This window comes from Trichosurus vulpecula, chromosome 7 (assembly GCF_011100635.1).
Source record: "Trichosurus vulpecula isolate mTriVul1 chromosome 7, mTriVul1.pri, whole genome shotgun sequence".
NCBI lineage: Eukaryota > Metazoa > Chordata > Mammalia > Diprotodontia > Phalangeridae > Trichosurus > Trichosurus vulpecula.
The window spans coordinates 118987874-119059962 of record NC_050579.1 but is presented as its reverse complement, the minus strand read 5'-3'; the positions used below and the strand labels follow the sequence as shown (position 1 = coordinate 119059962).

The 72089-nt window shown below is 35.6% G+C and overlaps 1 protein-coding gene across 1 annotated transcript; it reads left to right on the top strand.

The window, feature by feature from the left end:
- The first annotated feature begins 36126 nt into the window (after window positions 1-36126).
- On the top strand, window positions 36127-36614 carry LOC118857385 (60S acidic ribosomal protein P1-like). Its single transcript, XM_036768073.1, has one exon. The coding sequence runs from the start codon at window positions 36222-36224 to the stop codon at window positions 36567-36569; it is 348 nt and encodes a 115-aa protein (XP_036623968.1). The 5' UTR covers window positions 36127-36221; the 3' UTR covers window positions 36570-36614.
- Window positions 36615-72089: the final 35475 nt, after the last annotated feature.

The window sequence follows — 72089 nt, the reverse complement described above, 5'->3', positions numbered from 1 at the left end:
CTGCCTACAGCCTTTGATGCAGTAATATTCCAAAGATGATTAGGGAAAAAGGAAAAGAACCTATATGTTCTAAAATTTTTATACTAGCTCTCTTTGTGGTGACAAAAAACTGGAAATTGCAGCGATGCTCATCAATTGGGGAATAACTGAACAAGTTGTGGTATATGATTGTGATGGCATAGTACTGTGTTATAAGAAATGATGTATTCAATGATCTTAGAAAATATGGAAAGATTTGCATGAAATGATGAAGAGTGATATGAACAGAACCAAGAAAACATTGTGTACAGTAACAGCAATATTATTTTAAGAATGATTTCAAATGCATAAGTTATTCTTACTACTACAAGTACTCTAACTCTAAAGGTCATATGAAGAAAGAATCTGTCTGCATCCCCTAAAAGAACTGATAAATAGAAGTATGTATAGCATAATTATACATACACACACACACACACACACACACCCCTATTTGTATCTAACGATAAATAACAGATTTGTAGTTTTGTGCTCAATCACCTTTTTATTATACTATGCTATGGAAATGATTGCTTTCTTACATAAATTATATATATATATATATAACATGTGTGTGTGTGTGTGTGTGTGTATGTATGAAGCAAGTAAGCTCCTTGAAACTAGGAATTGTTTCCATCTTTCTTATTTATATGCTAAACACTTGTACAGGGCCTGTCACTTAGTAGTAACTTTCTAGTAACTCAATAAATTCTGGTTGATTAATTGATTGATTGTAAGATCATTGAGAATAGATAAAGTTCCATTTTTTAATATTCATTTTTCCAGTGCTTGAAACCTAGTAGACATTTAATAAATGCTTCTTGACTAATTGTTGATCAGTTGAGGATGGACTAAAGAGGAGAAAGAATGGAAACTAATCAGGATTCTAGTAATAGTTTTGTGATATTTGTACAAGTAGGGAGAAAGACATGGTTGCTGTGGAGGGAGAATTGACTATATTTATACCCAAATGGATATAGGGGATGATGAAGAGGGAAGAGTCAAGTATTACTCCTAATTTATATATCTGGGTACTTTGGATGGTAAAGTTTTTTTCAACACAAATAAGGAAATTTTGAAGAGGTGTGCGTGTGTGTGTGTGTGTGTGTGTGTGTGTGTGTGTACATACATACAGACAAATATATAAATTTTGCTTTGGACACATGACTTTTAATGTTTATGGGACATTCAGAAGAAGCTATCCAACAAGCAGCTGATTATGTGTACCTGGAATTCAGAAGAGAAATTAGAACTTGATAGAAAGATTTAGGTGTCATCATTGTAGACATACTTAAACCCATGGAAGCTGATGATATCTTCAAAAGAGATAGAATAAAGAGGAGAAAAATAGTACTCTAGAGAACAGTGACACTTAGGTGATGGAGGATTATTTAGCATAGGAAGACAGGGAGTCCATACAAGTTATTTGAGAACCAGGAAAGAGCAGTGTCAGATGTCAAAAGAAAACTGTGTCTAGGAGGAGTGATCAACAATATCAAAAGGTGTAGAGAAGTCAAGGAGGTTGAAGACTGAGAGCAAAGCATTGAATTTAACAATGAAGAAATCATTGGTAATATGAGAAGGAACATGCTCGCAGTTAGTGGAAATTTAAGAAAATAGAATGAGTTATCTTACAAATGCTGAGTTTCCCAGTCACTGGAAGTAATAATGTAGATGCTAGATGACTATCTGTGAATGATACTCCAGAAGAATCCCTAAAATATTTAGAGTTTGGAATAAATCTTCTTTCAGATGCTTTCCAATGATAAGATTCTATAATTCTCTGGTTTTAGATTTATTATACAACTTTCTTGTTTGGCAAATAAGCTTAGCTTAGAACCTAGGTTCCTGACTATCAGTTTAGTTTCTTTCTGTAATACTATGCTTTGTTTCCTAATCAAAGGTGAATTAATCATGTGTTTCATTGTCATATATGATTACTTTTAGTAGGTGTACAAAGATCATATAGATTAATTGTTCCTTTGATTAACTTAGCAAGGATTTTATGGAAGAATTATATTATGTACTGACAAAGGCAGGATGGTGCTTGGAGTTAATTTTAGGATTGTTAAGACTGAATTACTATGTTGTTACAGTAAAAAAAAATGATGGATGCACATTTCAAATTCTACTGGCAGTTAATGGAGAAATGATTTGATATTTAATTTTTCACTCAATATGCAGCTATTCTGAATTTTTATGTGAAAATAGTTGTATATTCTGTGTTTTTAAGACAATCTGAAAGGATCAGAATAATATAAAGATACCACTAATTGTGTCAAAAGTGGAGTAATGATTTCATAATGTGTAGTTGACAGTCAATATATATTTTATTTAGGCATTTCCTTTACTTTTATCAGGTGATTTCTGAACTAACTTGAGATTCATCTCCAGTTCTCCAGACAATACATGGTATGCTATCCTGGGAGAGTTTCAGCTTCTGTTCTGAAATGATATTGAAAACCAATGTTTAGAACTTAGTACTATGTCCTTGCCAAGTTTCCTGTGCTAATGATCTTAAGTTTCAATAATGGATGTCATGCAGATTAATTGCAAGGTACTTTGGGAACTATATGAACTTATCACACAGCTTATATCACAGATTTATTTTCTCCCTCACCTCTGAATTAAAATGTCACTTGTTTTAAAAATGCCCAGCTTAGTACTGAGATAAAAGTGAAAATATACTATACCCAAGCTACAAGGTAAAATTGAGGTGGGCCAGAATTAAATAAGCACATTTAGAAATTACACTATACATAGGAATTAATCAGGTGGATTTATAAAGGCCAAAAAGTGACAGGAACCTTAATTTTTCATTATTTTTTAAAAGAAAGACTTGGAAAAAATGTACTCAATTAGGGTACTGTTTCTTAAATTTCTTCCAGTCATCGAACGGTACTCATGTGGTACAAAAAAGGTAATATAGTTCGCCAAATACCTGGCTTATACTTTGTCTTTATATGACCATGTAACCTGTCACATCATAATCATTTTGGGATTTCTTGAAATTAGCTAATGATTTCTTCATACTCAATTAAATTAGTTTTATGGTGAGTCCAATCCAGCTATTAAAATGGCAAAAATAAGCTGATTAGCAGCTATATATTCTAGAGGAGTTTATGGTGATAGATAAAACACTGGATAATGTCCACACTATGGATGAACAAGAATAGATTTCATTGATTAAGACTCTTTTTACACTCCTATTGTAAAGGTTATATATTGCCCAGTTCAATGACTTATGCCTTAATTAAAAATTTCAAGCTTGACATTTTTGGCTAAGCTTGATAGAGTAAAATGAAGGCTTTGTGCAAGTCCATTATAATGGCAGAAATAAAAAGATTCGTATGCATTTGTGGACATGTGACCTTAATTAAGACATGATCTCCATTGGAAAATAAAAAAAAATCAAGTAATCTATATGGTTGTGCAGAGTCACCATGATATAATAAATCGACAACTGGCCTTGAAGACGAGAAAACCTAGGTTACACAGTGAGTAGAAAGCTAGGCCTAAAGTCTGGAAGATGAGTTCAAATTCAGTCTGAGAAACTTGCTAGCTGTGTGGCCCTGGGAAAGTCATTTAACCTCTGCTTGTCTCACTTTTCATAACTAAAATAGGGATAATGATAGCACTTTCCTCACAGGGTTGTTATAGAGATCAAATGATAGAATATTTGTAAAATGCTTAGCACAGAGCCTGACCCTTAATAAATGCTTATTCTCATCCCTTTCTCCCACTGCCTCACTTTCTTTTCTTATCAAAGACCACTTACTTAAAACACAATAATAAATAGCAGATAGTATAGCAAACAATGAATAACTAACTTAAGCATTCAAAATATCAAACAAATTCTATTAGAACAAGCACATAATGTAAAAGAACTTTGTGACTGAGATGAGAACATCTCAGATCAAACCAAGAGGAAGGTATGATCTTACTCAAAGGAAATTATCTGAAGTCTCTAAGGAGAAAAGCTGTTAAATCAAGAACCCAAAAGTGTTCTCCAAAAAAAAAAGTGTTCTCCTCTCCCAAAAGGTCTCCCAACAATTGACACCAAGTCCACCCTTCACATAGCATCTTATCTTCATTCTTTCAACCAATTAGTAATAAGGAATGTATCACATTCCCTATCACATGACTGGAAATCTCATTTAAATTAGCATAAAATATCCTGGAAATCCTCTGCTTATCTTAAAGATGCTCTCAATTGCCCCTTTCAGAGTGTATTGAACTTTGATTTCTGAAAGCATTGCTTATTTAATTTGTCTTTATCAGTCCCTGACTATACAGAATATTTCCTGACCAATCTCTTTGACTACTAAGACTTTGAATAACACATTTACATATTCTTCCCACTTCCAGGTTTTATCCTGACTCCAAATTACTCAGGCTACTTAACCTTGTGTTTGTCTATGCTTTGCATATGTTTGAGTTGTTGTGACTTATATCATGAAGCCTTGGCCATCGTACCTTACTGAGTAGTCTAGCCAACACAATAATATTGCTGTAATTCATGAATTTTTCAAGTACTGATTCCTGCCTGAAAAAAAACAAACAGCTAATATTCAATGAAAATGATATCTGTAAAGAAGTACTCATGTTCAGAAGAGGGATTTCCATTTTCTGTGCCTTGTCTCTGGCTTCACATTCATCCTACTCAGCTCCCTTCTTTGTGTTAAGAAAACATGTATTTCCTGCACGTGAGGAAATCAAAGTACAATCTTTCAACAAATGTTTGCCAAACACAGAGTAAATGAACACTGCTATTTAAGAGTTGATCATTGACTTCTCATTAATGCATGAACAAAATAAGGACTAGGCTAAGATGTTCTATGCTGTCACAAAGAGCAAGTAAACAAATGGAATCTCTAAGCACTTACCTTATCTGAGACATCTCCTGTAGCTGTTTATTGAACTCGTTGCTCCCCAAGGCCCAAATCACTTCCTGGTAGTCAGCTAGGCACTGAGAAATTAAGACCAGCTAAGTAAGGGAGGCCACATGGTGCAGTGGACAGGGTTCTAGAATAGCAATCTGTAAATTTAGAAATCTACTCCTGACAATTAATTAATTCACTATATGACATTGAGCAGGGTATAATCTCTTTGAGCTTCAGTTGTTTTCATCTGGAAAATAGGGATAAACTCACTCAAAGGATCATTTGAATAAATATGGGTAGCAGTATAAAAAATATACTAATAGAATGAAGGAAAAAGCATTTAAGTGCTTACTATGCATGAGGCACTCCATAAAGTGCTGGGTCTCTGTCCCTCAAGGAGCTTACATTCCAAGAGGACAGGATAACCGAGAGGAGAAGTAGCTAGGGAGGGGGCTTTTGGTTTGGAAAGCCACCAGGATGATGTGTGGAAGTCATAGGGTAATTGAGCATCAAAAGCATAAGACATGATTCATTGACAAAAGTACAAAATGTAATGTAAGTGTGCTTTTACAATTTAGTGGACTTTGGCTATACAGAAGTTAAGAAATATTCATGTGCTGGAGCTTCAGCATGCTGGGAAAATGGTTTGATTCAAGTAGTTTATACTTTATGTATAATTTACATTCAGAAAATGGTTGTATTGTTAATGCTGGGGTCCAATTAATCATAAAAACAAGGTGGGATTCAAGGATTGGAACCAAAAAAGGCAGGAGGATCAGGGAAAGGGGGTGTTGGACTTAGATAATACCCAGAAGACCAGTCTAGAAATGGGGTACAAACCAAAGCAAAGAAGTAGATTGAAATCAGGAAGCCTTCAAATAGAAGACAGAAGGCAAAAGGCAAATGGAAGGGCTTAGGAAATCTATAGCTTTTAGCCAGCACAGCAGCAAAGAGAAATGCTGAGAAATATTTTGGCATAGTTATCCTGATTGTTGAGTGACTGAGCACAAATTAAAATGGCCTGTTATAAATATCCCACCTCAGACCCTGCTTCACATCTTTTTCAACCATCCTCTACAGCAGTATTCTTGCCATCTATGCTCCCCTGCAATGATGTCCTCACCCAACCTGTTTTCCTATCCATAATTCTGTGAACCATAATCAAATCAATACTACCATTACCTCTGGAAGGGCTGAGTCAGTCGCCTCTAGCATATCATCATTTACTATTTCTGCTGCTTTCCAGCCCAAAATATCCTTCTTTGAATACCACTCTTCTAAATATGTCATATCCCCCTATCAGAGTATAAACTACTTGTGGTCAGGAACTGTCTTCACTTTTGTATTTATATTCTTCATGCTGAGCACAGTTTTGGGATCATAGAACTTAATATCTTAATAAATACCTTTTATTCATTCACTCCCAGCCAGTATGTCAGTTCCTAGTAGGATGGGATCCCATCTTACAGAGTAGTCAATTGACTGTGCAGACTCTTGTCACACTTGGCAGTCCCCGGAACTGAAGGAAATTGCTATCATTAAACCTGACTCTCCTCTGATCTGGCTAAAAATGTCTTTAGGAGAGGCAAAAGTAGGATTTCCCTCTTGTCCTTCCCTCCTTCCTGTCCTTCCCTCTCACCCAGTATATTGTTCATGTGTAACCCCTGTAGTATAGCCCTCAAATGGAATTTTGATTTATGATGTATTGGGCATAGCTACTTTATACGTGAATCCAGAAGTGTGTGGAAAATGATGGGAATAAAATTAGTTTTTTGCCAATGAGAGCCTACAAGCTTTTATATTTTGTATCTTGGTACTGAGGAAGATTGAACTCACTAACAGTTATGTTAGAATTAGCCTTGAAATTTTTGAAGTATGAATTGTTATCAGGTTGGTTAATATTTTAAGCAAAATGCCATTGCAAGCCTAGATCATATGACTTACTGTGACTTCCTCCATATATTCAGTCGCTGATTTTTATATTGGAGCATTTTGGGGTCTCAAGTCATGATGAAATAATGCCAAAAGCACTTGGCCCATATTATACACAAACTGCTAGAGTTCAGTTACTAAATTGAAGGATTCTCTCCTCCCCTCACCCCCCCACAAGCCCCAATAGTATCAGAACCAAAATACATTTAGCTACAAATGTATAGAAGTAGGATATTTTGAGGGTCTGAGGGAAAGTACAGGAAGTAATGATAATGATTTAAAAAATTAATAGTATTTTATTTTTTCCAATTATATGTAAAGATAGTTTTTAACATTTTTACAAAATTTCAAGTTCTAAATTTTTCTCCCTCTCCTCTCTTCTTTTTAAAATATAAATTTATTTATTTTCAGTTTTCAACATTCACTTCTACAAATTTTCTCCCCATCTCTCCCTTCCCCCTACCCAAGGAGAGCATGTATTTTGATTACCCCTTCCTCTAATTTGCCCTCCCTTCTATTGCCCCCTACTCCCTTCTCTTATCCCCTTCCCTTTTATTTTCTTGTAGGGCAAGATAGAGTTCTATACCCCATTGCCTGTATATCTTATTTCCCAGGTGAACATAAAGACAATTTTTAACATTCATTTTTAAAGCCTTGAGTTCTCTAACTTCCTCCCTCCTCCTCCATCCTCGTTGAGAAAGCAAGCAATTCAATATACATTATACATGTGTAGTCATGAAAAACACTTCCATAACAATCATGTTGTGAAAGACTAACTATATTACCCTCTGTCCTGTTCTTCCATTTATTCTATTCTCTCCTTTGACCTGTCCCTCCACAAAAATGTTTGATTCTGCTTGCCCCTTCCTCCAATCTGCCATCCCTTCTATTATCTCCCTTCTCTTATCCCCTTCCCCCCTACTTTCCTGTAGGATAAGATAGATTTCCATACCCAATTGAGTGTGTATGTTATTGCCTCCTTAAGCCGAATCCCATGAGAGTAAGGCTTACTTATTCCCTCACCTCCCCCCCTTTTTCTCCTCCACTGTAAAAGCTCTTTCTTGACTCTTTCATGTGAGATGACTTACTACATCTTACCTCTCCCTTTCTCTTTCTTCATACATTCCTCTCAACTCTTAATTTTATTTTTTAGTTATTATCCCTTCATATTCAGCTCACCCTGTGCCCTCTGTCTACATAGATACACATTATATATACATACATGCACATGCACACACATGTATACATATATACACATACATACACACATATGTGTGTGTGTGTGTATTCCCTTTAACTACTCTAATAGTGAGAAAGGTCTCTTGAGTTGCAAATATCATCTGCCCATGTAGGAATGTAAATAGTTCAACTTTAATAAGTCCTTTATGGCTTCTCTTTCCTATTTACCTTTTCATGTTTCTCTTGTTTCTTGTGTTTGAAAATCAAATTTTCTATTCAGTTCTGGTCTTTTCAACAAGAATGCTTGGAAGTCTTCTATTTCATTGAAATTCCATGTTTCCCCATGAAATATTATACTCAGTTTTGCTGGGTAGGTGATTCTTGGTTTTAATCCTATCTCCTTTGACTTCTGAAATATTATATTCAAAGCCCTCTGATCCCTTAGTGCAGAAGCTGCTAAATCTTGTGTTATCCTGATTGTGTTTCCACAATACTTGAATTGTTTCTTTCTGGCTGCATGTAATATTTTCTCTTTGACCTGAGAACTCTGGAATTTGGCTACAGTATTCCTAGGATTTTTCCTTTTGGGATCTCTTTTAGGAAGTGATGAGTGGATTCTTTCCATTTCTTTTTTGCCCTCTGGTTCTAGAATATCATGGCAGTTGTCCTTGATAATTTCTTGAAAGATGATGTCTAGGCTCTTATTTTCATCATGATTTTCAGGTAGTCCAAGTATCACTCCTAGATCTATTTTCTGGGTCAGTTGTTTTTCTGATGAGATATTTCACATTGTCTTCTATTTTTTTTCATTCTTTTGGTTTTGTTTTATATTTTTTTGATTTCTCATAAAGTTGTTAGCTTCCATTGGCTACATTCTAATTTTTAAGGAATTATTTTCTTCAATGAACTTTTGGACCTCCTTTTCCATTTGGCCAACTTTGATTTTCAAGGCATTCTTCTCCTTGTTGTCTTTTTGGACCTCTTTTGTCATTTGGGTGAGCCTATTTTAAAGATGTTATTTTCTTCAGCATTTTTTGGGTCTCCTTCAGCAAGCTGTTGTCTCATTTTTCATGATTTTATTGCATCACTCTCATTTCTCTTCCCAATTTTTCCTCCACTTCTCTTACTTGATTTTCAAAATCATTTTTGAGCTCTTCCCTGGCCTGAGACCATTTCATATTTTTCTTCCTGGCTTTGGATGTAGGAGACTTGATCTTGTTCTCTTCCTTTGGACGTATGCATTGATCTTCCTCATCAGTAAGTGTGTAAGAAAACATCTTTTCACCAAGAAAGTAACCTTCTATAGTCTTATTCTTTTCCCCCTGTTTGCTCATTTTCCCAGCTAATTATTAGACTTTTGAGCTCTTTGTTAAGTGGAAAGTATACTGCCCCAAGTTTCAGGGGTTTTGTGTAGCTGTTTTCAGAGATATCTCTAGGTCCCTGTAAATTCTCAGTTCCTCCGAAGTGGTATGATCAAAAGAGAGGTCTTTACTCCTCTCCTGGCCCATGCTCTTGTCCTTGAGAAACCACAAGTGCTCTTTTCTGCCCTGGAACTGTGAGGAGGGTTCTCTCTCCATAGCTCCCAACAGCTTCAACATGCCAGATCTCTTCCTCACACTAGGACCACCCCCGCGACTGTGACCCAGATCATCTGCTCAGTTCTCTCACCACCTGTAGGCCAAGAGCTCCAGAAGCACCTGATGTTCCAAAAGCAGCTGTTGCTGTGGCAGTGTCTGCCACTGCCCTGGGGCTGGACCATGCTTTTCTCTCACCCAGGTGAGAGAGTTTTCCAACTGACCTTTGAAGCTGTCTTTGACATTTGTGGGTTAAGAAGTATGGAAGCCACTGCAGCTGCCAGCGATTCAGTGACCGAAGGCCTGCTCCAGTCCTGTCTGTGCTGGAGCCCAGGCTGGGCTGTACTCTGCTCAGATCATAGTACAACAGACCCCTCCTGTTGGCTTTATAGACTGTCTTGGGCTGGAAATCTCCTTTACTCTGTCATTTTGTGGCTTCTGCTGATCTAGAATTTGTTTAGAGTCATTTTTACAGGTATTTTGAGAGGTTTGGGGGGAGAGCTCAATTAGGTCCCCAATTCTACTCAGCCATCTTGGCTTCACCCTGATAATGATTTTTTTTAAAGCAAAGATAAATTTCTTTTTAATTCTTTTTTTTTTTAGATTAAGGGAATAGTTGACTCTTAAGTTAATAGCCTTCACATCAACATTTTCCTAGGATATGCCATGTCCCTTGTGGGCTACAATCATCCAAAAAAGGAATTTTAAAGAAGCAAAGGCCAGCTTACCCATAGAGAAGTACAAATAGGTGAACTGTAAAACATGCCCTCTATTTCCTTTGGGTGGAATTCCTGTGGGTGTGCGTGTGGGTGTGGGGGAGGGCATGATAGGCAAAACCACAGCACTATGAAGCATACAAAAACACCTGGAAGGCTGTTATGGACTAAGAGGGTATGTAATTATCAGAGTGATGGAAATACCAAAGCCCATGAAGGGTAATCTAAAGATTGGACCTAAAGAGCTGATCTAATCTTGCTTCCAAAATCAAAATGAGTGGAAAATAACAATAATAACAAACAAAAAATAGCTATAAGTTATAAGTAGATAAGTAAGAACCAACAAGCTTCTAAGATCAAATGCTGGTAGAGCAGGTCAGATACTGAATGGCCAATCATTTAGATCTTCCACTTCATGGCTAAGTCTTGGAGAGTGACATCTATACTAGGTGCTTCTTTTCCTCTCATTTTCTTTTTTTTTTAAGTTTTTAAATTTATTTTAAACTTAAGTGAAGGGAGCAGAACCAGAAGAACATTGTACACAACCACAAATACATTGCTTCTGTGATGACTAACTTTGATAGACTTGGCTCTTCTCAACAACGCAAGGTTCTAAGAAAGCTCCAAAATACTCATCATGGAAAAGGCTATCCACATCCAGAGAAAGAATTATGGGGTCTGAATGCAGATTGAAGCAAACTGTTTCTCTCATTTCTTTCCACATCATTCAACTGAAATTGTGCTTTCCAGAGTTGCCAATAATCTCTGTTACTTGCCAAACTAATTGCCTTCTCTCAATCTTAATTCTTCTTGACTTCTTTGGAACATTTGACCTGGTTGCTCTGCAATGTTCTCTTGGTTTTAAGAAAGTAAATGCAATAGTGTGAGCTACTAAAAGGAATGTATGGTTTGAGGGTTTGCAGAGCCCTTTTCAGGGCTGTTCATCCACCCAGCTCCCACCTGTGGCTCCAAGAAGTTACAGCATGTGCAGTGGCCACATCCTGGTAAATCATCTCAGCAGACAGGCTAAACCAGGTTGAGGGTAACTGACAGTTATGAAACCCATCAGTGAGTTAGGGGGACGTCTACCCCCAGGATATGAAGACTTCCCCCAGAAGAATGGATGGATGAGAACAATGTTCCAATGGCTGTGAAAGTGGCTGAAACAGATACTGTGGAGTGCTTAGAGCTTGGCCAAAAAAAAGCCAAGGTTCCCCACCCCTGCCCCAGGCAATTCACCTCTGTTGCCTCAGTTTCCTCAACTGCAAAATGGGGAAAACCCAAGTAAGGTTGTTTTGAGGATCAGAACATAAAAAATAATAATAAAGGCATGTTTCCTTCCTTCTTGGAGGAGATGATACAACAGTCAATTAATCAGTCTACTTAGAGGATAAATACAAGCTAAAATGTACATTTCATAATAACTGCATTAGGTAGTTGCATAACAAAGTGTTATAAGAGGTTCATCCATAAAGGAAAAAATGCAGGAATAGATCAGGGAAGGTTAATATCTCTGATTAAGATGAACAGGTAAATTAATTAACAAAATATCATGCAATGAAACCAAGATTTAGATAGTGGTAGTAGTAGTAGGAGTAGTAGGAGGAATAGGAGTAGTAGGAGTAGGAGTAGAAGTAGGAAGAGGAGGAAGAGGAGGAAGAGTAGGAGAAGTAGGAGTAGGAGCAGTAGTATGAATAGATTAATGCTGAGAAAATACAGTCACTGTGAAATCTGAGTTTTAGGCCACAAGGCTAGAGAATTTGTTCAAAACAGAGAACAAAATAAAGATTCCCGGTAGTATGGAACTATCCAAAGGAAAATATAAGTGGGAAGCCTTTCTCCTGTTACAGAGATCACATTCCACTTTGTGGATCAATTTCATAAATAACATTAACAACCCAGAAGTCACATCAGTTGATAAGATTAGATCACCAGTAATTTAAGTACTGGCAAAGGTACTAGGCTAAAGCTACTACAGCTCCACTGCAACTGAAATAGCTGAGGCTGATGAATGAGGGGGAAGGTAGATGGACAAACAATTACTCCATATCTAAATAGGGATAATCCTAAAAATCACTGGGGAAAACAACAACAGCAACCAACCCCCCCTCCTCTCCCCCCAAAAAAACAACAAACCCAAACAACCAATCAAACAGACCTTTGTAGAACAGTGAAGTCTAATTTGAAACAACATGGCTTAGGCTGCTGAGGATCAGACAGGATAAGTGTGACAATTCAAAATAGAGAATTCAATATGAGGAAAAACATTGCAAAAACCCTGAGGCAAAGAGCTGGAGAAGTAAATAATAACAAATCAGCCAAAAGTAACCACAGATGCTTATCTGAGTGGTTACTTGGCGAGGAAAAGACTGTTTTGTCTCTATTTGCACTTAAATGTATTCATAGCAACACCATCAGCAGAATTATTTGTCCATAAGGGATTATATTATATAAAGATACATATACATACATACACAGAAACACACACATACACAAACCCATACATCCCATTAGTGACACTATTCCTAGATGACTCAGAGCTCTGATAGCAAAATCAATAGGGAGATGCATTTGGCTACACAGAGTCCTATAGTCTCAGTTTATAATGGTGGTTAAATAGAATAATATCCTTGCCAACCCTTTCAGCATAACTGAGATAATGTAGAATTCTCTGCCCTGGAGCAGAAAAGAGAAGGGCCAGTAATACTGATGCTAAAATGCTGTGTTTTTCCAAAGCCAGAATGAAAAATTTTGAATAAAAAAGATTATTTAATTATATACCTTGCTAAATTGGCAGCTTTTTGGCTTGCCCTTCTGTGTGTCCCCATGTTTTAGAGAGATCACATTCAATGCTTAGGAAATTGACAAATTGAGAGAAATATTAGCTTTAGAAGGGGAAGCTTCATAGCATCATAGATTGTGAGCCAGATCATAGATTTAAAGGTCATGAATCCAGCCCTCTCCTTCATTTTATAGATAAAGAAATTAAAATCCAGGTAAATTTAAGTGATTTGTCCAGCAGAACTAGTATTAGAACTAATGTCTTCTGACTCCAAGTTGAGCATTTTTCCCCCTACTGTACCACACAGCCTCCTTCTTTAAATGCTACCATTCTCAGCCATTAAATAATATTGTTCTGCAACTTTGTATTTAAGGCCCATGTTTGGTTCCCAAATTTTACTCTGTTTTGCCGTGGTTTAATGAGTCTTCTTAAATTAGTATTATTTCCATCACTCCCTTTCAACAATCCCTGGTCTTCTTCTGTTTCAATTTACCTAGAACAACATGCTTTATTCTTTTCCACCCTAGAATTGCTGTCTCACCCCCCTCCCATCCCCACCCCAATCCTCTCCATTCCCTTCCCATACACATACCACTTTGAATTTAAATTCTATTTTTCAATGAGGCCATCTATGATTATTGCTGCACTGAACTTGGCCTGACAGTGTGTTGCAGTCATACAAGGACTGGAATTTTGAATAATGCCACTTTGCTTGCAGTTGCTGGTTAAGTAACCCTGCCAAGGATTCCAGAGGTAAGAATCAGTTGCACTGATTAATTCAAATGAACAATATTTGAAAGGCAAATAACAATGACGTCGTTGAGCAGAGTATGTCCCCCGTTCTTTTTGTGTCACTGTTTCTAATCACACCTACAGAGGTTGAGGATCAATTATTTAATGCAGAACATTAAGTCTAGAGTTAGAATCTGGATGAGGATAAAAAGAAATTCTGGAAATGTTTCTTACAATGGCTGTGGCACTATTACAATGTGCTAGATGCCTTCCCAACCAGCAATTAGATTGTGATTCTTTGCATGTGTTTGTGTACAGATCACTATGGATGCCTAAGAAAGAAATTTATAATTTACATAACCTGGATCTGTGCACAGTGCTTGCTTTGGAGAATGTATGACCTTGAATAAGCCAATCTCTATGGGCCCCAGTTTATTTACCCACAAAATGACATGAGCTGTGGACCTCCTTTCAGCTTTCAGACATGATTTTATTTTTCAATACCTAAGAAGAGTGATATATCTGAGCTGAAAATGAAGTCTAAACCACCTGAAGACAATCATTTTCATATTCATCTTCTTTGAATAACTACCATATGTTATTCATTATGATTACCTTTAAAATATAGTTATATATTTACAAATCACATATGTAGTGCTTATCCACTCATTTCTCTTACTTCATTGTGATATAGAAATGATTTTGTTCTTGAAGGCTTTTCAAGCAGAGAGTAAGCCTTTGTGGACTCAACTGAGATAGAATGGATAATAACATGAGCACAGTGAAGATCAATCAAATAGCCAATACTTATTAAGTACTTATTAAATATTAGGCACTGTGGTAGACACTGGGGACATGAAAACAAGAAGGAAATGGTTCTCTTCAAGGAGCCTCTATTCATTAAAAGAGAGTTGATCCCAGATCTTTCTGGCATTGAGGCCAGCTTACTAACCACTAAATCAAGCTACCTCACTATTTCCAGAATGCATTCAAATATATAAGAACAAGAACTAGTCTTTCCGACATACAGTCAAAAGATATGAATAGTCAGTTCTCAAAAGAAGAAATAGAAGGTAATGCCTATTTAAAATGCCCTGAATCAATAATAAGGAAAAGAAAACAATTGTAATATTCCATTTCATCCCTACTAGATTGACAAAGATGACTCCCTAAAAAGGAAAATGACAATTGTTGGAGAGGAAGGGATGTAGTAGCACAGATATACTAATGCACTGTTGGTAGAGGTTCAAATTGGTTATGACAGTCTATAAAGCACTTAGCAATTATACCCCCCCCAAATCACTGAACTGTTCATAACCTTTGATCCAGTGATGCCATTACTAGATATACATACCCCAAAATAAAAAAGAAGAAAATTACACACACACACACACACACACACACACACATGCAGAAATTCATAATACACTATTTGTGGGGACAAAGACCTGGAAACCGAGACAGGTGTCCATCAGTTGGTGAATGGCTGACCAATGATGACAACTAAGCACCAATGATGATGAAACATGCTTCCCAACTCTTGATAGAGAGGTGATGGAGTAGAGATGAAGAATGAGGTATATTTTTTGGACATCATCAATATTTGGATTTTGTTTTGGTTTACTACACTAACTTAAAAAAGGGAGATTTTTTTCCCATTCTTTTTCTGTTTTTATTTTTTTTTCTTTAAGGAGAAAAGAGAGAGGCACATTTAGAAATAGTTATGCCAAGGACCAGGAAGAAAAAAAAGGAAATTAAGTATTTAAAGAAAATAAACAGAACGGCTTAGAAGTAAGTTCAGAGTCCAGCACAGACAAGAAAGACACTTTTGGAACTAGCAGAAGGGGAGGGGTAGATATATTTTTTTTTAAAAAAAGCTGTATGTAATAAGATTCATGGTTTCACATACTATTCTCTTTTCCTCTTTGTTGTTCATGGAAATGTTTGTGCTCATTTGTGTTGAGCAAGTTCCAAATAAAAATAATTATTTCAAAAAGAATGTTCATAAAAGTATTTTCTGTGGGTGAAGCTTCCTTTCTAAACCCTGGTGTGGACTATTCTAAATATGTGTGTTATCTTTTAAAGGGGGAGGCATCTAAATACGCCTGTTCCCCAACTACTGTCAGGAAGAGTCAAAAGCACGGTTTCCCACAAAATCTCAGATCTCTTATCGGATCCTTAAGAATAACCCTGAAGAAGAGACTAAGTAATAAAGAAAATATGAATCTATTTCTATAAATGTTCTGATTCCCTACAAATGTAATTCAAACCATTATCCAGGAAATCAGATCTAACTTAAGGGTAAGATGGAAAGGAAATAGAAATGAGTCCACAGGAGATACCTATAGTCCATGAAGTGGCTAAACTGAGAGAACCAAAGTATGATGTGAGATAAGAAGCCAAAGAATCACAGACAACAGTAGATATTTTTGGAAGTCCATCTTTGAGATTTTTGTAGCAGGAGCTTGAGAGACTCTGGGAAAGTTTCACTGGTGGGAGTCATTGGGAAGGTGTATCATAGGGTCTGTGGTATTGAATTGATCATTCAATAATGTTTTTTTCTTTCTTTTTCTTAAAACAAAATAAAACATGTGATTTTGTGAATTATGTATCTATCTTCTTGGCTGTCCTGAAAAGGAAAGGAAAAAAAAAGACAAGAAAAAAAAAACTTTGATGCTGAGGGAAGGCTTGAGGCAAGTGAAGCTGAACACCCCCAAAAATGTATCTCTTGCTCTCCATGTTATAGCTCTGGCAAAATGACATGGTAGCCCATGCATTGCCTCCATTACTTACCACTCTAGAATAATTTATTAGACATACCAACCTTTTTTATGTCGTGGGTTGTCTTTATTTCTTTTTTTTTTAATTGACTTTTATTATTTGCGCAAAATAGGCCCATGGATAGAGATTACATTAATCATCACATTGACTATTCAACAATCTTTCACGTTGTCTGCTTATTATAAATGTAGGGCTCATTTTCACACACACACACACACACACACACGCACACACACACATGCACACACATTTGACATATTCTAGTATCCACTGTTTGTTCCCTAAGATTCACATCTCTAGCTAAACAATCAAATAGAATAAAGCCTACTAGTCACCACAGTAAGTGATAAATCTCTTTATCTGAAAACTTGCCGCACAATGAGGAGATGCCTTCTCTAGAAAATCCTATACATTTGTGAATATTCAAAGTTGTTTCATAGGTTATTTAGGGGGATTTAGTCATCTCTTCCATGGTCAATCTGATTTTTTTTTCTATGAATCAGAGAGTTTCTGTAGTGGAAGGAATATTTGAAGCCAAATAGTCCAACCCATAAATAAAAAGAATCTCCTCTACATAATACACAAGTGGTCATTCCAGCATTTGCATGAAGACATTCAGTGAGAAGGAGCTCAGTGCCTCAAAAATCAAATTTTGTCACTTCCATAAAGTGACAAAATAAATATAATAAATGCTTGTTGTTTAATTGATACCTTCCAAGGTGGTAGCCCATTACACTTCAGAATAGTACTGATTATAAGGAAATATTTTCTTGTGTGACCTTTCAGACTCTGCTGATTTTTCAGATTGAAAGTAGCAAAGACAAAGATAAATGAGGGATTTGCATATAACAGTAATCTTATATGCAGTCCCATTTCTTCTCCCATGGAGTCACTACTCATGTTCATGCCCACATTGTTTCTCACCTGGATTATTGATGTAGCCTTCTAATTATTTTTTCTGTGTCATTTCTCTCCCTCATGTAAACCATCTTCAAACAGACAGCTGCCATAATGGTTTCCCTAAAGTGTAGATCTGATCTTGTCATCCCCTGCTCAATAAAGTCCAATGACTCCCTGTTACTTCCAGGATCAAACGTGAAGTCCTTTAATGTCATTTAATGCTCTTCAGAATTTGCTCCTTCCTTCCTTTTTAGTATTTTTATGTTCCACTTTCCCTCTTGGAACATTATGATCCAATATACTGTCTCTCAAATAACATATTATCTTCTCTCTCCAAGTTTTTGTAGTTACTGGGTATTCCCTATGCCTAGAATACTTATTCTCTGCACCTTTCCTTATTAGAATCTCTGAATTCCATGAAGACAGATCAAATACCATGATTTGCTTGAGGATTTTCCCTGTGTTGCAGAAGCCACTGCTCTCTTTCCCAGTACCTTTACCTTTCATCCATTCTCTCTCTATATACTTTGCATGTACCTATTATTTACATGTTGCCTTCCCATTAAAATATAAGCTCCTTGATGGTAGGTGCTATTTTTGCCTACCTTTAGATATATCTTCAGAGCTTAGTGTGGTGCTTGGCATACAGTAAGGTTTTGATAAATGCTTGTTGATACCTTGCTTGGATATCTTCCAAGGAAGCCCATTCCACTTTAGAATAGTGCAAATCATTAGGAAATTTTTCTTTATGTAAGGGTATGAACTTTCAGACTTTGCTAATTTTTTATATTGAGAATAGCAAAGACAAAGGTAAATGAGAGATTTGCATCTGACGATAATAATAATAAAGTATTCTAAAAAGTATGGAAGTGCCCAGGTAAAAGAATAATTCAGTGCTTACTTTCCCAGCTGCTCATCTGCATAAGACCAATGAAACTTTGGAGTTAACAAAATGGGGAACTATCAACCAGAAATTTTTTTTTTGTGATTGTTGAAAAAATATTTATTGCCTTGTTAGCTTATCTTGCAGCCATACAGATCTGATAAATATACTAGTTAATCACCATAAGTTAAAGTGAAGGCTCTCACTGAGGGGGTTTAGTCCCAAAATAGAGAAGCTGTTCAAAGAAAAGATCTGAGAGCCTGATAGAAGAGACATTGTGACTCTTTAACTGGTACCTGTGCCTAGAAGATCAAAGTCCCTTAGGGACAAGTGAATGCAAAAAATATCAGAAGTGATTTTACAAATTCTAGGCTAAGGGTCTCTTGTCCTTTCTTAAAAGTATACTACTACTGTGGCACCAAAGAGACTTGGCCCAGCAGAGCAGCAGAGGATCCAGTAGTAAAGTGGCCCAACATAACATAGAAGAAGTCAGATGTAACAGTAGCTATATCTAGTCAAAAGTTGAGCACTCTAGTCTAGTCCAGAGGCTAGTCTCTTTATTGAACTTTATGGGAATAGTCCCTGAAAAAGAAAAAAAAGACATTGATGTTATTTGCAGTTCCAATGATATGAATTCCTTTGGCCATATGTGTTCCCCACCAAGGTATTTTATATTTGTGAACAGTTTTCCCCATGGACATTATGTGTTTTGTTGGTAGAGCTAATCAACATATGTATTGATTAAAGGTTAAGTCATTTTTGTTCTTACCTTGCCTTTCAAGTAAATGCCTTTGTTAAAATTCTATTCATCTTCCTGATTTATTACTGAAAAGCACAATGGTGGAGACTCAAGAACAGTACCCAGGGTAGCCATCAATAAGGATTACTCCTAAAACCATGAATATAGTTGTAGTAGCCAAGCACTTTTGGAACACTGTCTGATAGTGTGGAGGCACTTTGGGGTATTGAGACCAGGGAAGAATGGGAGCAGGAGTATGGGTCTGGGTGTGCCCCACTGGACTTACATTAAGACTACATTTTCTTTTTTTCTATCTCTTATTACATCACAACCCTTCATCTATACATATATACATACATATGTATCCATATGTATGTGTGTATAATGTCATGTCACTCAAGTCATCTCTAATCTTTCAACTTATCCTCACATGATATCAAGACTCTTCACCACCCTGACTATCCTGCTGTTAATACACCTTACATATATATATATATATATATATATATATATTTAAATGTGGCACCCAGAAGCCTATATGATACTCCAAGATATGATCAACCACTGGCAAATACAGTGGGACTATCACCTCTAATCTTAGATGCCAGTACTCTCTGAACTACAGTTTGAGATCAAATCAACCATCTTTGCATCCATATCATATCACTGACTCATTTTGAACTTGGCAGTACATGAAAGCCCCTAGATCTCTTTTAAACCAACTCCTGTCATGGATTGAGAATACTTTAGTGTGTAGGCATTTAATAAATTAGAGGCAGTGTGGCATAATGGAAAGAGTGTGGAAGTTGGAATCAAGAATACATGAGAAAAAATGTTACCTCTGACACATTAGTGCAGGGGTGATTCAATATAGTAAAAAGTGGTTATGGGACTAGAGCAGGAACAGAAGCAGACAACAGCATTGTAAATGCCTCTTATTCTGGAGTAGGGTCTTAGAACCAGCATATAATTTAATCTAAAGCCTACAGTTGTAAAACCAGGTATGGATTTCAGACCAAGGAGAAGTCTGTAGTTCTGTCACCCTAAACATGTAGAACTCTCCTTCTAGCAGAGAGTGGGTGGTACCAGAAAGACTCTATTAGAACTTCAAACAGAGGAGGCCCAAAATTGTGTTTCTTAGACCCAAACTTGAGTCAGAAGAAGGCACTTGGAGATTTGAAGAGGGAGGAACAAAATGTGAAAAGCTACCTGAGGTGGGTAGCAATCATACTTTGTTATGACCAGAAAGCTTTGTGTGTACTCCAGCTTAAACTGCCCTGAGATCCTTGAAGAATATAGCCCTCAATACCTGGAGGAAAAATAGAAGGTAAATCAAAGAGAGTACAAAGTAGAATCAAGTAAGGTCCAGACTTTCACCCAGGAATTCACGGAGCCTGGCCCCTAACACTAAGTGTCACTTCAGGAAGCAAGGCTAGGCGTATGAGTAAACAAAAAAAGAATACCATCATAAAAAGCTATTAGATTGTCTGTGAGAACTACTTGGGAAAAGAGAATGACTGCAAAACATGTACAATCAATGCCTCAATAAAACACAGAGCTTAGACAAAATTTTGGGTAGAATTACAAGGGGAAAAAAGAAGCTAGAGTTTAGATGGTAAAATAATTTAAAATGTTTTATAAATGAAATGAAAGCACTAGAGGAAAGATTTGGAAAAGAAATGATGATTATGAAAGAAATAATAACCCAGAAATGTTGTATTAAAAATCCAGAACTTCAATTTGAGAGAATAATTACTACAAGTATCCATAAAGGAAAAAAAATCAAGTGCAGAGAAACCACATTTAGGATTGCACATGATTTTGCAGTTAGCACTAAAAATGAGTAGAAGGCTTAAAAAAGCAAAGGCAAAAAATGTAGGCTTACAACTAGAAAGGAAGTGACTGTAGACTTGAAGTAAAGGGGAAAAATGACAAAAATTTTCTAACATTTAAGAATTGTCTGAAGCAGAATGGGCTGCTTTAGGAGTTGATGGATTCCTCCTTATTGTAATCTTTTAAGCAAGAACACTTTTTTAGTATATTATAGAGGAAACTAATTTGGGGTACGGACTGAACAATTGGCTACTTAGGATCCCTTTCAACTCTGAAATTCTGTGACAGTAAGGAGTTCAGAAGGATTCTGGATAGAACCATGCCAGCTTATTCCATTAGAAGCTTACCTTCTCAAAGAGATGACAAAATTGGAATCTTTATGATTATATTAATAGTATTTCTTTGTGTTTTATTTTATGACCTTTATTTTGTATTTAATATTAAGAGAAAGAATCTGGCAATGAACAAGAAGTGTTTTTTTTTCTTCTGCTTCCCCTCCATCCTCTGCTTGCTAATGTTCACAAGAATAATATTAAGGTGAGGGACTGTTAGAAAACATTTGACTGGAAGTAAGAACTGGTTCTGCCTCTGTTTCACTATTTCTCTGACTCCACCAAATCACTTGGATGTTGTGGCCTTCAGTCACCTGACTGCTAACATGAAAATGTCAAATTTCACCATCTTTACCTATATGATTATATGACTTTGCCATTTTTTCTAGGACAATACAGTCAACAGAGGGTTAAATTTGGGAGACTCCAGATGCAAATAAATAGCTATTTATCCTCCTCATTGATGATCTTTCTATCACTGTCTAATTATAGAAATAATTCATTTCCAAATGATGTCAGAGTTCTCCTGAAGTGTACTATAATAGTTTGGGTGCCACAAATTAGCTCAAAGATGTCCTGTAAACTGAATCTGAATGTAAATTGTTACAAGTTAAATGTATTTTATAGAATCAGCCCTAAACCTTGGCATCTGAAACATTGGTCTTTGGGGTCAAAATACCGAGCACTCGAATGTAATTTGACATGAGTGACTGTTTTTTTTTAAAGGGAATCCGAAGAAAAGAGGTGATATCAGGTTAGACTTGAGTGACATTAGAAGGAATGAGAGGCAAATGTTTACATACCCCTATCCACACTATGAATACTAGTGAACATTATCAGGATTTTACTTTTAAGAAAACTAAAATCAACCTGAAATTGAAAATGAAAAGGTGTGAAGTGTGTCTAAGGAAACACAAAACAGATTATAATAGGTCAATGTAAGGTTCATTTATCAAGTGATGTGTAGGAAGTAAGCATACAAATCATTTTAACAAAGAGCAGAAGGAAGGAGGAAGCATTCAAGTTCCTGTTCGGAGCTGCCAAAATGAAATTGACTAGACAAAGCACACAGATGAAAAGAACTCAATTCTATAAGAGCTGTCCAATTGAGAATGACATTATTCATTGCTCCTTCTATCCTATAGTCCCCATCAGTTACAGGCCTTTAGTAAGTAAACAGCAGAAGCAGCAAAGCCACCAAAAAATAACTCCTGAACACTTAATGTAACTTGAGAGGTCCTTTTTAATGATATGGGTGAAGTGGCCTAAGTGTCTCAGATAGTGATGAAAGTTGTGTTTCAGTGAGGCAGTGAGGCAATAAGGCAACCGTCATTGCTTTAAAAGTCAGGAGCTAGCATTTCTATAGCATCCTTACAACGTATCATTTGTTTTTCATAATTGACTTCTATTAAGTAGGTTAATAACATTAATCCTATTTTATAAATAAAGAAACTGAGGCACAGAGATACAAATCAATGGCTAAAAGGCATACTGTTAGTCATAGCTTAGCTCTAGTAAAGTGCATACTTACTTCATGTGAATTCTGTTCTCAGGAGTCAAATGATCTACCTAGCAGAGGTAATTTATTTCAAATAAAGGAGCACTTTGCTTTTAAGAGGGACCATATTTTCATTGATTTCATTGTAGGATTATGTCTATTACTAATACCCACACTAGAAAGAGTTAGCATTAAACCAAATCTGTGCTCTAAGTTTCATTACCAAATATTCTAGAACATTTCAGTGTATATGTAATATGATTGTTAAGCCAAATATGCCTATATATTGATGATTCATAAGATGCAGAATGAAAAGGAAACTACTTTAGCTTAGCATTGGAAGTGACATGGTAAAGAGTGACTCTGGAGCCAGAGAACAGTGCTTCAAATCCTTTCTTTCCTGTTTATTACCTGTATGATCTTGAAAGAGTCACTTAACCTCCTTAGATTTCATTTTCCATACTTAAAAAATGAGAGTGTTGTACAAGATGGCTTCCAAGTAGTCTTCTAGCCCCTAGATTTCTTTTTCTATGATAGATGGCCGTAACCATAGAATGGATATTCTGGAAGGGGCCTTAAAGATAATCTAGCAAAACTATTTTCTTTTACAGATAATTATGATAATTCACATTTATAAATAGTTTGCAAACCACTTTATTTATAGTATCTCATTGATCCTCATGACAACCCTGTGAGGTAGGAGCTTTTATAATCATACCTATTCCCCAGGGAACTGAGACACATAGAATTAAAGTGGATTATTTAGCATGACACAGCTCACAATAATGAACTAGCATTTGAACCAAGCATTCTAGATGCCTGGGCCAATCCCAGGTCTTCCTGATGTCAATCCAGTGCTCTACCCATTATTCTACATTGCCTTTCAAGGATAGCCCAAATTATATTGTGTTTTATACTTACTTTCATCCTAACAGCCCTTCAAAAAGCTGTCCATACTTTTTGCTTCCATCTTCTCTCTCTTCAACCCTTTACCATCTAACTTCTGACTTCATCATTCAACTGAAACTACTCTTTGCAATATTACCAATGTTATTTTAGTTGCCGTATCAGAAAGTCTTATTTGTAGTACTCATCCTACATGATTTATTGGGGGCATTGATATTTTGACCACCTACTCCTGGGTATTCTTTCTTCAATATATTTTGGTGACATTCTCTCTTGGTTCTCTTTCTACCTGTCTGACAACTTGTTGTCAGTCATATTTATTAAATCATCATTCATATCCTGCCTCCTAACTGTGGGTATAATCCAAATCTTTGTCCCAGATCCTTCTTTTTGCTGTCTCCTTGCTTTTTCATGAGTGAGCTCATCGCTTCCCATCAATCCAATCAATATTGCTATGCAGATGGATTCCAAATCTAACGGTCCATCCAAACTCTCTCTGCTAAACTCCAGTTCCACATCACCAGTTCCTTATGGGTCTTTTCAAATGCAATATCCCATAGGTATCACAAACTCAATATTTCCAAAATGGAACTCAATATGTTTCCTGAAAAATCCACCCCTTGTCCAAATTCCATCATTTTTGTTTAGAGTACCATTGTTCTTTTGGTCACCAAGGTCAACAACCTCAGTCATCTCAATTCCACATGCCTATACTCCTCCCTATTCCATCAGTCATCAAGTCTTGTTTATTTTTCTTTTTTTGACCTCTACAACATCTCTCATATTTACTTTCTTCCCTCTATCTGCCCAACCATCAAGTTCAAGCCATCAATTGGAAAATGCTACAAATCAAGGCTTGATTATATATATTTTTTTGCTTTTCTAGACTGGGTTTGTGGGAGATCTGGGCTCCTCTGGATCCTAACATACTACCAACATCCCCCAATTCCTCTTGTGCAGTCATTTCCACCAGCCTTTCTGTCTGCCTATTGCAACAATTCCTACTTGAGGCTTAGTCTCTGCCTCTGGATGGGGTCTGCTGAAGGGATACTGTGTTCAATGAAATATGCATTGGTTCACATGGCATTATGAGGTCAGCAATGAGGTGAAGAAGATGGTCACTAATTGCTTTTACTAGTAAGAGTTATATTCAGGAATGGTAGAAATGAATTTTAATAGGTAAGAAGGATCATGGAAATGAGAATCCTGGGATCTGGGCTGAGGAGCAGTACTTTAACTGAAAGGCTTTCATGCAAGGGAATACCAAAATGAAAGTGATTCCTTAGGAAGAACGATCTCTCCATCTTCCAATCCAGTGGGCACAATGGATGGCAAGCAGGATTGACTAGGAGTAAGAAGGTGACTCAGAAGTCTATTATAATAATACTGGCTTAGGTGATAAAGTCCTTCGAAACAGAAATGTGGAAATAGGTATTGTTTTCAGCTCCTCAACTATCCTGTGTTTTTTCTGTACATTCTCTATGACATCTCATATGAGTATGGTGGTGTTTTGATGTTCTTCATAATATTTCTTTAATATTCCCTTATGCTGGTCAGAGCCTTTTGAGGTAATTTCTCTGATTTACCTTAGCTGAGATGGCACAGCAGGGCGTGGTGACTTGATGGTGTTCAAATACAAGAAAGCTTTTTGAAATTTCAAAGAAAAGCCACAAAGCTCAGTATTCTTAAGAGTGTAAAGGCTGTATTTTAATTTCCATAGAAAAAGAAAAAAACACTAAAACATTTGGGGAAATGACTATAGGATGGAATTAAAAGTTCTCAGTCCATCTTGCAACTTGATACCTGGCTTTGGAGATCTTGCCCAGATGTCTGCTGGATTACCAGTTCTCTTGATTCATTTGCAAGTAAATGGGGAAATATTTCTATTGTTACCATTACATTTATTTGTTGACTTCTCTAGTTAATAGAACACATCTCACCCCTCAAAATTCTTGGAAATCATTTTGTATTTACTTATTCGTGTACTTGTAGATTATAAACTTTTGTTTGTATCTGAACCCTCAGAGCCTAGCACAATCCCTGGCTTATTAAAGACACTTTGTAATTGTTTATGCAATTGATAATAGAGTAGATGCCTAAGAAATCATTGTTAAATTGAATACATCCATGCGTACATATAAGTATATATTATATCATACATTTATATATGCATAAACATGCAGATATGAATATAGTGTTCTAAAAATCTTGACATCACACAGCACATGGCTGTTAAACTAAGTTTGTAATCAACATTAGGTTGCTAGAGGCTAACGTTAACAAGAATTTCGTTGAGTTTCTATATCCATAGATGGCAAATTTCTTTCATAGTAGCAGATAACTAATTCTTAATGACATAGACTATATCTGTGTATTGACTAGTAAATGTTCCTCTGTCATCTCTACAGTAGGACATTAATTCAGATGTGTTGTTTTGAGCACACAATTCTCAGTTGGCTAGTATTATGTGATAAATAATACAGTTAACCAAATATATCTCTTCTATAACATTCTTTCTATTCTCATCATCTGGATAGGTCTAATAAGAGGTACAATCTCCAGAAGGAATACAACATCTGTAACAAGTTCTTAAGTCATCACTGAATATCCTTAAATATGGGCTGTAACCTTTTTCTAGTACAAATGAATTTACCTGATGTTTTATTTTAAAATAAACATGATTTTGCAAAAGATGTAAAAAAAGATACACATTGTACAAAGTAAATTTTTGCATGTAATTGAAGATATAGACTGTGTGAGAAACAAGAAATACAGTTACTGGTACATGTGGCAGTGAGGCTGCCATCACTAAAAAATGGAAGTCATGATAGTAGCTTTGTACCAAAATGTAACTTTACATAATTGCATGTGTCTTAGTGGAGTAACTGTAATGGTAAATGTCAGAACATCTCCATTTTATTCATCGCTTCCCCCCGCACTCCCCAACTCTGCACACACATACACACACATATAGATTTATAGATATAGATACAACTTCACTTCAACTTTAGGTAGGGACTTTAGAATTCAAGTAGATCAACTCTCTCATTATATAGATGAGGAAAATAAAGCCCCAGAGAGGTAAGGTCATTTTCCCAAAGAGCCAGAAGGAAAAACAGGTCTCCTGACTCCTAATCCAATATGTTCTTTCATCAGGACACAGTCTAATTACAATAAAGGAAGACAAGTTTGTGTGCTGTGCATATATTAGAGAAGGAGAGTATGGTCACCTCCCAGATTTCTGAAGGAACTAAAGGAGTGGTATCTATAATCAACCAGCTGATTTTAAAATACTAATAAATAATAAGCACTTATCATATGCCAGGCATGGATTAGGTGTTGGGAATACAAATGCAAAAGATGGCTTATATTCTCTCATCTCTAATGCAAGTCCAAGGGACCATGGCTCTATCACCATCCCATTTAACTTCAGTTTGGGTTGTAGTTTGAAGCCACATAAAAGGCACACTTTTTGCCCTACTTGCCTGATGAGCATAGAGAGATTTTTTACTTTATTTTCCCCACTCTGATTCAAGATGAATCATTGGACAGTGTGTTGTTACATGGAGCAGAATTCATAAACGAAAGCACTATTGAGACATTCTGATCTTTCTTTCTGAATTCAGTGATATCATCCAGTCAGATGGTCTCTCTTCCTCTTCAGATTTCTAATAGCACTTTGTACAGACTTATCTTTTGTCATTATTGGCTAATAATAATATGACTTTGTAATTTTAATTTTTTTGTTCTGATTCATGTGAGTAATCTTTTCAGTGTCCCACATAACCTCCCACTCATGCCTTTCCATAGCACAGTTCATCTTTATTTCCCAAGATAAACCTTCCCAGCGGGATCTATATAAAATGTTAGAGGTACTCATCTAGGTATTCTGCTTCCCACCTCTCATCCCGCCTCCCATTTTCACTGTATTGTGTGGGTATTGGTCAGTAATCTGACTCATGACTGGCTCACCTTCTTTTCTAATCATGTTTCCGGAATAATATTCCCTCCTTTATACCACTTCTAGCACAGAAGTCATAGTTAATATTCCACAGACTGATCTTGCCTGCAATGCATTTTTCATTGCCCTTTTTGTTATTTTTTTATTAAAATAATTTTTATTTTTAGATTTTGATAATGCATGATTTTTAGCCATATGACAAAATGAGGAGGATATTTAAGTTGAAAAGGTAGGAATTTGCATTATCAAGGAGCAACTTAGAATTATTGAGACCAATGCAAAATTTTCAAAATGCAATCCAGCCCAATATTCCCTTTATTTTCTTCTTGATTCAGCTTATATTTTTATCTATAGTCCTTGCCCCTAATACATGGATATGTGGGAGAAAACATTTATGTGTGTGTGTTTCCCTATATAGTATAAATTTAAAATTGTAAATAGACTTATTAATTACTTATGTGCCAGGCAATGTGCATACAAAGACTAAAAATTTAGCAGTTCTTTCCCTCAAATAGCTTCCATTCCACAGAGGAGACAATATATTCCATCAGTATCTACATATGTGCATAAAAATAAAGCTTAAAACTGCACTAAGAATTTTGGTTTATTATCGCTCTGTCTATATCTCTGTCTCACTATATATTTATCTATGTATTTTATAAATGAGTAAATATTGGTGTCCAAAGTTGCTGATTTCCTTCAGGTCACCTATAATTTCTGGTATTTGCTAATATTTTGGTTTCTTACCATCTCTCTGAATTTAATCTCATACTTTTGATTAAAATGGCAGTGTGTTAGGAACAGCAGGAGTCCAGAATCCCCACAAATCCCCAGAAAAGCTCTAAAAATGTACCAGAAGTTACAGTGATAAATAAAATACAAAATAAAAATGGCTCTTAGATTCTCTATATAGTCCAGTACTCCACAAATTGACTGCCAGAAAATGGTACAGCCTCTAAGGAAAGATAAACTGGGGCAGGCAGAAGGCTCAGCATGAAAGTAATGTGTACATACAACATAAAACAGAGCTAAAGGCATCTTTCACCCCAGAAACAACAGGAGTCAGGCACATCCTAGCAGCCAGGTAGTCTTCTTGAACCACAGCAGTTGACAGGACCAGACTAGCACCCAGGCATCTATTGCAGTGGCAGGTAATGCCAGAATCATTTCAGGAGCCAGCATGTCCCAGCACAGTGTTGAGGCAATTGTGCACCAAACACACAGGAGGCAACAGAGACAATCCAGAGCCCAAGTAGTCCAAGTGCAACACAGAGCCCAGCCATCCTACACCTGAACTAACAGAAGGAGACATGTGCAAATCAGCACCCAGAACATCTACTGTACAGAATACTCACATTGAGCCATATCAAGAGCCAAAAAAGAAGAAATGGTCAGAGCAGTACCTGGGAAGCATATCACTTGGAATCTTGAAGAAAGCCTGCCACTAGAGTAATTCAACAACTTCTAGTTAGGGCATGTCAAAAGTCACAGTGTTGAGGTTTAGGGGTACTGGGACCCCAAAATAGCAACACATGGGTCCTGCCCAAATGAATTCAATCCAAGCCCTCTTTCAGCCAAAGAAAGATAAAAGGTTTATTAAAGATCTGCCATATTGGCCAGACTCTTAAAGAATTTGAGCATTTGAATGGCTGATGCAAGGAGGCAGATTGAATCTGAGCACTTTCATAGAAACGAGATCGATGTTATATATAGAAAGACTGTGGGAGGGATCCAGGAGTGACCAACTAGTCTGGGGTGACTGGAACAGGGGTCTAGGGAGGATCTTGATAGGAGTAGCCAGTAGACTGGGGTGACTGAAGGTCAAACACTGTAATGTTAATGGAATAGGAAGATCTTCCCCATCCATTAATAGGCCTATGTGACCTGTTTTGAGCTCTGGCCCAGCTCACAGCTGTGATACATACTGAGTCACATAGAGTGCATTTGGGGAGGGACTTGCCTAAGGAGGAGGTTGCTTAGGGGAGGCTTGCTTGTAGAAAGGCTTTCACACCTTTTGGTACTAAGCTAATTAGGCACTGAGTCAGGAAGGTGGTGATGCCTTCTGGCTCTGAGCCTATTAGCTAAAAGTGTATATATATTCTGAGGTTGGTATTTTGCTTTGGGGACTCACTTATGAGAAGGAACTTTTGATTTCCTGGCCGAGATTCTGAGCAGCCATATGTTCAGAGCTTCCTGACTGCTCACATGTAAAGGCTCTTTCACTCCAGTGATGTATGTGAAGTGTATCGCAATATTGCTTTGATGAGGCAGTTAGAGCCCTGTCTCTTGGTCTTTAAGCTAATTTCTCTGCTTTTGTTTTCTCTGCTGGTCAGGGTGCTGACCTTTCCCCTGAAGTAGTGAATGTAATTAAAAGTAGGATTGTTAACCCCTTTTTGAGCACTGTTTCCTAGAAAAGCAGAACAAAAGAACCTGTGCTAGCAGGCCATTCTGGGTATGCTGAGGTGCTTGCTGTTACAAACACCTGGGCTAAGAGAATGATCTAGATAGGATCGAGGGTGGGAAGTAGCCTGAGTTGACAATAGAGGTGACAGACTATGAAGGGCGGGTTAGGTTAGGGGTAACAGAAAGTTGGAAGATTAGGCTGTGACAATGAAAGGCCCAATGAGAGGATTATGGCCTCAGGAGAACACCAGAGACTTGATCAAGTAGGAAAATTCAAGGAGAGTTCAAAGGGGTTTCCACAATCTGTACCCAGTCAACAGGAAGGAATGTAACCAACTCTAGGTTTGAGACTATGCAAAAAGGAAACAAAGAAGTTATTGCCACATCATCTAAGAGTATGAAAGGCAACAGAGTTTTATAAAAGTATATATTTCCAATCCAGAAACTGAACCCTGGTACATGAATAAATAGGAAAACAATTTCAAATCGAATGAAGAGATATGATTTCCTGAGACCCAAGAAATAAACCTAGAAGAAATGAAAATTCCATAGCATATATAAGTAAATCACAGGAGAGAATGATGACTTGGCCACAAATACTATGTGAGTATCAGGAAGCAATGAAGTTAGAAATATAAACTATAAGAATACATAAGATGAGAGCTAGGAAGGAAATAATGGACAGGAAAATTAATAATTTAGAAGGAATCATGGTAATACCCAAGAATTGGATTTTGAAAATTATAATAGGACAAACAGAAATCAATGACTCCATGCATCAACAAGAAATTAAGTATTGGGGGAAATGAAAAAGAAAATACGTTATATATTATTCAAAAAAAGCAATGTAGACAATAGGGGAAGGAAAAATAATCTACAAATCATCATACTACCTGAAAATTGTTTCATAAAAATAAATCTGAACACTACATTCCAAGAAAAAGTAAAAATACAAGTGTTACCTCCTAAAAGAAAAATAAAATTATATCATAGTCAAAAATCCAGAACTTCCAAGTTAAAAAAAAAAGCTGCAAGCTGCAAGAAAGAGTGCAAGTTCCCAGAAATTGCAATCATGATCATACAAAACTTGATAGCTATAGAATACAATAAAAGAGATTTTGGAATATGATAGTCCAAAAAAGACATTTTTTAAAAACAGATAAAGGCTTATAATAAGATAACTTACCCTGTAAAACAACATAATTCTACAAAGAAAAAAATGAGCCTTTGATATAATAAAAAAAATCAAATATTCCTGAAGAGAAGACCAGAGCTGAGTTGAAGCTTTGAAAGGCAAATATAGAAGTAAGAGGGAACCAGAAAGGAAATAAATCCATTTGAGCTTAAGACATGGCCAGACCAGCAACCAAGTAGTCCAGGCTATACAATGATGAAGTCTTCATATTCTAATTGGAAAAGACACACTGGTAGTTCAGTACCCAAACGATTTTAAAGTTCAAAGATGGAGTTCAGGCAAAAAATATGTCTGGGGTGGTGTTGTACTGTTTTGCTCATCTTAAGAGAAGAAGAATATGACTGGGATAAACTTATGAATAAAATGGGAAGGAGATAGCAAAATTGGTTACAAGGCAGAGTAAAAAATATTCTGCTCATAAGGAACACAATTGAAATAGAAAAAGGTTGGAAAAAATTTATTATACTTCAGATGTATTTAGAAAAGCAGGGATAGCAATCATGATCTCAAACAAGGCAAAAGGAAATACAGACATGATTAAAAGATGTAAAGAGCAAAACTCACTGTATTTAAAGGCACCAGAGATAATGAATCAGTATCATTACTTAATGTGTGCACTAAATGGCTTAGATAGAATATAATCAAAAGAAAAGTTAAGCCACTAAAAGGAAGAAATAAAGATTAAAAATAAAAATAATGGGAGACCTGAATGTAATCCTCAAAGACTAAGGCAAATTTGAGACAAAAAAGATGAGGAGGAAGAAGAAAGGAGGACAAGAAGATTAAGCAGTGGCATAATAGTAGTGGTAGTACTAGTAGTAGTAGTAATATTAGAAAATTTAAGTGAAATAGGTCTTTAAAAACTAAATGGGAACAAATAGGAGGCTATATCCAACTTAGCTGTACAGAATATCTTTATAAAAATTGATCATATATTAGAATTTCACAGACAAATTACAAAAGAAGCAGAAATATTAAACATATACTCTATTGACCATATATACACACACTCATATATATCCACATATGGATACACATATATATGTATATGTAACCCATAAAGCAGCTTGGAATGAGCATGGAAAAAAAATCCCAATTTAATACCAAATTAGAAATTTTGAAAATCAAAGAAAAAAAATGACAAATTTGAAAGTAAAAAGAATTAATATGTGAAACTGAGTTGTTTATAAAAAGTAACTGATAAAATAGCTTGATTCATTATAAAAAAGAGGAAAATCAAATTGGCAGTATCTAAAAATAAAGGGATAATTTGCAGCTGAAGATGTAATAAAGGAAACGATTTATCCTAATTATATGCCAATAAAACAGACAAATGAAATGGATAAATATAAAATAAAATGATTAAGGGACCAGACATAACTTTTTAAAAAAAATAATCCAGTGTCAGGAAAAAGAAACTGAACAAGCAGTAAATGAACTTTCAAAGGCAAAATAATATCCTGGGATCCAATACATTGACAAATAATTCAATCAAACACTCAAAGAGAAGTAGATATTACAGCACATAAACTATTTTTAAACATAGGAAAAAGGAGATGCAAGTAATCTTTTTATGATATAAATATGATCTTTATACCTAATACAGAGGTAAAGCAGAAAAGTAAAAATAACAAAAGAAAGGGGAAGCTAGGTGGTGTAGCAGATTGTTTCAACAATCTGGCTAGTAGCTGCTGTGGGGGTGTAAAACCCACAACAACCAGCTCACGGAATACTGCAAGCCTAGGTTCTTTTGATCTGCTTTACAAAAAACTTCAACATCTGAGTTCAGCTGGAGGGCTCTTAACTACAGCTGCCCAGAGTCTCCACATCAGCAACCTGCCAAGAGTGAGAGTCCTAAGCAAATAGCTCTGTCTTCTCTTTTTATGCACTCTTTAGCCATCATCAAATATCATCTGAGAGACCAGAACTTAAGTTCTTCCTGTTGGCTCTGGAGTTAGCACCTCCCCCTAGAATCTTGAGGGCTTCAGGCCCACATCAGTTCAGCACCTAATGGCCAGGGGTTTTGGGCATACTTGGGAGTGAGGATATAATCAGACCTCCATGGGCCCCACCTGGGGCCCCACCTTAGTTACCTAATTTAATCAAGGAGATAAGGCCAAAGTCTTTTGAATAAGTGCTAAAAGCTTTTCTTAATTACATATGCACAGATAGAATTTGAAGCCTAAATTCAGGAAGACTCCTTTTCCTGAGTTCAAATCTGGCCTCAGACACTTAGTAGCTATGTAACCCTGGGCAAGTCATTTAATCCTCTTTGCCTCAGTTTCTTTATCTGTAAAATGATCTGGAGAAGGAAGTGGAATACCATTCCAGTATCTTGGCCAAGAAAACCCCAAATGGGGTCGTGAAGAGTTGGACACTACTGGTCAACAAGAGAAATCAATGAATATTACTAATGCATATTAATGAAAAATATTAAGTGCCATGTAATCAAATAAACTGTAAATATATACTAAGAAACATGCAATGACAAGGTTGACTTCCTATCAAGAATTTGTGGTACCTTTGGGAAAAAAAATCAATCATATATTAGAAGAAATTTCTAATCAGAAAATGTATTAGAACATAAAAAACAAAGCACTAAAGCAGAAATAATATTATGATTCTTCTCTGATCACTGTGCAATAAAAATTATATCAAGTAAAGGTCTACTAAAAAATATTCAAAATCAAAAGGAGAATAAATAACTTAATCCTAAAGAACTGATCGATCAAATGACAAATTTTTAAAATGATAGATAATTTTATTAAAGATAATGCCAATAATAAAACAATATAATAAAATTTTAGGTTTGTAACTAAAATATTCTTTTAGGGGAAATGTATGTCTCTAAACAGTTCTAGTAACAAAAATACAGAAAAAAATCCTAGCAAAACAACATATGTAAAACTCTTTATTAAAAATGAGAATAGAAACCCTGGCAATCAAGGAAGGAAGATAATAATGTATTTGAAAACAACAACAAAACATCAAGTTAATAAAAATAGGAAAGGTTTTGTTAAAAATAAAATATGTACATAATCTTTACCTAATTTTATTAAAAATAAGAAGAACAATAAATGACTGGTATCAAAATTATAGATATAACTTTACAATAAATGAAGACTAAAAATTTTGTTAGACTATTTTGCCCAGCATACATACATCTCTCTCTCCATATATATCTTAAATGAAATAAATGTACACAAAATATAAAATACCTAAATAAACAAAAAATTATAAAATTTAAGCAATCCAAATTCAAAGTAAGAAATTTAATAATAAATCAGATTCCAAAAGGAAGAAAAATCTAGAATCAGATGCATTCACAAGTGAATTTTATGAAACATTCAGAGAACAACTAATTCCAGTACTATGAAAATGTTTGTAAAACTAGCAAATGAAGGCTTCCGACATATTTCATCTATGACAAAGATATAATCTTGATGCATAAACCAATGATAATCAAACCAGAAAAGGAAAAGTACAAAACAATAGCACTTAATAATAATGCAAAATATTTAAATGAAAATGTTAACAGAGGCTAAAACAATATATTACAAAAATTATACGCTATATCCAGGTTGGATTTATACAAAGGATGGATAGTTGGTCTAATTTTATGAAGATGGTATACTTAATGAACTGTATCTATAACAAATTTTTAAAAACACAGTTATTCCAACACATAAGGGAAAAAAAAAAAACCTTTTCATAAAATTAAAATGATTTGTATCAAAAACACTAGGAGAGAGGAATAATAAATATTTTTTATTAAAATGTTAAATTGTGTATATATGTAACCAAGAGCTACCATAAATCATTAAGGCAGAATTCATGATTTCAAAGAAAGTCATGAATATGCCTGAATGGTCCAGAATTGCGGAATATAAGGAATTCTCTAAGTAGAAGGCAGAGGAGTTAAAGCATTTATTCAAGCTCCAAAATAGCAGACCCATGGACCAGTGTCCCCAATTTGATATCCTGGCAAGAACCTTCCAAAACCAATACGCCCATCTCACGATAGTGATCAGAAGATTACAGAAAAATATTATGGCAGCAAGCCAAGCCGTACTGGTGCTTCCCCCCAATGCTAGGGCCCTCCAGTAAGAAGATTACCCACCGACCTCAAGCCCTTGCTCAGCACCCTCCGGTCTGCACAAGGGTCAATCCTGCTTTTAGTAGTGCTTGCTGCTGCCACTGCTGCTTCCACTGCTGCCGCCACCAATTCTCCTTCTCCTCCCTCTACTACATCTCAACCTCCAAGCTGTGTTCTCTCCTTTTATATAGTCACCAGCTGTCATCCCATCGACTAGGATGTCATCTGAGTGACCAGAACTCAGGCATCCACCATTGGCTCCTGTCTTAGCCACTCCCCCTAGGACCCCGAGAGCCCCACCTGAAGCCTATTCAAATGGATGGGAAAGATCTTCCCATTTACCAATTGCCTTTACATACCATTACATTTATATGGTGATATGCTTAAACAATCTTAAAAGGCCAATTAAAAAATTGATTGAAATAATACCTTCAGCATACTTGCAGGATATACAATAAACCTACACAAATCATCAGTATTTCTTTGTGGCAGAAACAAAATCAAGCAGGAAGGACTGAAAAGGAAAAATTCCACTTAAAATTACTAGAGAATGTATAAAATATTTGGGATTTTACCTTTAAATATACACACACATATGTATATGTGTATATATGTATAAATATGTATATGTACATACATACATACATATATACACAAGTGTGTATACAATTCTATCTAAATTTACTTATTTAATGTCATACAAATCAAACTATTGAAGAATTATTTTATCGAATTAAAAAAATGGAAGGCGGAGCTCTCTTCAGTTGTCTGTAAGGTGCTCGGTTCTTCTTCCGAAGCTAAGGCCGTGTTGGGGTGACCCCTCACTTCAGCCGGCGACTAGCACCACTACAAACAAGTCTCCTCGTCCATCCGCTGAAATGGCCGTCTCCGAGCTCGCTTGCATCTACTCCGCCCTCATCCTTCACGACGATGAAGTTACGGTCACGGAGGATAAAATCAATGCCCTCATTAAAGCAGCAGGTGTAAATGTTGAACCATTCTGGCCTGGATTATTTGCAAAGGCCCTGTCCAATGTAAACATTGCAAGCCTCATCTGCAATGTAGGAGTTGGTGGACCTGCCCCAGCAGCTGGTGGTGCTGCCCCTGCTGGAGGGGCTGCTCCTGCTAGCACAGCTGCCCCAGCTGAGGAGAAGAAGAAAGAGGAAGCGAAAAAGGAAGAATCTGAGGAGTCCGATGATGACATGGGCTTTGGTCTGTTTGACTAGATAATTTTTTGTAACATTAAATAAAAAGCTTGACTCAACTAAAAAAAAAAAATGGAAGGCGGAGCACAGATGGCTGTGAGAAAACAGTGTCTTACCAGACCTCCATCACAAGTTCTGTCAGATACCTCTATAAAAGTGAATTTGAGCAGATTTGAGAGAGTTAGAAGCCACTAAAAGACTGAGTGGGGCAAATTTCCAAGCCTAGAGAGTCTGCAAGGTCAACAGGACAGATCTGTAGGTTGCGAGAGCACCCAGCACACAGAACTGCACCAAACCACACCAAAGTTGAAGCAGCTGTGAAAACTAGCCAGCAATCCAGGCTGGAAGAAAACTGGGTGCACAAATCCAGTGGAGATTCCCAGGCCTCCTGGAACAGGACAAGAGTCTGTCAAAGTGGCGGGAGGCAGCAGCACATTGCCTGTGGCTGTGAGACATCTACTTCTGGGGCTTGCAGCCCAAAGGTTTGAAACCTGCCTTCTTGAACTTCCGGGAGACATAATGTCCAGGTAAATGGCTCTCATCCCTCCCTCCCTCCTTGACATAGAGAAAAACTCAGGAAAAACCCTGGAATTGAGGAGCCAGAAGTGGGGCTTCAGTAGCCAAACAGCAGGAGTTCCTGAGTCCCAGAAGAGTAGAGCCAGCAGGGGTCAACACCAGGAACCCAGATGTGCCTTTGCACAGCCAGGGAAGTGGCAGACACAAGCACAGACAATGGCTGAGACCACCGGTGCTGGAGAGCACTCCCAGGGAAGAGGAGACTTCCAGCAGCCAGATGACCCCTCCCCACACATCAGGAACCAGAGGCCATAGCACACAAAGCTACTAACTAGGCTCACAATTCCCAGAACAAGAAACTTGGGACAGAGCTCCCTGAGTCCCAAAAGCAGAAATCCACTTTAAAGCCAGGAAAAAGCTAACCAACATGAAGAAACACACAAAAAAACTGAGGACCATTGATTCCTTTTTTGGAGACAGGGAAGATCAAAATACCAATTTGGAAGAGGCAGCATTGATACTATACTTACATCTGATAACTCAAAAGGGAATGTGAACTGGTCTCAAATCTGAAAAGCATTCCTGGAAGAGCTAAAGGAAGATTTTAAAATGTAAATTAGGGAGGTAAAATTAAAAAAATGGGAAAAAAATCACTGATGAGATCAAATCTTTAAAAAGTAAAATTTGCAAAATGGCTAAGGAGATTCAGAATCTAAATAGAGAAAACGATACCCTGAAAGGTAAAACTAACCAATTGGAAAAGGAGACTAAAAAGCAAAATGAAGACAGCAATTCATTAAAAATTAGAATTGAGCAAGTGGAAGCCAGTGACTCTGTTAGGCATCAAAAAGTAGTCAAACAAAATGTAAAGAATGAAAAAAAATAGAAGAAAACATAACATATCTGATTGGAAAAACAGCTGACCTGGAAAATAGATCCAGGAGAGACAACTTAAGAATTATTGGTCTACCAGAAATTCACAATGAAAAATAAAAGAGCCCAGGACATTATCTTCAAAGAAACTATCAAAGATAACTGCCCTGAGGTCCTAGAAGCAGAGGGTAAAATAGTCATTGAAAGAACCCACTGATCACCCTCTGAAAGAGATCCCAAATTGAAAACTACAAGAAATATTATACCTAAATTTCAGAATTATCAAGTCAATGAGAAAATACTGCAAGCAACCAAAAAGAAACAACTCAAATATCATGGAACTACAGTCAGGATCATGTAGGATCTTTCAGCTTCTGCATTTAATGACAGGAGAAACTGAAATATGATATTCTGAAGGGCAAAGGAGCTTCGACTACAACCAAGGATCAACTACCCAACAAAATTGAGCATAATTTTTCAGGCAAGGAGATGGACATTCAATGAAATAAGGGAATTCCAGACCTTCCAGATGAAAAGGACAGAACACAATGGAAAATTTGATCTACAAATACAAAACTCAAGAGAGACATAAAGTAAACAGGGGAAAAAACCCACAAACTTTGTTAATCAATAAGGGCAAACTGTTTACATCCTTATATAGGATTGTATTGTTTCATATATGTTATATATGTATACACACACATACATACACATATATATGTCAATCTTGAGAATAGTACAGATTTATGACAATTGAAAGGGATACATATAAACAGGTGTCAGTATAAAATAACTGATATAATGATAAAAAACATAATTAAGAGATATAAAGGGAGGGTTCTGGAAGAAGAGGTAAGGAGGTAGTAGAAAAGGGGCATCATCACATGAAGAGGCATACTATACTATACATATTATAGTAGAGGGAAAGAAGGGAAGGAGAAGAGTAGTATACGAGCTTTACTCTCAATAGATTTGATTCAGGAAGAGAATAACTTACTCTGATAAGTATAGAAATCAACCTTGTCCTAAAGGCAGTAGGAGGGGAAAGGGGAAAGGGGAAAGAAAATGGGGTGTGGGGGTGGTCAGAAGGGAGGGAAGAGGTAGCAAGGGGGAAAAGGGTAAGATAAGTGAGGGGAATCAAGAGGGAGAGTAAATTGAGGAAGGCAGTGATAAAAAGCAAAACTCTTTTGATGAGTGGAAGGGAGAAGGGAGAAATAAAAATATAAATGGGATGGGGGGTGGGGAATAGGATAGAGAAAAAGACAGAGCTTGTAATAACTGTGAATGTGAATGGGATCAACTCTCCCATAAAACAGAGGCAGAGAGCAGAATGGATTAAAAACCATAATCCTACAATATGTTGTTTACAAGCAACACATTTTGAACAGGAGGATACACACAGGGTAAAAGTAAAAGGCTGGAGTAGAATATATTGTACTTCAGCTAAAGTAAAAAAAGGAAGAGGAGCAATTTTAATCTCAGACAAAGCAAAAGCAAAAGAGATAAGGAAGGACACTGTATCCCGCTAAAAGGCACCACAAACAACGAAGTAATATCTTTATTTAATATAAATGCACCAAGTAGCATAGCATGCAAATTCTTAGAGGAGAAGTTATAGCAGTTACAGGAAGAAATAGACAGCAAAACATAGTAGTGGGGGAGCTCAACCTCCCCCTCTCTGTACTTGATAAATCTAACCTCAAAATAAACAAGAAAGTAGTTAAGGAGGTGAATAGAATTTTTGAAGAGGCAGATATGATAGACCTCTGGAGAAAACTGAATGGGGATAAAAAGGAATATACTTTTTTCTCAGTGGTTCATGGCACATAATCAAAAATTGACCATGTACTAATGCATAAAAACCACACCATCCAGTGCAGAAAGGCAAAAATAGTCAATGCATCCTTCTCAGATCATGACAGAATAAAAAGTATTTGTAATAAAGGACCATGAAAGATAAACTAAAAATTAATTGGAAACTAAATAATCTAATCCTAAAGAATGAGTGGTCCAAAGAACAAATCATAGAAACAATTAATAACTTCATTCAAGAGAAAGACAATAATGAGAAAACATACCAAAACTTATGGGATGCAGCAAAAGCAGTTCTTAGGGGAAGTTTTATATCTCTAGATGCATACATGAATAAAATAGATAGGAAATCAATGAAATGGACATCCAACTGAAAAAGCTAGAAAAAGAACAAATTGAAAATCACCAATTATATACCAAATTAGAAATACTGAAAATCAAAGGAGAGATTAATAAAATTGAAATCAAGAAAATTATTGAACTCATAAATAAAACTAAAAACTGGCTTTATGAAAAAAAACCAATAAAATTGATAAACCTTTGGTCAATTTGATTAAAAAAAAAGAAAGAGGAAAACCAAATTACCAGTATTAAAAATGAAAAGGTTGAATTCACTTCCAATGAAAAGAAAATTAAAACAATAATTAGCAATTATTTTGCCTAATTGTATGCCCATAAATTTGACTACCTTAGGGAAAGGTATGAATATTTTAAAAAAGTACAAATTGCCCAGGTTAACAGAAGAGGAAATAAATTACCTAAGTAACCCCATCTTAGAAAAAGAAATTGAGCAATCCATCACTGAACTCCCTAGGAAAAATTCTCCAGGGCCAGATGGTTTTACATATGAATCCTACCAAATATTTAAAGAATAATTAATTCCCATACTTTATAGATTATTGGGAAAATCGGTGAAGGAGTCTTACCAAATTCTTTTTATGACACAAATATGTTACTAATACCCAAACCTGGAAGAGTCAAAACAGAGAAAGAAAATTACAGACCAATTTCCCTAATGAATATTGGTGCAAAAATTTTAAATAAAATATTAGCAAAAAAATTGCAGCAATTTATCACAAGAATAATACATTACAACCAGGTAGGATTTATTCCAGGAATGCAAGCCTGGTTCAATATTAGGAAAACTATCAGCATAATCAATCCTATCAATAACAAAACTAGCAGAAACCATATGATTATCTCAATAGATGCAGAAAAAGCTTTTGACAAAATACAAACCCATTCCTATTAAAAACACTAGAAAGTATAGGAACAAATGGAGTCTTCCTTAAAATTATAAATAGCGTCTATCTAAAACCATCAGCACACATTATATGTAATGGGGATAAGCTAGATGAATTCCAAATGAGATCAGGGGTGAAACAAGGATATCCATTATCACCTCTATTATTCAATTTGGTACTAGAAATATTAGCTTTAGCATGAAGAGAAGAAAAAGAAATCGAAGGAATTAGAATAGGCAAAGAAAAACTAAATTATCACTTTTTGCAGATGATATGATGATTTACTTAGAGAATCCTAGAGAATCAAATAAAAAACTACTTGAAATAATAAAAAAAATTTAGTAAAGTTGCAAGATATAAAATAAACCCAGATAAATCCTCAACATTCTTATACATTACTAACAAAGCCCAACAGCAAGAGATAGAAAGAGAAATTCCATTTAAAATTGCTATAGACACTATAAAATATTTGGGAGTCTACCTGCCAAGACAAACCTAGGGCCTATATGAACAAAATTATGAAACACTTCTCACACAAATAAAGTCACCTCTAAATAAATAGAATAACATCAGTTGCTCATGGTTAGGCCTAGCTAATATAATAAGAATGACAATTTTACATAAATTAATTTACTTATTCAGCGCCATACCAATTGAACTACCAAAAAATTATTTTACAGAGCTGGACAAAATAATAACAATATTGGTCTGGAAGAACAAAAGGTCCAGAATATCAAAGGAAGTAAGAAAAGAAATGTGAGGGAAGGTGGCCTAGCCATACCAGATATCAAACTGTACTATAAAGTAGCAGTCCTCAAAACTACCTGGCAATGGCTAAGAAACAGAGTCGTGGATCAGTGGAATAGGTTAGGTACACAAGATGCAGTAGTCAATGGCTATAGCAATCTACTCTTTGATAAGCCCAAAGAATTCAGCTTCTGGGCTAAGAATTCACTATTCCACAAAACTTCTGGGGAAATTGGTATGTCAGAAACTTATACCATATACCAAAATAAAGTCAAAATGGGTTCATGATTTAGAAATAAAGGCTGATACTCTAAGCAACTTGGGAGACCATGGAATAGTTTACCTATCAGATTTATGAGCATGGGAATAATTCATGACCCAACAAGAGATAGAAAGCATTACAAAATGCAAAATGGATAATTTTGATTATGTTAAATTGAAAAGGTGTTGTATAAACAAAGCCAATGTGACAAAGATTAGGAGGGAAGCAGAAAATTGGGGAAAAATCCTTACAACCAGTGTTTCTGATAAAGGCATCATATCTAAAATATACAGGAAACTGATCCAAATTTATAGGAATAAAAGTCATTCCCCAATTGAGAAATGGTCAAAGGATATGAACAGGCAGTTTTCAGAAGAGATTAAAGATATCTATAGGCATATGAAAAATTGCTCTAAATCACGATTGATTAGAGAAATGCAAATCAAAACAACTCTTAGGTACCACATGTCTCCTGTCAGATTGACTAACATGAAAAAACAGGAAAATGATAAATGCTGGAGAGGATATGGAAAAATTGGAACATTAATACATTGTTGGTAGAGTTGTGAACAGATCCAGCCATTCTGGAGAACAATTTGGAACTATGACCAAAGGGTTATAAAAATGTGCATCCTTTTGACCCAGCAATACTACTCCTGGGGCTATATCCCAAAGAGATCACATGGTGGGAAAAGGACCTGAATGTACAAAAATATTTATAGCAGCTCTTTTTTGTGATAGCAAAGATTTGGAAATCAACAGGATGCCCATCAATTGGGGAATGGCTGAACAAGTTGTGGTATATGAATGCAATGGAATACTATTGTGCTATAAGAAATGGGGAAGATACGGACTTCATAATAACCTGGAAAGACCTACATGATCTGATGCTGAGTGAGAGGAGCAGAATCAGGAGCATGTTGTGCACAACTACAGACATATTGATTCGGATGACTAACCCTGATAGACTTGGCTTTCCCCAGCAATACAAGGGTCAAAGACAGCTCCAAAGGAATCATGATGGAAAAAGCTATCTACATCCCCAGAAAGAACTATGGAATCTGAATGCAGATTGAGGCAAACTATTTACTTTCTTTTTTTCTCTTCTTTTTTGGTTTTGTTTCTTCTTTCTCATGATTCATTCCATTGGTCATAATTCTTCTTTACAACTTGACTATTGTGTAAATAAGTTTAATGCAAAGGTATATATAGAATCTGTATCAGACTATATGCCATCTTGGGGGGGGATGGGTTAGGGGTGGGAAGGGAAGAAAATTTGAAACTCAAGAACATGTAGAACTGAATCTTGTAAACTAAAAATGAGAAAAATCTTATTAAAAAAGAAATTGAAAACAAAGAATTAAAAAATGAAATTCATGTGGAAGGAAAAAAAGGTCAAGAATCACGAGTGAAATAAAGAAAAGACCTGGGAACAAAGTGAACATTTCAGCATCAGATCTCAGAGTGTACTATGATGCAATAATTCTCAAAATAATTTGTACTGTTTAAAAAAATAGAAATTGATCAGTGTATGGGATCAGTTATGCAACATACAGAGGCAAATATGTCTAGTATCCTAGTATTTGATATACAAAGACCCCAGCTTTTGAAAGGACTCACTATTTAACAAAAACTGCTGGAAAATTGGAAAGCAGTATAGAGGAAATTTATTTTAGACCAACACCTCAAACCTCACAAGATGAAAAGCTCCAAGTGGGTGTGTGACCTAGAAATAACAATTCACATAATAAATTATTGAAACAAAGGAAAAACTATGTAACCAGAACTAGTTTTAGGAGAAAAGTTTATGACCATCAAAGGATAGGAAGTATCACTGAAGATAAAATGAATAATTTGTATTAAATAAAATTTAAAAAAGATTTTGCACAAACAAATCCAGTAAAGCTAGATTAAAAGGGAAATAATTAACTGGGGTAAAATTATTACAAATATAAGGAACAGATCCAAACTTATAAGAATAAGAGTCATTCCTCAATTGACAAATAGAAGATATGAACAAGCAATTATTGAGAAAAAGAACTCATACTATCTATAGTGATATGAAAAAATGCTCCAAATCACTACTAATTAAAGAAATGCAAATTGAAGCAATTCTGAGATTTCCCTTTCTCATATATCAGATTGGCAAAGATAATACAAAGGGAAAATGATAAATGTAGGAGGTGATATGAGAAACCAGGTAAATGCTACAGTTTTGGTGGACCTGTGAATTAGTAAAATATTCCTGAAAACAATATGGATTATACTAAAAAATGCATTACTTTTGACACAGCTATGCCACAGGTAGGTTTACACCAAAAAGTGATTAAAGAAATTGTCAAAGGTCTTACATGTCCAAAAATATTTATATAATCACTTTCTGAAGTGGCAAAACACCTTTCAAACTAAAGGAATCCCAATCAATTGAGGAATGGCTGAATAAATTGGAGTACATGAATATGATGGAGTTCTATTGTGCTGTAAGAAATTAGAAAATCGAGTATTTAAAAAAAAGTGGAAAAATATAAACTGATACAGAGTAAGGCAAGTAAAATTTAAAGTAAAGTAAGAAATAAAGGTAAAAATTTATATGAAAAACAAATATTACAGAAATAGATACATTTGAAAATTTTTGTAAACTGGTGAAAAATGAAATGTACAGAACCATCAAAACCCAGCAGGAAGAGATAGAAAGAGAAATTCATTCAAACTAAGCACCAAATGTCTAAAATATTTGAGATCCTATGTACCAAGGCAATCAGAACCTATATGACTATAACCATGGACTTCTCATTATAGAGATTTTTTAAAGACCTAAATAATTGAAGTAATATTAATGTCTTATGAGTAGGCCACATCAATACGATATAAATGCAGTACTACCTAAATCAATTTACTTATTCAGTACCATGCTAATCAAACTAACAAAGAATTGCTTTAGAGAAATAGGAAAAAAATCATACTTTTCTGGAGGAACAAATAGTAAAAAATCTCAATGAAAACAGGGGAAGAAAGAGGAAGTAGCAATAGTTGATTTGTAAATATTCTGCAAAGCAAGTCATCAGACCTCTCTGTTATTGATTAAAAAAACAAAAAAAGAGAAATTGATCAATGGAAAAGTACTCAACATATAGAAAAAACCTAATATAACAGCATACTGTTGGATAAAACTGCAGTTCTCACCTACTGATTTAAGGACCTGCTTTTTGATAAAATTTTTATAAAAAGTAAAAAATGTGTATTCTTTGATCTAACAATAGTTGCCAGGCTTAAAGTATAAAGACATGAAAAAGGAAGGAAAAAATTTACCAAATTATTTGTATCAGTTCTTTTTTATTGCAAAGACATGGGATATTCACCAATTAGGGAATGACTGAGCAAATTATGGTATATAAATGTAATGGAATATTAATTTGGATCATGTCCAATAACTAAAAGAATAGTTCCAGAGAACTTATGAAGACTTTCAAGAATTGAGGCAAAGTGAAGTTATTAGAATCAGAAAAATAAGTTAAAATAACAACAATATTTTCAAGAGAAACAGTTTTAAAGACTAACAACTATCATCAATGAAATGACAAATCACTATTTCAGAGAACTGGTATTGGTGATACATGCTACACATTTCCTAACAAAGAGGTGATGAACTCAGGATTTAGAATGAGATGTCTTTTTTCGGAAATGGATAGCATGGAAATTCGTTTTACTCGACCATGTATAAATGTTTTGATAATGTTAATTTTTCAAGAAATTTTTTCCTAAATTAAAAAAAAACATATTGCGGGGTAGGAGGAGGGAAACTACTAATATGATTGCCCCACAAAAAGAAAATGGGAAAAGGAAGAAAAGATAGTCATTGAAGTTTTCTTTTTCTTTTCTTTTTTTAACTCACAGAAGGGAAGAGAAGGGAAGCCAGAAGTAAATACAAACAGTACAGTTTTGGAAGTTACATGTTGGGGGCAGCTAGGTGGTACAGTAGTAAATGGAGCACTGGCCTTGCAGTCAAGAGGACCTGAGCTCAAAACTGGCCTCAGAAACCTGACACACCTGACTAGCTGTGTGACCTCAGGAAAGTCACTTAACTCCAATTGCCTTGCCTTCCCTCCTCCAAAAAAAAAAAGAAAAAAGAAAGTTACATGTTGCATTTGTTAAATCTTTAAAAGGGAAAGCAAGCTGTATGCAATATATTCATGGTTTAATGTGTAATCATCTGTTACTGTTGTACATTGTATACAATTTTACTTTTATTTGGCTCATAAATTAAGGATTAAAAATTAAAAATCTCTTCCTATCTTCAAAATTCTGTTACTGTCATCATGTTATTCTTCTGAGTTTAGATAGTAAACATTTAATAAATATTTATTGGTTAATTTTCCTTGGTATTGTCCATTTGTACTCCTCAACATTTTCTCGAGTGCCATTTCCAGTTTCTTATTTTTAGTTTTGTTCGTCGATTTATTTCTGTTCTCTGAGCTCTAGAAATGGGCTGATTTAGGTATGATTTTTTTTTCTTTTTCTTGTTTTAAAATTTTTTATTTTTAGTTTACAACACTGAATTCCATAAGTTTTCAAGTTCCAAATTTTCTCTCCCTCCCTTTCCTCCCCCCCCCCCACCAAGGGGGCATGTAATCTGATACAGGTTCTACATATAACTTTGTACTAAACTTATTTACATAATAGTCCATTGTAAAGAAGAACTATAACCAATGGAATTAATCATGAGAAAGATGAAACAAAACCAAAAAAAGGAGAAAAAAGAGAGCAAATAGTTTGCCTCAATCTGCATTCAGACTCTGTAATTCTTTCTCTAGATGTGCAAAGCTTTTTCCATCATGAGTCTTTTAGAGTTGTCTTTGAACCTTGCATTGATTAGAAGAGCCAAGTCTATCATAGTTAATCCTTACCGATAGTATGTGTCTGTAATTGGGTATAATGTTCTCCTGGTTCTCCTCCCCTCCCTCAGCATCAGTTCATATAAGTCTTTCCCGTTTATAATGAAGTCCGAATGCTCCTCATTCTTATATCACAATAATATTCAATTACATTCATATACCCCAACTTGTTTAGCCATCCATTCCCCAATTGATGGGCATCCCCTTGATTTCCAGTTTCTGAAACAGCATGTAAAGACTGCAGTTTTCCAGTCCAAATGTGAAGTGTCTATGTTCGATGGTAATAATAATTGAATATTATGAAAAGACTGACAAGTCTGCTCCATTTTCTCTCCCTTTGTTTTCTTTTACGCAGTTGCATCTATAATACGCTCTTCAAGTGGTCACGTGGGTAAGGAATAAGCATCTATACAGCACTTACTCTATCCCAACACTGTGGTAAATACCTTTTAGAAATATTTCTCATTTGATCTTTATACCAACCCTGGGCAGCAGGTGCTTTTATTATTCCCGCTTTGTAGTTGAGGAAACTCAGACAAATAGAAGATAAATGATTTACCCAGGGCCCCACAACTAGTAAACATCTCAGTCCTATTTTGAACTCAGGTTTTCCTGAGTCCAGGCCCAGTACTCTATCCACTTCGCCATCACTTGCCACAGGTTTATTTGGTTTAGTTGACCCTTATTGTTAGCTTTCTAGAGATTGATATTCTCTTCACTATTGATTCCACAATTTTGTGGAACTCATTGATTATATTCATTTACTCTTACACAACATTTTATAAATAAGTTTGTATTCCAAATTACTGCCGCTCTTGCCTACCAGGGTTCTCTCTTTAGATAGAGGGTCAAGGGCTAAGGAGCATCCTTTAGATTTGTTAAAATTTTATAAAGAATAATGATCATCAGAATAAGTTTCTTACCTCTACTCAGCATAATATCTCATCTGAATGGGTCAGGTTGGAGCTTTTGTAATAGCATATGGTGTTTTTTCATCTTTCTTCTCTCTTTTAATTTAGTATTATTTGTGACTTTTGTCCCAACTACTCAATCGTTAACGTTTATAAATATTAATCTCATGTGATTTATATCATTGATATAGTTAATTTCATATTTGTGTTGGTCTGTGTTCACCATGTCCAAATGTACTCCTCCATATAAAAAAAGTACTTTAAGGGACAGTAAGTGTTATATAACTGTGAACCGTCATCAACATCATCACCAACAATATTATCAACATCATCATCATTAGTGAACATGAAATGACTCAATTCCAACAAAGGAATTATTTCTGAATCAGCTGACTGTGCAGTAAATTTTCTGAGTAGTCCACTTCCATTTCTTAAATGCAAACCATATTTTCCAGTTCAATATTTGCAAGCCTCACCCTGTTTTCACTTTTAAGTTTACTTATTGTAAACTTTTCACCTTTTATGGAACCTCCCACTCTCCTACACACCAATTAAGGATTATCCCATTATCTATTGAACAAATACCTAATAACCAAATGATAGTTTTCTATGAATTAATTTACTTGCCTAATAACTAAATGATAGTTTTCTATGAATTAATTTACTTGCCTTCTAAATTTTTGGATATTTGATACATATTTCTATTCAAAATTAATTCAACAAAAATATTCCACATCCCACCCCACATCCATCTAAAGCCACCCTATTAAATATGTTGGTACCTGAACACAAGATTTATTAAATCCCACCACTTATCTATGTAAAACCACAGTATTAAATATATTGGTAGCTGAAAGCAAGATTCAGGAAGTTGGTGGTGATTTGGGACTGTGCTATGATTTTTTTCCTATTCAAATTAACCTTCACAAGATGATATCTGAAGATGGCATATTACTTTACATGGAAATATTTCTGCTGACCTTAACTTGATGAAAAATAAACATGTTGATTTTTCATCTGGTTTAAATACTATGTATCTGTCAAATAGATAGAGTGAACCTAGATTATTGGCACATCTCTCGTTTGCATGGCATTGGGCCATATTAAATCAAATTACCCCTCTTCATACTAGCAGATGAGGGGGATAAATCACATTTCAGATACATCCAGAAGAAAACTAGCCCAGATAATATTACAGATTTTTTTCAATGAATTTATAATGTATAATTGGTCATTTAAAATTATTGTTATTGTTCACAGAATCATTGTTCTTGGGTCTTGTCTGTTCTTGGCATATTATGAGTTTGAAACTGTGATTATATCTCAGACTGTCAATGAATACAGACCTTTGTTATAAATGCATTTCATGGAATAACTGGAAGTGAGTCATCCTCAGGCCCAGTTTCTAGCACAGAACATAAATAGACTGTTGGCTGCTGCTCAACATGATTATTTTAATAAAGATTTCTCTCACAGGCTTGCGTGCACAACATTGTTTTCTGATGTGGCAAGACAATCAGATGATAAACATAACCCTCAGCTCCCCAAGATAACTCCCCCTAACTTCCCAAATTGGGAGAGACAAAATTGGCTGATGAACCAGAACTAGAAATGTAAAGATAACAAAAAGTGAATCATTTGAATTGCTTTAGTATTTCTTAGCATGCCAGGCACATCAAGCCCAATACATCTCCAATGCACCCCATGATGCCAGACAGATCACAATGTTCTGCTATTATTTCAATAGAACATTGAGACATCAAAGAAGCCTGATAATAGTACAGAGATGGGGGGGTGGGTGGAAAAGTAACAGTGGCACTGTTAAAATAATGAACTAATCCCTTCACCAGAAATAGATATTCTTGACAAAAATGAACATCAACAGTTTATCAGATCTGAAACACATTCAAATTAAAATCTCACAGTCATTTATTAAAAACCTACTGTGTTCAGGTCATTGTACTGGGAAAGAAGTGAGGAAAAAACAAAGATGAAATCAAATATGACTCCTGCCCTAATTGTGTTATAGGATATGTACACTCACATAATTGTAATACTGAATGGCGAAGTGAGAAGAGAGCTGGTCATATATTTAAAGGATCATAATTTCACAGATTTAAGTAAAGACCATCTAGACCAGCCCATTCATTTTGTAAAATGAGGAAATGAGACTTACGGAAGTTAAATGACTTGCTTATGGTAATAAAGCTAGTAAGTGTCAGAAGTAAGACTTGAATCCTGGTCTTCCTGAATCTTCCTCACTCCAAATCCAGCACTTTATGAGAACATACTGCCTTTCTCTCAGGTCTGAATCATATTCCTTGTACTTAGCTGGGTGATCATGGGCAAGTACTTAAAAGTCTCTGAGCCTCAGTTTTCTCATCCATTAAATAATGTTAACAACACTGGCATAATCTACCTTAGAGAGTGAGAAAAGTAATTTGTAAACATTAAAGTACTATAGGAATATGAGTAATCAGTCTTTTGCAGAAGTTCTATTTCAGTAGGTCTGCCATGATATGGAAGCAACCCTGAGTTGTTATGGGTTCATCAGTGAAAAATATACTATTTCGTGTTATATCAAACTCGAAAGACTTCAGTCACTTTCCTGGTGACATGTTCTGTTTTCAGAAGACCAACTAAGTAGGCAGTGTGGTATAGTGGAAAGCACATTAGGTGAGGGGTTAGATTTAGATGACCTGGGGTTTAATCTAGCATTTAGATACCAACATATTTAGTAGTGTGGCTGTAGATAGAGAAGTTGTAGGAGTACTAAAAATCTTTCCTGTTGAATTACTTTTGAATAGTAATATGTGTCAAATATCCAAGAATTTAGAAGGCAAACAAACCAATGTGTAGAAAACTATTACTTGATTGTTGAACATGTGTCCGACTGGCAATGCTACAATGCTTAATTTAGGTTTAGGAGAGAGTAGGAGACTCTACAAATGTCCTACTACAATGCCTGATTAAGGCATAGAGGTATAAAAGGACAGAGCAAAGCATGGTATAGCCTACCAAGCTTGCCAGACCGAGCAGAATCCCAGTGACAGAGTTGTTATGGTCACTGAAACACCAGCCTAGCCAAGTTTGGAAAGGCTCATCTTCAGACCACTATCTATCAGTTAATTTTTTTTTCTTTTTGACGTAGCACCCCAGGAAAACCTCTTTGCATATGACATTGCATCTCCCAACTCCAAATATTTTCTTTGGCTATCTCTCATGTCTGAATCCCTCTCCCTCCTTATCCACACCTCATATATTCCATCCAAGATGACTCACAATTTATCCTGTGTATATTTTGTTTGCATACAGTTGTTCACATGTAGTATTCCCCCACTGGACCTTGAACTCCTTGAAAGCAAAGGACATTTTTGCCTTTCTTTTTATCCTAGGTACTTAACATTGTGCCTGGCATACAATAGGTTCCTAATAAATGCTAGTTGTCTATGATCATGACTATGACTACCTACTAAGATATAGAAGATTTGTCATCTGAATTTGTGGAGACAGTACACTAATAAAGCATGGATCCTTGAAGTAAGATTTTTGAAGAAAAAGAAAGGAAGTAGAAAGTGTAGGAGTAACTTGAATTTTCTAAAAATTCTGTCCAATGGAACACCACCATGGGAATTCCCTCCAGCATCATGTAGTACTTTGTTTTGTAACTTCCTGACGTATTGTCCATGTAATACTTTGTATTAAATCTATCTATCTATCTATCTATCTATCTATCTATCTACCTATCTGTCTCTTTTATCCTTCTATTAAATGTTCAATCCCTTGAGATCAATACTACAGCTTTTCTAAGCTTGATATTATCCAATAAAGAATAAAGAGATAATAGTCATGGAAGAGAGAGGCTGATGTCTTTAACTCAATTAAATCCAATTCACATACAAGTCAAGATATCACCCTGTGATGTCATTGGTCTTCTTCAAAAATAAGAGATGAATAACGTTATGTGCCAAACACTGTCTACATCCTGGAATAAAAGTAGAAAAGAAAGATAATTCTTGTTCTCAAAGAGCTCACATTCTAATTGCAGGAGATAGCACAAATAGGAGAATTTAGCTCTAGAGGAGATAAAAAGATCAAAGGTCACTGGAGTGCACCAGCACACCAGCTGGCCATGCTTGAGCATCCGGAGGACATAGTAAAAGGGCAGATGGTAAGGCCTACTGGTCTTTCAAGCACATAGCACAGTACCGTGAGCATATTAGGTAGAGGTTTGTTTCTCCCCTACCCTCCCTTCTCCTCTCCCTATCATTCATACATTTACTAACCCTTTGAAACAGAAGGAACATAATTCTCCCATTTTCCATCAAGTACTAAAATAAATTACAAATTTTAATGGGTTTAATAATTTTGGGGGTCACTATGTCAAACGTTGTAAATAGTTAATAGTTAATGTAGCTCTCAAAAAGAGTATCTATTATTATCGTAGAAACTGGTTCATTGCATATCAATATGACATTACTTTGTCAGTATAAGTGACTCCTGCTGAGGAAACTCCCACCCCCAATATACATGACTACCCATTTATGACAATATTTATGTTCTAGGAAATTGTGTGAGGCTCATTGAATTCAAGTGACTTATCCATGGTCTTATAATTATCAAGGGTCAGATGCAAGATTCCAATATCGGCCTTCTTGTCTCACAGTCTAGTACTTTATTCTCTAGACTACATTGACTTTTATCAAGTATTATTTTATAGTGTATTTTTGAGAGTTAACCTGTTATAGCTACCACCAAAAACAACAAAAGGATTCATTCTAACTCTCTTTTTAGCAATCGTACAACATAATTGACATTTGTTTTGTGGTAGGGTTTAATTGAAATCAATTAACGTTAATGTGATATATTTAAAACCTGTGGTATTAATACAATCCTAAGGGGAAAGCTTATTGTTATAACTCAGTGTGTATTGTGAAACCTGAAGTTTCAAGACTTAGCAAATGAAGATTTGTGCCTAATAACCTTAGAAAACATATACTTGTATAAAAAAGAGCTGGTTGTGTTCAAAGTTTGTAATGAACACAGTGACAGGAAAGAGACAGTATGTGCCAAGAATCTTACTTTGCATGTAATTTATATTGGTTTAGAGATCTCCAAAGAGTTTAGAATAATGATAGTAATAATAGTAGTAATAACTTATATTAAAGTGTCTCATTAAGATTTACAGAACACATCACATACTTACATTCTTCCAAAATGAGTTGCTTTTTTGTGGATACTGTCAAGAGTTGTTCAATCTTGAATTTATTTATTTATGCACAAGGTGTGTGTGTGTGTGTGTGTGTGTGTGTGTGTGTGTGAGAGAGAGAGAGAGAGAGAGAGAGAGAGAGAGAGAGAGAGAGAGAGATAAGATATCTATATCCATGAGTTTTCTAAATGTTGTTAACTGAAGTATAGAAAGATACATCTTGAATCTTGCTCACTTATCTCCAAAGGAGACTTTGATTCCTGCCTGGAAGAGAGCTAAGAGAAGGATCCCTGATTATGGCCCTCTGTTCTCCTCTGAGAGGGGATACTTGGCTAGAATCATATCTTTCTTCTTTCTTCTGAAATATTACTACTTTAGAGGCATGGTTTATGTTTAAAAATTTAAAACAATAAAATTAATAACTTCTCTAGTCATTGTTCCTTAAAGGATGTGGATAACTCAGCCTTCTACAATATGCTGCTCAAGGCATGGAGGTATCGTATGGTTGAGGGAATAGTGAAAAATATGGCAGAGCCTACCAGGCTTGCTAGGCACTAAAAGGTATGATGATCATCCAAGGACCAGCCCAACCAAGTTCAGAAAGGTTCATCTTTATACAACTGTCTGCCAGGTAATGGCATGTACCGAGAGTGAGAGATAACTTTAATCATCAGACTTTGTGTTTTATTTGTGCCTATTTAGTGTCAAAAGAAAGTGAAGATGGTTACCAACACATTGGATGTATCCCCTCTGATGAACTTACAGGGGGACATGAACAAGAATTACATAGATTGGGCAGGCATGGTTGAGCTGAGATCACAGAGTCATCTAAATATTTTAGGTAGGTGTTTTTAGAGAGTTGAATAGTTCCTATAGAAGAAGAATCTCTTCTAGAGCAATCTTTGAAAAATTGGCTCCTTACCTTGTTAAAACAACTAAAAAAGAAATAGTTCCTGATCTTAAAGAGCTTACAATCTACAGGAAATATAAAATTAATGAAATGGCTAATGAATGGGTAACTAACATGCTTATGTATCTTTAAAGTTGGTAAAAATACTTTATAAATTCAATTCAACATACACATAAATGTATCACATGTTTATTATGGGAAAGGCATTCTGGTATCTAAAGGGGGTACAAAAGTAGTGGTGATGTGGTGCTACATCTCCATGGGTGAGTAGGCTCCTTACCCCTTTTTACTCAACTGACTTTTGGTCATGCTTTTCCTCCTCAGCTACTCCCTTGGCTCCTCCCTTCTGGAGAAGGGGTTTTCCTCTTAAATTACCCACAGGAAACAATGAGAAGGAAGCAAACAGTTCACAGCCTAGCCCCAAGCCAACTACTTATATGAGAGAAAGGTCCCAGATAAAGCCTTTCCATTTCTCTGGCCTGGAAAGGTGTGTGTGTGTGTGTGTGTGTGTGTGTGTGTGTGTGTGTACACACATACATACATATATATCTGTACATAAATGTATGTGTGTGTGTAAGTTTGTGTATAAAGAATCAACAGATCAACAGTTTTCTTCAGTTATATCTGAATAATAATGAAGATAAATATTTTGTAGTATTTATAAATCTTGGTCTAATATTATATCAGTTAAAAAAGTTATGAATTCTTTTTAAAAAATGATGGCTTTTTGTTTCTTCCTATCTTTTATTTTTGACATGATTTCTGCACAAAGGATAGGGAGGGCTTAGACCTTAACATATCTTTACCTCCTTTATCACTTTTTCAGAACATAGCAGATTCCATGATGTATCAACTAAGACCTTTTTTTGTGTGTGAATATTTGTTTTCACAAATTGTATGGTCAACTAAAAGACCTTCTTGTAATGCCCATTTTCAGTCAAGTAAAAACTATTAAAAACTACACAGATAAGTTTTGTCATATATACACACATATAATTAATCTATTTTGAAGATATTTCATATATTTTAGTAAAATCTACAGCATAGTTACCCATACCCATCAATTTTTTTTTTAAATTCACCTTAGATTTTCTCAAAATATTTGTCTTTAAATTATAACAGTTTAACATATTTCCAGATATATTTTTTTATGTCTTTTACTGTAAAAACCCATTATAGAGATTTGAGAATTTTTTGTAGCAAGAACATTTTGGAAATTGTAATGTTACAATGATTTTTCTTTTTTGTTTCCTGGTACTTAATTGTCAAATCTGATAGGATTTTCTTAGTCTTCATCTTTTTTTTACCTTTTACACAACATTTAACCACCTTCTTTTTCATATTTTCTCATCTCTTCATTTTTGTGGCATTAGTCTTACTCTAGATCTTGCTCTCATCCTTACTCTCTCCCTCTCTGTAACACCATTCTTACTAGCAGCTGTTGTGGAGGTGTAAGGCCAATAACACCAGCACACAGGAGGGTTACTAGCACAGGTTCTTTGATCTACTTTTCTAAGGAAAGCAACTTTAAGGGGTTTACAATCTCATTTTAGTTAAACATACATATATCATTCACTTAGTTCAGGGTAAAAAGTCAGCACCTTGAACTTCAGAGAAAACACAAATAGAAATTATAAGCAGAAATTATATAAACAGAGTCAATAACACAAATAATCAGATAGGGCTTCTAACTGTCTGTCCATAGCAACACATACATTGTTACCAGAGAGAGAAGCACCAACATCGGGGTTTTCAAAGCCAGGGGGCTCCTTAAAGGCTACCCAGAGTCTCTGCTGGTAAAATCACAGGAACACTCTTCCAAGGAGTGAGCCCCCAAAGCAAAATGCTATCAGAGTATATATACACTTCTTCAAGGTCAGCCCACAGAGAGCGTCACAACCAGGTGACTCAAACTCATGTGACTTAGGCTTTCTTGTGACTTAAGCAGGTCATCAAAGACTCTTGATTTAATCCAAGACTCTTCATTCAAACAAAGGCAAGGCTCAATCAAAGGTACTTGATTGCCTTAGGGCTGAGAAGCACTACAAAAGAACCAAACACCAAAATTCCCACTTTGTTTGCCACTACACTCTCCCCAACTCTCTCACTATGGTCCTCGTCAGTTCCCATGGGTTTAATTATTAGCTCTATGAAGGTAACTCACAGATCTGTATAGCCTCATTCAATTTCCTGAGTGTCAGTCCATCATCAATGATAGCCTATAAAAGAATTTGAATTTTATGTCACCAAGATGGCTCAAACTCAACATGTACAAAATAGAATTCATTATTTTTTCTTAAAATCACTCCTGTTATAAACTTAAAAAATTTCTGTTGAAGGGACTACCATTACTCTAGTCACCTAGGTTCAAAACTCCAGAATCATCCTTGACTCCTTATTCTTCCTCACCTAAAGTGTCCAATGAGTTACCAAATCTTATTGATTCTACCCCTATAACTTCTCTTGAATCTATACTATTCTTGTTATTCAAGCAGCCACCACCTTTATTCAGTTTCTCATCACCTGCCATCTGTACTTCAACAATGACCTCAGTTGGTTCCTGTCTCAAGTATTCTCTCTCCTCCATTCTTTAATCCAGCTAAACCAGTTTTCTTGCTATTCTTTAGGTTTCATCTTATATTTCTACATCTTTGCATTGGTTGTTTACCATGATGACAGATGTAAATGCCTATATTATGTTTTATTATTTTGTAAATATTTTCTGTTTACATATGTACATGCTGTCTCTGCTTTTAGAATATTAACCTAATTGAATACAGAGACATTTTTGACTTTTTAGATATAAAAACTCACACATTGACAGGCACATAGTAGGTACTTAAATGTTTGCTGATTAATTGATTTCAAAGAATGTTTGGATTTTTGAATTAGAGGATTTTGTTTGGAATCCAAGTTTTGGAAAATACTACTGGCAAATGATTTTACTTCCCTATGCCCCAAATTCCTTATCTATCTAGTGAGGTGGTTAGTTTGAAAATACCAGAAAGCTCTTCTAGTTCTCAAATTATATACCTATGATCCAAATCCAAAGTGAAGGTTCCTGAGTTTATATGATATATTGATTTTAAAAGCTTTGTTTAATATATTATTTTTCCTCTTACACAAGGACTTTTACTCATTTGAGGTTACCTATTTTATTATGTGTCAGAGTTTGTGTTGTAGCAAATTTAGAAAAAAATGCAATATTCTTATAATTTTAGTCATTGACTTATTCTTCTAGTGAATGTAACTGGGACATTATTTTTCACAGCATTGTCATCTTATAGAAGCTTTCATATTTTGTTTCCTTTTCTTCCCCCATACAATGTACTTTCTATTTAGTGTACAATAGAAACATGGCCTAAAGTCATTATGCCATATTTATGCTCTACATTTATTTATACTTACCTTTTGTCACAAAATCTATGTGAAATGTTTGAAAGTAAAGAAGATATCTGGAATAAATTTCAAATATACTTTGACATAAAGAAAACATTTTTCATTAAACAGAAGGATCATTAACCTTTTCAAAAGAAAATCCTAAAATCTAATTTAACATTATAAAAAATTATAAATAATATCAAAATGTTAGGAAACTATATCTAGATAAATTATGCATCAATTTTATGCTTTTGGCATTCCCTGATCTCAAATCTTTTATCTCAGTTTAATTTATGAGTCTTTAAAGGTGCAACATTGCCATAAAATTTTACAGATCTTTTCCATTTTGTGTCTATTTTATATGTTCTTCCAGTATCATCCTTAAATACTGTTATGATTATATAATTTAATTGATCCTCATAGGGGGTTGTGCTATTACATATTTAATGCCTGGTCTCTGAAGAAAAGTACACATTTTTCAAATCAGCCTGCAAAATTAACAGTTTTTCCATAACTTTCTCAAGTCTAGAGACAATCAAAAAAAATCAAGCCTTGATTTGTGGCATTTGCTATTTCCTGAGGTATAAATAAATGTTCACACTGAATATTTAACAATCATTCATAGTAGTTGGAGCTAGCTCTCACCAACTTTTCTGTGAGTCTTCTTCTACCACTTCCTGTTGCCCCCCACATTTAAAAAAAAACTCTCACTTTTTAGTAAGTAAATATACTCTATTAGAATATGAGTACAATAATGAATTCTTGTTTTCCCTTATAAGAAGCCTATAGATAATTTTTTATTCAAACCTATTAAGAATAAAATATCCTACACTGGTTGCAATTTTCTATTTCAATTATCTTTTAAGATTGATTATTCACTCAATATCTGGTTTTTAAAAAATATATTTTGTCTTTGATAAAAAAAATTCCTAATAAATATCTGACTTTATTCTCCAACAGAGAATATTGCTTGAAGACTATTTCACAAAAATCACATTATAGATTGATTTCAATTCTTTTTGTTGCTGAGTTGTTTCAGTCATTTCCAACTCTCCCTGACCCAATTTTGTATTTTCTTGACAAAGATAATGAAGTGGTTTGCCATTTCCTTCTCCAGCTCATTTTATAGTTGAGGAACTGAGGCAAACAGGGTTAAGTGATTTACCCATGCAAGGTCACATGGACAGTAGATATCTGAGGTGGGATTTGAACTCATCTTCCTGAATTCAGGGCTGGTGTTCTAGCCACTTTACTTCTTTCCTACTTTGCTGCCCTTTCAACATTTATCATTTTGTAGTATACTTGTAGAGGACTTGAGCCAGGTATGGCCATAGTCCCATAGAGACCTGATTGCTGTACTTAAAAAAGTACCCTGAGCCAGTGGGCAAAGGAAGTAATTAATTAGACAGGTTCCTGGGAGAGAATCGGGAAAAAAAATGTAAAATTTATAAAATAGAATTGCCACTAGTAAGAAAGATTCTTATCTTTACAAATGCCCAAGCAACTCCTGGGGGTATTGTTCAGAGTTTAGCAATAAAAGCAATTTCAGCTTCGGGGTTCCTTGCTTTAATCTTGTGAGAAGCTTACATTATTCTGATTGCTGTGATCTATTTAATTCAATTCAATCAACATTTATTAAGCAGCTTCTGTGTGCCGGGAAGCTACCTGGATAGGCCTAAAGCCAGGAAGACTCCTTTTCCTGAGTTCAAATCTGGCCTTAGACACTTATTAGCTGTTTGACCCTGTGCAAGTCACTTAAACCTATTTGCCTCAGTTTCCTCATCTGTAAAATGTGTTGGATAAGGAAATAGCAAACCACTCTAATATCTTTGCCAAGAAAACCCCAAATAGGGTTATGAAAAGTCAGATACAACTGAAAACCAACAGAATAACAATATGTACTAGGCACTGTACTAAGTACCAGGGATACAAAAAGAAGCAAAAGACAATCCCTTGCCTCAAGGAGTTTACAATATGGAAGACTACATGCAAACAGCTGTATAAAAAGCAAGTTATATGCAGGATAATGGGAAATAATTAACCGAGTTAGGTAGGTACTGGAATTAAAATAGGTTGCTAAGTCTTCCTGTAGGAGGTGGGATTTTAGTTAAGACTTAAAGGAAGCCAGGAAGGTCACTGGTAGGAGTGGAGGAAGGAGAGCATTCCAGGCATGCAAAACATCTAGAGAAAATGCCAGGAGCCAAGAGATGGATTGTCTTGTTCACGGAACAGCCAGGATGCCAGCTTCACTGGATCAGAGCATATTTTGGACAGAAAGGTTTAAAAAGAGTGGAAAGGTAAGAGAGGGCTAAGTTATGATAGGCTTTGAATGCCAAACAGAACATTTTGTATTTGCTCCTGGAGGCAACAGGAAGTCATAGGAGTTTATTGAGTAGGGTATGTCTTGATCAGACTATTTTAAGAAAATCATTTTATTTGCTGATTGGAGAATAGATTGGAATGGGGAGAGACTTGAAACAGGCAGACCCAGCAGGAAGCTATTTCAATAATCCAGGTATGAGGTGATGAAGACTTGCACTGGAATGGTGGCAGAGTCAGAGAAAAGAAGGAAGCATATTCAGATGTTGCAAATGTGAAATCTGGAGACCTTGTCAGTAGCCTGGATATGGGAGGGGAGAAATAGTGAATAATCTAGGTTGACTCTTAGATTGCTGCCTTCTACAGTAATAGAGAAAGTTAGAAGGGAGGGGAGGGTTTAGAGGGAAAGATAGTAAGTTTGGACATATTGGGTTTATCTACTGGACATTTAGTTAAAGATGCCTGAAAAGCAACTGGAGACGTGATATTGGAGGTCAGCAGAGCAATTGATCCAGGAAATGTAGATTTGAGAATCATCAGTCTAAAGATGGCAACTAAATCCATGTGATTACCATGGGAAATAATATAGAAAGAGAATAGAAGAGGACCAAGATGAGATGAACAAGTGAAATAATATAGAAGGAGAGTAGAAGAGGACCCAGGACAGAACCCTGATGGATACCTATGATTAGAAGCCATGACCTAGAGGAAGATCTAGCAAAGGTAGAGAAGGAAGGGTCAGATAGGTAGGAGGAAAAGCAGGAGAGAGTAGTGTTACAAAAACCTAGGGAGAAGAGAGTATCAAGGACATCTAGATCTTGAAAGAACTTCTGTGTCTTACTCTAAGAAATATCAATCTGTGCCTGAAGAAATGTCTTGTTTTTCCTAACCAGTTACCACTTCTAAAGCCAGGATATCTTGCCTCTGCTTATTTCAATCCCATTTTACCACCCTCAGTATTCAGCAGCTTTGAGGGCTCATATATTTCCTCTTCTGTGGTGGGATGCAGTCTAGGGTTGCAAAGTCCTTTCATTGAGGTGATTCCCTAATATGGAAATATAGAAATTCCATTTGTGTGTGTGTGTGTGTGTGTGTGTGTGTGTGTTTGTGTGCATGTGTACAGTCAATGGAACTTGATATACATTATCATAGTCAAATATCTATTCCCATGGAAACAGTCTTTTTTAAAATTATTTATTTATTTTTGTTTTTCAACATTCACTTTTATGAGGTTTTGAGTTGCAATTTTTTCTCCCAATTTTTTTCCCTTTCTCCCAACCTCCTCTCCCCAAGATGGCATGCAATCTGATATAGACTATATATGTAAAATCATATTAAACATATTTCCCCAATAGTCATGTTGTGAAAGAAGAATCAGAATAAAAAGGGAAAAAAACCATGAGAAAGAAAAAACAAAAAAAGAAAGAGAAAACAGTATGCTTTGATCTGCATTCAGACTCCATAGATCTTTCTCTGGTTGTGGACAGGATTTTCCATTATGAGTCTTTTGGAATTATCTTAGGACCTTGCATTGTTGAGAAGAGTCAAGTCTATCAAAATTAGTCATCGCACAGTGTGGCTGTAATGGTATACAATGTTCTCTTGGCTCTGTTCCCCTCACTCAGCATCAGTTCATATAAGCCTTTCTAGGTTTTTCTGAAATCCACCTGCTCATCATGTCTTATAGAACAATAATATTCCATTACATTCATATATCACAACTTGTTCAGCCATTACTCAATTGATGGGTATACCTTCAATTTCTAATTTTTGGCCAGCACAGCAAGAGCTGCTATAAATATTGTTGTACATGTGGGTCCTTTTCTCTTTTTTATGATCTCTGTGGGATATAGACCTAGTAGTGGTATTGATGGATCAAAGGGTATGCACAATTTTATAGCCCTTTGGGCATAGTTCCAAAATGTTCTCCAGAATGGTTGTATCAATTCACAACTCTACCAACAATGTATTAATGTTCCAATTTTCCCACATCTTCTCCAACATTTATCATTTTCATTTTTTGGTCATATTAGCCAATCTGATAGAGATGAGGTGGTACCTGAGTTGTTTTAATTTGCGTTTCTCTAATCAATAATGATTTAGAGCATTTTTTTTCATTTGACTATAGACAGCTTTAATTTCTTCATCTGAAAGTTGCCTGTTCATATCTTTTGACCATTTATTAATTGGGAAATTATTTGCATTCTTATAAATTTCACTCAGCTCTCTATATATTTCAGAAATGAGGCCTTTGCCAGAGAGACTGTCTACAAAAATTGTTTCCCAGCTTTCTGCTTCCCTTCTAATCTTGGTTGTATAGGCTTTGTTTGTGCAAAAACTTTTTAATTTAATGTAATCAAAATGATCAATTTTGTCTTTCATACTGTTCTCTATCTCTCATTTGGTCATAAATTCTTCCTGTTTCCATAGATCTAAAAGGTAAACTATTCTTTGCTCTCCTAATTTGCTTAGAGTATCACCTTTTATGTCTAAATTGTGTATTCATTTTGACCTTATCTTGGTATACCATATAAGATGTTGGCCTCTGCCTAGCTTCTGCCATACTATTTTCCAGTTTTCCCTGCAGGGAAACATTCTTCAGTGATACTTTTTTTCCTTTTCCTTTCAAAGACAAGGCATTTCTACCTCCACTACTTGCCACATTTTGAACTCTTTCCCTCCATTGCTTTTATTTTATTTTTCTATAGCCATAGTCTTATTGAGAGAATAAAGACATTACTATACCTTCTCAATTTACTTTTGACCTAGTGGATGGAGATCAGGGTGGGGGCGGGTCATTTTCATTTCCCTTTTGTGTCATTTTCTTTTTGCCCATTCATATATGTTCACACCATGCAATCCCTCTGACAAAATATAATGGTTCACTTATAGCTCACTATGGGCTTCCTTACAAGTAGTATTAAATCAGCTCTTCCTACTTTGCCTCCTGATTCTTAAAGACCTTTTAAATATTTAACTCCTCAGGTCTTTTTTTTTTAATCCTTTGTTTATCTTTGTTCCTTTTTTTTACCTGTCAGTACAATTTCTTTCTCATTATTTTTTCTTTAGGCAACAGCATATGAACACAATAAAACTGATTTCAGTACTCAGTATTTTTTTTCAGTAAATGTGCTTCTTTATATTATGTTTCTCCTATTTGGTGTGTTTTCAAGCAAACATTACTCACCTTTGTTTTGCTTTGTTATGTTTTATAACAGTAAGGCCTCATGTTTCTTGCTTTTCTGAAGTTCCAATACCTTTGCAAGTCATTAGGGTCAGCCTGGTAGAATATGATATTTGGTGCTGGGTCTTGAGCTTCTTTGAATAAACTGTTTCATTCGCATGTTTGATTTTTCATGACTGTGGAGAAATGTTGGACTATTTGAATTGGTATTCCTTCATATATGAAGACCCATTCTTGGCTACTGGCCAGGAATTTGTTTCTTGTTATAGAAATCGTGAACTTTAACGACTGTATGTCTTAAAATTTCAAGTGTTGGGTTCCTGCACCTTTCCCCCTCCCCGATCCTGGTGGTGATCTGTGAATACTAGCTGTCGATATTTTGTGGTCTATTTTCAAATGTTTTTGGAAACTTAAAAATATTTCTTGTGAGATAATATTCATATTTTTGGTGTATTGTGTTCTTTTGGGAGTCCTATAATCCGTAGGGCATCTCTGAATATATATGTTCAACTTCAGTCACTTTGACTTATATAAAATTCTAATATCATTTTAAGACTATCTCTTTTTGCTTCTCTGATTCCAAGTTTTCTTCTATTTCTATATTGTTTGTTGTATCATATCTGTCATTCTATCTTTCAGAACCACTATTTTTTGGAAAGATTAGCCCTCAAGTATTCTAATATCTTTACCCTTTCATCTTTTTAAACTTTTTCACTTTGAGCTTTGATTTTTGGCATAATTTTATTCTTTAAAAAGTTTTGTCTTTTAAATGATACTAGCTTTCTTATTCAAAGATCTGGATAAATTTTGTATGATTCTCTTTTTCAGTGCAGAATTTTGGTTCATATTCCTAAATAGTAAAATGCTTCTTTGATCACTGTGTTCCAGGCTCTCTTTGTATTTTACTTTTTATTATTCCTTCTGGCCCTCAGCCTTTTTAATTGGTTTATATATTGGTGAGCTCAGTTCAAACTGTTTCTCTTGAACTTTTTATCCTTTATCCTTTCTCATATATTAGTAGTCTGATGTGTCTGGTTCATTCCTTCCTTCTGCTCCCTTCATCCTTCCACTGTTGCACAAATAATCCTGAGGCTGAGTATTGTCAGAATTCTAACACTGAGGCTAAGGCAACCTAGAATAAGTCCCTGCTCAAAGTAAACTCCTGGGGTACAAGATTGGCCTTAGATAATTTCTAGTCCTTACCCCCTTAGGTGCAAATGTTCAGAGCTGTCAGCATTTTCTATATGCACACTTTGCTCCAGTTGTTTTCCTTTTCCTTTATGTGGATGGGGAAAAAAATCTGTTTTCTGCCTCTTGTGGAATTTTGGGATGGATGCTATTAGATCCTGAAGTAAAGTCTTCAAAGTTGCTTGCTTTGCATATGCATCTGGTGTGATGCAGTCACAGTTGAGGAGTGGGGACATTAATTAGGAACTCTAACTACCATAGCCATTTGATGTTTGAGAGAGACAGGGATAGAGAGAGAGGCAGATAGACAGAGAGAGGAGGGGAGAGAGAGAGAGAGACAGAGACAGAGAGACAGAAACAGAGACAGAAAGACAGAGAGACAGCAAATATTAAGCTATTACTTCACAAGGCATCATGCTAAGCATAAGGGAAACAAAAACAAAGATATGAGAGTACTTGCCTTCAAGGAGCTGACATTCTAATTGGGGAAGATCATGGATAAAGTAGAACTGGAAATACATGAGAAGCAGCATGAAGATAAGACTGGGGATGTCTGGGAAGTGCTGTAGAGGTCTGGAAATGAGAAATATATGTTAACAACTGAACTATTAAAGCCCAGGGTGATTCTAAGGGTGTAGTACATGTTTTTGGTACTCAGAGAGTAAAAAATGCTGAGAAATAGCATGGCTGAAGTTGTCCAGGAAAAATAATGTCACCTTCAGGAAAAATTGAGAGGCACAGAAATAGAGTGGAATTTTTGGGAAAGATTATGAGTCCTGTTTTAGATATGTTGAATTTGAGTTGTCTGTGGAATATCCAATACAGTACACAAAAGGACAAGCAAGGACATGAAATATTGAAGCGAAGTAGCTGAGGACAGGAAGTACCTGGGAGCAAGTGATCATGTTAACATTCCCAAGGTTCTATTCCATATTCCCTTGACATTTTATCAGACACAGTTTTATGTGGTTACACAATTCCTTGTATAAAGTTTTCACATTGGATTCTTACTATTGTCTTGTGTGGTGCAAGTATCACTATCCACACTTTGCTGATGATAAAAATGAATATTAGAGAGACTTGCTGAAAAACACAGCAAGGGAATGGCAGAGCTAAGAATTCCACTTAAATTGTGTTTGTCCTTTTAAGCCTAAAGCTCTTTCCATTGTACTATGCTGTTGGCACAACTTATAATTAGTTCTAAGAAAACTTGGAGGTCTTCTGATCCAACCTTCTAATTTTAAAGATGAGGAAACTAAGTCCCTAAAAAGTTGAGTATCTTACCCAAGGTTACAGATGCAGTTACTTGCAGAACTGAGAAATAAACCCAGGTCCTTTGATCCAAATCTAGCTTCTGTTAATTGATCTTAAATAAGCAATCAGAGAAGTAAATGAATGTATAGAAATAAAAAAAAATAAAGTATTACTGATATGCAAGTGTCAGAGGTAAGTAAGGATTTTTGTGTGGAAAAACTATGTCAGAACCTTTCCCTAGCGAACACAGAATAGGATTAAGATTGGAACTCAAATTTTCCTGGCTTTTCTTTGTGGTATGTCTCAACAATATCTCTCATCAGTTTATTTTCTATGTAAGAAGGGGCCTAGTTTCTAAACAATGAGAAATAGAGAATGTGATCCTGAGGCATCATAAATTTTGTAATAATTTCTTGTTCCAGCATAGTTGTTGATTTTGTTTTAAAATATTTTTAATCCTATGCATAATTTCATATTCAACTCTAACTGGTGATATAACTTTGAAAGAGGATAGCTGTCTTTAGTACAGTGGCCCAGACCAAGACTATAGTAACAGAGACAATTATTTCTTTCTTTCAGCCTCTGTACTTTGGGGGAATGTGATACTTTTGCTTTCCAGATCTAGCCTGATTCTGATTGGAGTGACTATTTGTGTTTCTGAACAATAATAAAAATGGTTTATGCTTCACAGAGGAGACCAGAAAATTTATCACTCACATAAAACACCGAGAACAAAGAAATAATCAAACAAACAAACAAAATACCATTGCCATCTAGATGTTTTTCTTCTTCCTTTTCAGCTTTGTCACTTTGAAGAGGAACCTTCTGTTTAATAGATAAATACATAGAGACTAAGGAGTTCTTAGTCTTCTTCCCTCCTGCTGTTCCATAGCTATGTTTCTGTCTGACTCACCCTCTGTTCACAGAGCCACTTTTAACACCTCAGTGCTAAGCAGTATCATCTCTCTGGGGTAGCCAGCCTGATTTTCCTCCTCTATCCACCATTAAAAAAAGAGGAAGAAATGCAGAGCTGAAAGGGTGGGAAGGGTTCTTGTTTGGCTCCACACGAAGTCTATTTAATGTTGTCTGGTTGTATGTAAGTAGCCGATTCATAGCTTGGGGTAAAAGCTTTATGAGTGACCCCAGGTCCCCAGGAGCAATCTTATTTCTATACAGTTGTAATGTCCTGTTCAGGAGGAACCAAATCAACACAATTCTATTGAGAGTGCAAAGTATCAGTGGTTCCACTTCTTGATACACTCAGTGTCTGAAACTTGAGACCTTCCAATCGCAGAGTAAGCTCAAGCCAAATCTTCCATGACAGCCTAGGGCAGACAAAGGCACTAAGACTAGGGGCTCCAATTTGCCCAGGATGCCTAATTTCAGGTCACAATGAACAACACCTGGACACCAAGGGAGGAGCTGCCAAGAGAGTATCTGCCTCTAGGGTGCCAGAAAGCAATTAAGTCTGCTATTTAGTCAGCCAGGTGTCAAACCAGGAACCACGTTCAGGCTACTCCAAATCAGTATACATTTGGCACCATGAATTAGTGAACCAGAAGAGATACATTTTCCTAAAGAATTATTGTAGGTAGTTTAAAACAGTAGAATGTAATAACCATAGCACTCAGTCAAAATAGCAAAATTTTAGTTCTAGTTCTCTTCTCTATATAATCATGGTTAATTCTCTTTATTTCTTTAATTAAGCCGTAGTTTCTTCACCTAGAAAATATAGATGAAAATATTTGCATTGTTTTCATCATAAGGTTGTTGGTAAAGCCCTTTGTAAAGTATTCTATAAATCTGAGCAGTTATCATTATTAATAATGCTCTGTATCTGAAGTAGCGTGCTCATTTTAGGTGCCACATCAGGCAGGATATTGGTAAGCTGAAGAACCCACTTAAGAGGGTAACCAGTATGATGTAGGGACTAGAAAACCTTCCAAAAACCCAAAGAGCAAATGGGAGGGGGGAGGTTTTTTTTTTTTTAAACATAAGAGAGTTAGAGCAATATGATGAGTTTCTTCAAGTATTTAATAGGATGTTTCATGGAAGAAAGATTATACTTGTGTTGCTTATCTCTGAGGGCAGAACTGTGTGTAGACGTGGCACAGGGGTAGATTTTGCCCTCTACATTAAAGAAAAATCTCCTAACAGTTAAAGAAACTTTAAAGTGGAATTGGCCAGTAGGTGGTGCAGTGGATAGAGTGCCAGGCCTGGAGTCAAGAAGACTCAACTTCATGAGTTTGAATCTGGTCTCAGACACTTACTAGCTGTGTGACCCTCAGCAGGTCACTTAAGTCTGTTTATTTCAGTTTCCTCATCTGTAAAATGGAGATGATAGTAATACCAACTTCACAAGGTTGTCATGCAGATCAAATGAGATAATAGCTTAACACAGTGCTTGACACATAGTGAGTGATATATTATTATTATTAATGTTAAACAGTGGGATTTGTATTTGATTTTTGAGATCTTTGAGGAGTTCAAGTGGTCAAAGAAGTAACTTCGATAGGTCTATGCTTTAGCAAAATCACTTTACTTTGTGAAGGATTGATTAGGGAAAGGGAGAGAGCTGAGTCAAGGAAATTAATTAGAAGTCTCTTGTGAAATTTCAGATGAGAGGTGATAGGGACCTGACCTAGAATAGTGAGCATGTGAGTGGAGTGGAGTGGATAGATGTGAAAGATGTTGTTGAAGGCAAAATCAATAATACTTGATGATCAGTTGGTAGGGATTATAAAGAGGTTTGAAGAAGTTGATTAGTGAACAGAAGAGACCACTGGAATTTTCTAATTGGAGCCTGGCTGATTTCTTGTTAGGGATGTTGGATGGGAGTGACTTTTAGTCTTGCAGGGTTTCAGTAGATGGCCCCTGTGGTCTCTTCCAACTCTAAGATTCTGTTATTCTCTTCTTTATTAATGGTAACACATCGGTTGAATTCAAGAAATTTAAAAAAAATGCTTCCTAAGTGCCAGGAACTGTGCTTCTTGCTGTTATGTACACAGTGCACAAAACAGTCTCTGCCCTCAAGGAGCTGACCTTCTATGTGAAGGAAACAATAGGTACAACAAATGGGTAGCTAAAAGAGGTAAGTAATTTAATGAATGACAAGGACTTTTGAAAAAACCCTAGTCAGGCAATATAAACAGCTTATTACCAACTGGAATGTATTGTGAGAGCTATAGGAGAGTCATATAAAAACAAGACTTAAAAACACTAACTACACAGAAAAGTATTATTATAAGGAAAACACTTTGTAAACTATAGAGCAACATAAACATTACTTGTTACTAAACAGGAGAATTAAAACGGAATAACAACTTCCACAATCCTTGAACCAACTCTAAATATTTTGGTCTTAAAATACCTTCCCCCTCTCCTGTCATCTTTATTTATCCTAGAATACTAGTAGAAAATCATTATACTCGCTTGGTTGTGTGTGTCTGTGTGTTCATGTCTGTTAAGTATGTGTATATGTATATATTTATTTGTATACGTGTATGCCACATCTGGACAAAATATCCTGTAATTTTTACAGGAACAATCTTTCCCTCACATATATGTAGAGAAAGACTGTCTATAGTAACAATAGAATATGTGGTCCAGATGTGATCGGGATAGCATATTCTCAGCACACTCAGTAAATGTTAACTGACTCATTAATGGTATTCAAACTTTCATGGCCTGCTATTTCCATTTCCTGACATCCTTGGGTCATTCCTGTACAACCAAAACAAATCAGCCAGCCAATCAAAGGCTAAACAGTTGTGACTCTAGATTTGAAGCTGGTTTTCATAAACTACTTACAGTAGAAAGCTGTATTCAACTAGCCTTGATTGGAGGCCACATATCCCTCTTTTGGACTGGAATCTGAATTCCCAATAATATGTTCACTTAAGGGGCAACCACCCTTGATAGCAACAAGGTGGTCTTGAAAGAATTTAGAATGAAATATCTGCATGCCATTTACAAAGGGATACGCAGGTATTTTGGTAATATACACGTGTTTATTTTTTACAATGATAGTATAGATTAATTTTAAGTCAGAAAAAATATGCTTCCTTTCTAGACACTCTGCATCGTGGCTTTTACCAAAAGAGTGCACATGCAAGAAACTGGACCTTTTCCCTAGATCAGTTCAGTTTTCAGCTGTTGTCAATTTGGTCTCAGAGAGGTTCAGGAAGATGAATGAATCCCCGACTTTCAGTTCTCCATACTTCCCCTGGTTACAGGGTTATGTAAATCTCTATACATAAATAACTTGTTTCTAATCTCCTTGTGTGGTCAGGAGAAGTGGCTAATAGACACTTAGTTCACCCCCATGCCCAGGAGGCTTTGACTACCCCTCTTATAAATTCTTTCCTTTAGCTTTCTGAGACCTCACTGTTTACTTCCCTCTTCCCCATTGCATGGTTTAATACAAAGTTGTAAGGCTCTTCAAATCAACCACCTGTTCCCTATGATTCTGATACTAATTTGTTCAGGGAACATTCCATCTCACAGAGGCCGTCTGTGTGTGTGTGTGTGTGTGTGTGTGTGCGCGCGTGTGTGTGTATGTGTGTGTTTAATACCAAATAAATAGATCTATTAAAAAAAACTTTACTATGAAGGTGCTGCAAAAAGCAGAATGTGCAGCAAATTGGTCATTTTGTTGTTGTTTTAAAACATAAAGTCTCCAGATGCTGACTTTTGCATCATAAGAAAACAAACCCAGCTTTAAAATTAAAATTTGTTTCTAGAGAGGACTGCCAGGCTGGTCCTTTCAGATAGCAACAAATTAATCGCTCATTACATTTTACAATTATATATGTATTATAAGGACTAAAAGAATACCACATTATTTTTATTTAAATTACCTGTGTTTACGTAAGCACTCTGGGAAAGAGTGGAATTCACTGTTGCCAAAAGTGATATTTCAAAAATTCAATAATTCCTACATATAACCCAGCTTCATTGGTATTTCAAGCTCCTTGAGGCTATTGACCATGAATTTTTGTACTCTTAATATTTGCTATAAGGTCTAGTTCATCTTGGGCATTCATTAAATATTGATGGAGAATGATCTAAGAACAAATTCCAAAGTTCGGCATCCCATTCCCCTCTCTGTCATTTCTTTTACTACTGTTTTTTTTTTTTTCTGTAAGCCACCTAAGAACCATTTCAGAGTCTTTACTGCATAAGTGGTTGGTCTCTGCACTCTCTGTCTAGTAAGAACAAAGTGGCAGTAAAGATCAATAGGAATATTGCCCCAGGACTGCAGACTGGAGACTTTTGCTACTTCATTTGACTGTGCTTCAAAATGGCAAAGTGATAACAATATTGCTGGATTTAGAGGGAAACCTAATTAGTTAATATTTGCAAGGACTTTTTTTAAACAGAAAGGTTATCTAATCTTTTTTCATAGAAAATATCCACATTGTTGAAAAAACAGAAACAAACAAACAAAAACAGAAAGTTATAAACCAGAATTTGGAAACGAATTAAAAATATGAAATTTAGACAATTTCATAATTTGCTGCGCCAGAATTTGTTTTCCTTAATTCATAATTGACTATCTAGTCCATGAATATATTACTTGGTTCTTCATTCTAAATATAGACATGTCAGGTTTTGGTTCCTTCTCCAATGTACTTCCTTAAGCTAGGTAATAAATTGCTATGCAAATCTTTCTCCTGTCCCATTTCTGGAATCAATAGAAATAACAATGTATTTATAATAAAGAATTTTATTACCTGATCACAGATAGAATGAGTGCTTCATTGACTGTGGAATCAAAAACAGCATTTGTAATGAACTAGGCATATTAGGGAATTAAGAACCAAACAAACAAACAGCAACAACAACAAACTTGATCCAAATACCAGATTTAAGGTAATAGAACATTTCTATTTTGGCTATGCATGGTGATTTAAATCCTGATGAGTTAACACACTGTATTCACCCAAAAGACACATTGATTTCAATGGCTTTATTGTTTCCAGGTTGCTTGAATCTAGGTGTCTAACAAAGTTACAAGTGGGCTCCATTGACTCCATCTTGATCTGAGTTATAGTTATTTTTTTTAAAAAAGTTATGAAAAGTTATTTGTACCTGACCTGTCCAGTTCCTATATACTACCGTGCTGATTTATATACTCTTTTGCAAATATCGGTCTGTTGTAGAAGAGGGTTAATATCCATTTTGGTTTGTTTCATAGGTTACAAGTAGGAAAAAAGGCACAGGTTAAAAACGGAATGGTAGCTTCAAGTCTTGTCTTTGTACTATATGGCCTCTGTGATCCTACGGATGTCACTTAAGTCTTTCAGTGCTCCACACAACTTTCTAAGACTTTAAGTTGACTAATTTGTATCAGTGCAGGAAGTTTCCATACCAAGAGTTCCCTAAACCAAATATCTGGACCAAACAATAATAACAAACGAAAAAGATAAATTAGATGAATTTTCTAGTTGAGAAATTTAACTGTTAAGTAAGAAGAAGAGCAATCTTCCCACAGTTGCTCCTGTTTGACTTTGGATGGTTTAGAAGAAAACCATAAGAATGATGTAAGTGGTATTTGTCTCTTCCTTAAACTCAGATTATAGTGGTTGGATATTTAAAAATATCACCAAACATCCTGACTTTTTCAACATTAAATGTGACTTGAATTTTTCTACAGAATGAACTTTCAGCGAATTTTTCTCTTTCTGGATTCAGCTTGCAAGTTACTGTATTTTTTAATTTGAATTATAGTAATGCTTGTATTCTGTGTGTGTCATACTATATTTAAAGCCATTTAAGACTTTTTAGAATAATCACTGAAAATATTTCCTTCATACAAGTTGTATGTTATGAAAAAA

Bases quoted from the DNA above. Each gene is read 5' to 3' on its own strand.
- LOC118857385 (XM_036768073.1), top strand. From the start codon at position 36,222: ATGGCCGTCTCCGAGCTCGCTTGCATCTACTCCGCCCTCATCCTTCAC.